This window comes from Thalia democratica, chromosome 7 (genome assembly GCF_965202585.1).
Source record: "Thalia democratica chromosome 7, ktThaDemo2.hap1.1, whole genome shotgun sequence".
NCBI classification, from domain to species: domain Eukaryota; kingdom Metazoa; phylum Chordata; class Thaliacea; order Salpida; family Salpidae; genus Thalia; species Thalia democratica.
In genome coordinates, this window is record NC_139171.1 from 40,621,957 (window position 1) to 40,691,586 (window position 69,630).

At 24.5% G+C, this 69,630-nt stretch overlaps 3 protein-coding genes across 3 annotated transcripts; 2 read left to right on the forward strand and 1 right to left on the reverse strand.

Moving 5' to 3' along the window:
- Positions 1-10,095: 10,095 nt before the first annotated feature.
- LOC145840503 (ciliogenesis-associated TTC17-interacting protein-like) lies at positions 10,096-11,737 on the forward strand. The gene has a single exon (XM_082947788.1). It carries the CDS (start codon positions 10,162-10,164, stop codon positions 11,497-11,499), a length of 1,338 nt encoding a protein of 445 aa, XP_082803914.1. The 5' UTR covers positions 10,096-10,161; the 3' UTR covers positions 11,500-11,737.
- A 9,999-nt stretch (positions 11,738-21,736) lies between these two features.
- On the reverse strand, positions 21,737-40,753 carry LOC145840646 (THO complex subunit 5-like). Its single transcript, XM_082947965.1, has 15 exons — positions 40,604-40,753; positions 38,540-38,623; positions 34,971-35,068; positions 31,310-31,385; positions 30,879-30,949; positions 30,668-30,749; positions 30,262-30,427; positions 28,992-29,126; positions 28,543-28,680; positions 28,297-28,384; positions 27,928-28,099; positions 24,634-24,774; positions 23,149-23,430; positions 22,849-22,934; positions 21,737-22,198 (listed from the first exon to the last, which is right to left on the reverse strand). The coding sequence occupies exons 1-15, from the start codon at positions 40,733-40,735 to the stop codon at positions 22,033-22,035; spliced, it is 1,917 nt and encodes a 638-aa protein (XP_082804091.1). The 5' UTR covers positions 40,736-40,753; the 3' UTR covers positions 21,737-22,032.
- A 2,811-nt stretch (positions 40,754-43,564) lies between these two features.
- LOC145840978 (uncharacterized) lies at positions 43,565-44,699 on the forward strand. Its single transcript, XM_082948337.1, has 5 exons — positions 43,565-43,612; positions 43,684-43,798; positions 43,881-44,004; positions 44,086-44,171; positions 44,275-44,699. The coding sequence occupies exons 1-5, from the start codon at positions 43,578-43,580 to the stop codon at positions 44,383-44,385; spliced, it is 471 nt and encodes a 156-aa protein (XP_082804463.1). The 5' UTR covers positions 43,565-43,577; the 3' UTR covers positions 44,386-44,699.
- The last annotated feature ends 24,931 nt before the right edge of the window (positions 44,700-69,630 follow it).

The following is a 69,630-nucleotide window of genomic DNA, read 5'->3' on the forward strand; positions in this document are numbered from 1 at the left end:
TGTTAAAATAGCATTGGAAAATACAATAAGTTATTTAAAAACTTAAAATTTTTAACTTATTTTTTTTTATTTGATATTTTTTCAAAAAAAAAAGTGCCATTAGGCATCAGGATGTTGCTTGTATAAACCTAAAATTAGTTAATTTCCTAATGATTGTTTTATTTTGTAAAATTGTATATAGAATTTTTATCATGTTCGCTAAAACATAAAAAAATGAAGATATTTCAGCACCAAGCAGTTGAAATATTCTCTTTTAGAAATACTTTGTAGTATATTAACATAAATTATCAATGAAATTTTCAAAAGATTATAAGTTTTAAATTGAGAAAATATACACTTTTTTTCAATTTTTCAAATAATTCTGACATTTTTTAACACTAAACCATAGAAATCAAAAACCTAAAAAAGTTTTTATATAAAAGCTTCTAAGGTATTTTTTAGCAGTTGATGTTAGCCTTAATTTTGATAAAAATTTTAGGTTTTTTCAACTTATTTTTCTTTTTTTAAAAAGGAAAAATTTGCTAAATTTGAGCTTACATAATTTAATTTTATTCACAGGCCACAAATGAGATATTTATATAACAATACTTTTATAATTTTTTTTACTGAGAGATTGTTTCTTCCAAAGTATTAAAGTCCACAGTTTTCATCTAATAAAAATGTTAAAATAATTAAAAATATTGAACAATAATATACTACACGTACATTTTTTTGCATATAAAAGCAATTTAAATCTAATTAAATTATATTCGAACATTTTATAAACATGATAAAAGTATTATAAGTAAATATACAATTATTTCTAGTAATCTATTAAGTTTGATAAAGTGTATTTGTATCAAAGTTGTTTTTTATTTTTGGTTAACTTTTTATTTGAAATATTTGTACAAGTTGATCAATTTTTAATGTTTTATACTTGAATAAATTTTATAGCTTTCTACTTTTAATGATATTTTTTGTTTAGTATTAAATGTGTTTGTTCTAGTTCAACCTATTTTAAAAAGCTTTTTTGACTTAACAGGAATTCATATCACTTGAAGCACTGATTTTAGTAAAGTCAACCACAAAAAGTTAGTTAAGATTTCGAGAGAATGTTTCAATTTGATAGTGCCTGTCTAAGTTGTAAAACAAGTAGGATTTTAATTGTCCCAGGAGCACTCATCTCTTTAAGTTAGTTTTTGTTTTAATATTTTATTTATTCTAAATAACTCATCAGTGTTTGTAGTTTATCTATTTATTTATTTTTAGACCATCTTCCCTAATTAAAAAGATACTTTGGTCTTTAAGTTTGTTTAAAAAAAAAGTTTTTTACTTTTCTAAAGTTTTTTTTTCAACTTAAATAAAAGTATGATTCCAATTTTTCCACTTCATAATATCTATATTGTTTTTCTAACTCTTCGTTTTAAAATGTATAATAATATTATATTTAACTACAATGGATTTTCAAATATTTGAAAAATTATTTTTGAGTGATAAACAAGTTTTTGAAATTTTACTTCTCTGTAAAAAGTTTCAAATACAAACATATGTAAAACAAAGCTTTTGTAGTAATATTTACAAGTTTTAACTAATTTACACAACTTTTCTTATGTTCTTAAGCAAAATACCTTGAATTTTTTTTAAATATTTGTTTTTTGAAATAAAGAAAAACATAAAATTATCAATCAAACTTAGATATAAATTTACTCAAAAATCAACAAATAAACTTTTGTATAAAGACTTTTTTGACATAACAGGAATTCATATCACTTGAAGCACTGATTTTAGTAAAGCCAACCACAAAAAGTTAGTTAAGATTTCGAGAGAATGTTTCAATTTGATAAGAATGCTAATCCAAGTTTAAGTAAACATTAGAGATTAAAAATACTCAAAGTGCTTTATTTTTGTTATAATTTGCTCTTGCTTTGTGTCATGTAATACAACTTTCTGATCAAAAGAACTGTAATTTTTATTTTTGGTTAACTTTAGTATTACTTCATGAATACTGTATCAGTTGAATTGAATTTTAATAGATGCTAAAGAATTTTAAAACAATGTATAGCTCGATCTTACTTTGTAGATTTTTGACTAAATTTTATGTTGTTTATTTACTGTTTATTTAATTTTTTAAACAAATTTTGAAATATAACTGTTTAAAATTGAGAGCACAATAATTTTTAAAATATTTAACAAATTTTAAATTTACAATGATAAAAAATAAAATGATTTAGATAAACATTTGAACTAGAAGAAAAATTTTGAATTAGTTTTAAATAAATATATATAAAGGTATATGTTTTGTAACTATAAATAAATAAATCTTTGTTATATGCCAGTTATTTCATTTCGTAATTGTTTGAAATTTTACTTATAATACATTAAAAATAACATACTTCACTGCTAGGGTAACTTGAAGTAATTTGTTCTAAATGTTTTTTCAGATAAACTCTAAAATAATAAATTTTTTTAACCTTTTTAATTTTTAATTAGTTCAGTACATATTTATTATTTTATTACTAACAGTTTTATGTAACAAACTTTGCACTTAAATAAATTTAGATGTGTTCTAAATGTTTACAAATGTTGTTCTTGTGTTTTTTGAAGTTATAGAACTAATAGTTTTATCACTAACTGTTTTGTGAAACAACTTAAGTAATTATATAAACTACTTCTTTTTTAGTTAAAGTATGTTCAAAAAAATACTTTTTTGTTTTATTAGATCTTTTAAATTTATTTAGTTTTGAACAAAAAAAAAATTCTGGATATTATTTATAGTCATGTTTATTAAAAGATCAAACATTTTAAAAATTATATACTGTAGCAGTTAACTTTTTAAAGTGATGTATGTTAAAATATTAATAGTTTCAATAAAAAAAGTATGGTTTTTTTTACAACTTGGTGTTATTTTTTAGACAGAAAAATTAATTAAGTGGCTTAAAAATAAAAAGCAGTTACTGTTTAAAGCAATTTGTTTTAATTGCTTTGGAGTTTCTTTATGTTTTAAGCCAACTTTAAAATCTACAATGTTATTACTGATGTTTTTTCTAATTATTTTTATTAGTTAAGAGTTTATTTAGTTTTAGTCTATTTAAACTATTTTTTACATTATATGTAAAATTTTACTAACTTAGTATACAAACTTTTTTTAAAATTTTAGAAATAGTAAACAGTTTTTTATTCAGTGTTTCAACTTATGATTTGTTGATTTTGTTAAAACTTATTTGTCTTGTTGATTTCTGATTTACTAGTTTTTTAGAAATGCTTAAACAAATCAGTTGTATAAACCAAGCTCATGTAACATTTTAAAATATTTTTAAATTCATAATGTATTTTTATTAAACCTCTATTTTCGTTCAGATGTTTAAAAATAATTGAATGCTTAAAACTAAGTTAAATTTTTACCTCGTACCTTGGAAGTTTTTTTTTAATAGAATATTTTGATATTTGGTATTTTTGATCTTAAAATGCACTTTAAGCTGTATCTTTTTTTATAGATTTTCTTCATACTTAATTCAAAGTTATTCATGATTTTTAATCACAAAAGCTTTTATAGAAATGAAATTTTGAAGCTACAAATGTAAGCTCTACTTTTTAGTGAAAACTACCTTTTAGAAAAAAATAGTGTAGAAATTTTAAAAAATCTATTTGATTAGTCTTTTTTATTTCACAGTAGATTATTTGATGTTTTTTGACCTTTTTCTTAATAATTTTTCAAATTAATACCTAAAATGATGACATAACACATTTAGTTATGAAGCATAAATAGTATTACCTATTATTTTTTTGGTTTAGTTTTAAGAAGTACCAATAGAAGCAATTTAATTCTAATAGCTTTAATCCATTTGTTTTTCATTATTATGTTGAACAAAAAAGATTTAAAGACCAGCTTAAAATTTAAAATATATTTTTCTAGGTGTTTTATTATGTAAAATAAGTTTTACTGTTTATAAGGTGCGTTTTTTAGTTATGTAAATAGTTTTGCAGGATTTTAGACAGTGAACTATTACAATTTCTGCAATCAATATTTCTGCAATTACTTTGATTTGTTTTTATTATTTGTATTTTTATATGTTGACTATAATAAAGCTTTAGTTTTTAATATATTCTTTTTAGCTAGTTTATCGCAAATTTTTTTCAACAAGTTACTTAATATATTTAAAGTATTGGAAAAAATACTTAAATTAGCTACAAAAATTAAACTTAAAGCTAATGAATTTTTTACATTTAAAAGTTTTCTGTATCCTACTGTATACGTATTTATGTACTATGTATTACAGTACCTATGTACTCAATTTGTATACGTCCAATTATTAGAAAAGATATCTTTTTTTTTTAAGTTTATCCAAAAATTCTGTTCACTGTAGGAATATGTAGAAACTAAATAAACTAAAGAGTTTTTAGTTTATAAAATTTATTATAAAACTAATAAATAACCTTTTCATTAAATGCACTTACTAAACTTCACTTTGTATTCAAAATAAAAGTCTAAAACTATATAAATATTACAGTTCAATACTAAATTAATGTATTTTTAAATTACTCTATTAATAATAAAAAAAATCTTTTATCCAATATTATCGTTAAAATTTAAGCCAACATTTATTACAAAAAGGTTACATACTTTGAAGTTACTGTAAATTATAAAAAAAAATCATAGTCTAAACATTAGGTACAATTTTATTAACAGATTTTAAAAAGAATCGTCTTTTAATAAAAATAGAAAAACAATCTTATAATTTACTTTTTTTCAAAAAAAAGTGTTTATTACTGCTATTTTGAGACTGAATTTACAAGAATATAAAACTAAAGTTCTCAATTAAGAAATGAATTCTTTGATTAGAATATTTAGTACATTTAAAAGTTTTACGTTTCGTTTTTCTTTAGTTTTCTAATGTTTTTATATATTTATTTAAATAAATTAGAAAAAAATTACTCATTTAATAATAATATTTTGAAGCAAATATTAAACTTGAATTCACTTAACTTAAAATTGAAAAAAATTACATACTAAGCAATTTTTTTTACTTTTAAATCCAAACTTAAACAGCAGTGCGAACTCAATATTTGCAAATTTAATCGACTGTGCGAACTCAAAAAACGCGAACCTAACTGATAGACTTCTGCATTTGAAAATTTTAAGTATGAACAAAAAACTGCAAGCAACTTTTAAATCAGCAAAAAAATGATACCGGAATTTGTACTTCTAGTTTGCAATAATTATTCTTTTAGTATAAAGAAGTTAATTTCAGTAAACTGAAAGTTAATAAGAATTGCACTATAGTATAGTGTTTTATTTGTATCCTAATTCATTTACTGAAATTCAAAGAAAGCCAATCTTAGCTCTTGGGCGATACTTAACGGTTAAAAATTTATATATGTCAATTTTCCTATAGAAGTTGAATGAGGGCAAAAATAGCCGAAAAATTCTGGCAACTATGATTGATAGTTAGAAGTTAAAATATCACTAAGATAAACTTGATAATCTTAGCGTTGTCAACATTAATCTATATTTTGAAAATAATAAAACATTAAAATTTCGTTAGATGCCAAATTTATAAATGATATGACTAGTCACTACACTATGTTGTTTGTTAAAAACAACAAAGTAAGTTTTCAATAAAGTTCAAGATGTAAAACTGGGTAATTAAAAAAATTTAAGTATTAAAATAAAGTGTCTTGCTAAAAAAATGTGAGAATAAACTCTAATAACAAATAAAACTTTAGAACAACTCAAGTTTAAGTAAGCAACACTTTAAAAACTATAACTAATTTGAGAACGGTAAAGTATTCAAAGAACTCTAGAACAAACAAATACTGTTTATTAATAATTATAAACCAAAAAAATACACTATAGATTTTATATGCAGTATTTACAATATACTAAAGGTCTGAATTTTATTTTCTAGGTAATATACAACAACTTTAATTCATAATAATGATAATATTGCCTTACATACCTGCGTTCTAGTTGACTGATTTTGTGACACACTAAACATTCAAACATTGAAGAGCATACGAAAGATGCATTCTATTAAATAACTACAATAGTATTTATGGTCTCAGTAAATCTTGCTGCTCAACACTAAAAATTAAGCTAATGAATTTAAAATACTAGCAAAAAAGTATTAACTAAACAGTTAATTACCAAGTTTGTAAATATTAAACACATCGCTTTTCAACAAAAATAAAATTATAATAAATGCCTTCATTTATACAACTTATAAAAAAGCTTAGCATATAAACAAAATAACGAAAAGGAATATTTTTTTTTATCAAAGCTCATCAATTAAAATTGTTACTTTTTAAAATTAGATCATAAAGCATTAAAGATCTAAATTCTAAGCTAATGTTTTTTATTTTAAGTATTACCATTATCTAAACTTTGTTGATGATGGCCGTAATAAAATATGTTAAAGCTATTCAAATGAGCGTTGAATAAACTCTCACAATAAGCTGACAATGTCTTGACGTTGGGCTGTGAACGACTTGGTTGCGTCAATATTTTAGACTTAACACACAAACGGTCGCTTTAATCCCGCTTGATTTGGATCTCAACAGCGGTTTCTCACGACTGTGCCTGCCTGATGATTCCTAATAAGAACGAAACCGGTCGGAGGTTGTCTCGGTTGCTGTTTTCTATGGTCATGTGGTAAAGTTCATTATTTATTGTATGTAATATTTCCAAATACAAAATATACAATTTAGTCAATTTTAAAAAATACTTAATAATTAAAACAGTTTCGCCCTTGTGTTAAAGGTGTAACTATGGTCAAAAAATGCTTAATAAGAGTTTAGAGAAACTCTAGCCACATGATTTTTAAACATTATATTGCATAACCTATATATCTTTTAAGCAGCAGTTTTTCATATTAAATTTAAAACTTCTGAAACATGTTTATTTTATACAACTTTATTTTAAGTTAAACACAACTGTAAATATTTTTTATAAATTCCATCATTACAATTTTCTTAAATACTTTCAGATTGTAGATATCCTCTTGCATAGCATTTATTGTTATTTGAGGAGGGACATTCTACTACAGTGGTTCTTAACCTTTTGTTCATTTTTTACCCCTTTTTGGAAGGTTATTACAAATTTTACCCCCAGTTGATAAAATAGTGTTTAATTTTGAGGATAAAAACTAGATTTTTTGAACTTTAAGCTTTTTAAATATAAAAAATTGTAAAACTTAGAGTTTATTTAAGTTTAAAAATTATACTTAAACTCTAACTTATAAACTAAAATTAACAATTAATAAATTTACCCCAGCTTAAAAGTTGCTGCTCTACTCCTTTAGCTCTGACAGAGTTTGTGGAAAGTACATTGTCCTCCTTTGATAAGGGAAATGCAGTTTGTTCTGTTTTATTAAATCTGAGCAAGGCCTTTGACTGTGTAGATAGAAAGATTTTGTTAAAATTAGAATACATTTGTATAAATGGAAAAATGCCTAAAATGTTAAAATCATATTTAACTGAAAAGTAATAATATTTTGTTACTTTTTGAGGGTATGAATCATACTGGGAGGGTATAGAAGTAGGATTGCCACAGGGATTTAGTCTTGGGACCACTATTGTTTTTAGTATATATAAATGATCAACAAAACAACACCAGTCTCTATAAGTATTTAATTTTGTAGACTATACATTATTATATACCATATTTATAAAAAAACGATAATTACAAAACTAACACTGCATTTTTAATTAAATATTTTTAAATCAGAACTAGATAGTTTATCAAAATGGTTAAAGGATAATAAGCTTAAACTAAATACTGATAAAACAAGATGTATGTTATTTCATTCAATTAAATAGACTATTGGAAAAACATAATTTTAGATATTAAGATAGATGATTAATTTATAAAGAATGTAAATAGTTACCATTACTTGGGTATTACAATAGAAAGTAATCTAAATTAGACTGAACACATAGAGAGTTTAAAAAACTAAATTACTAAAATCAATGACTATTCTAAATAAAACAAGGTATTATTTAAATGAAAAAGATTTGTATTTTGTCTTCTACTCACTTTCAATGAGCCATGTAAGGTATGGTTTGTTATGCTTAGGTAGGGCCAATAAAGGTATAATTAATGAGATTAACAGACTTATAAACAGAGCAATAAGATGCATCCATTTTGAAAATTGGAAAGAAAGTGTTAGCAAAATAAAAATAACAAAGAAAAATAAGATATTGAAGGTATGGTCAAATATGACTTTGAAATTTTTATGAACAAAATCAAAAGAGGTATATTACCAAATTTTAAGCATTACTTTACTAATATTAATAAAATACATAATCATCTAACAAGATTTTCAGAAATCAAATATTTTTTCCAAGAGTAAATAGTCTTTATGGTCTTTAGTCATTATCCTATCTTAGTTGTAAACTATGGGAAGAATTGCCAAGTTAAATTACTGTACATATAGTTAAGAAAATTTGTATAAGTGTTATTGAGGACATTTTCACAACATAATTCTATTATTTTAATGGTAAAACAAACATCAGTTACTCTACCCTTTGCAGCAATAAACGTTTTCTGGGCAATAACAAGTGTGTTACGTCATGTGTAACTTTACCTGCCTCATTAATATTTAAATTTTATTTATCCAAAATAATTTAAACTACCTTTTAAACAAATCAGTTAAAAACTCTTAGTGACACACCATTTAGGTAACACTAACAAGGCTGAATCTCAACTCTAAAAACCACAGTAAAAAGGCCATGAGGTCATAATTTGAAACTTACACTGGATATTCCAGAGTTGGTGATGAAGAGCAAAAAAAAAGCTCCTGTGTGTTTTAAATGGTAGTTTTTTGAGTAACCTTGTTGGCGGGGCTTCTTAAATTATTTTAAAGGGGGCCTTTTGAAAAAAGTTTGGGAAACCCTGGATTACAGTATGAATACAAAAATTTGGTTTGAACTAGGTTAAGGTAGAATTGAGATGAGAGTATAAAAATAATAAGTTATGTGGTTGCAGTTGGAGTTTAAATTTCAGTTAATAAAAATGTGAAGCAGATAATTACCAAAATATTAAAATAAAGTTTTTTTATCAAGAGCAAATTTTAATATTTGTTTAAAATCTAAAGCAATTTTTTCCCTTGTAAAAATCAAGTTCCAAAATTTTCCGGTGATCACACTGGTTTAGCAAAGTTTTCCCTTGTAAAAATCACACTGAAAATAAAACATTTTCAGTGTGAAATTTTTGTAATGAAATATTCCCAATTTAGGAAGTTTTGTACCTGTCGAACAAAAACTGCCACTATACAAAAAAGTTTATTTTTTTGGAATTTTCAATTTTCTGTAGTGCTTCCATGCTTTTTTAATAAAATTGAGGTTTTTTATAAATTTTGGGTGTTGTACGAACCTGAAGTCTGCATAAAAGTTTAATTATCTAAAATCAATTTATGTTATTCAACACACACAGTTAATTAAAAAAAGTTGCAGTTTACATATTTTTTATAAAAGCAGTTTCTTCACAAACTTAGTTTAGATTTTTTTAAATATCATTCTTGAAATTTATGCAGATATAATATTTTATTTTCCTTTTTTTCAATAAAATGCTTATTGAGCAGGTTAATTCTTATGAGAGTAAGTTATTGTAATCTTTCAGCAATAACTTCATACCCTCTTTCAAGCTAAAATTTTAATACAGTTCTGTAGATGTTTTTATTACTAAATATTTATTGATATCAAGAGGAACTATGTTAAAGGCTCTTTATTACTACAAATAAACATTAACTTTTGATTAATTTTAGTACAGATATGTCTTTTTTAGTAAAAGAATATTAGAAGTAGAATAAAACATAAGGTTGCATTTTTAAAATTAAATATTGTTGTTTATCACTTTGATCAAGAAGATAACTTAGGTTAATTGAAATTTGAGATAAAATACTAGGGCTTGTTTTATTTTTCAATTATTATGAATAGCTTAGTAGACATATAAGAATTTTTTTATTTTTCATTTGTTCAAAGTATACTAGTCTTTAAATCAATAAAACTTTTTATACTTAAAAATTAGAAAAGAAGATGAAGTTTTAAAAAATATATATATATTATTTTATTTTAGTTTTTATATATAGTAGTTTTATTAATACTTTTTTACAGGTAAAACTAAATATATTGAATCTAAAAATGATAACTCAACTATATTTAAATACTAACTAAATATCAATAGCTATGTCAAATGAAAACAAAGAAATTGAGATTACACCTTTCTGCAATTCTACTGAAGATGTAAAGTTGACAGCTTCTGATTTAGGCTCTGATTTTTTGAATTCAATTCCATCTACTGCAGTTCAACATGATGGCAACGATGACTTAAATTATGCTGGTACTTCACAAAAGTTTTGTGACAAATACCTTGATGAAGACAAAACTGATTTTTTGGAGCAAGAGTTTAAATCTGTAGTATTTTTAAATAATGTAAACGAAGAAGAACTGTTATTGACATTTTTTAATGAAGAGCTAGAGACTAATGATGAACAAACTGGAAAAAAAGTTGGTAGCTATAAAATTTCAGTACAGCGAGCAAAAAGAAAAGGTGAAGACCAAATTTGCATTAAGATCAACAATATGTCAATAAACTTAGATGGTACTGAATCAAAAAATGACCTTACATGCTATTTAGATTATGAAAGTCTAGGTTTAATAGAGCAGGAACATACATTTAAAATCAAAAGAAAAAGATATTTAATGGAAAAAGTAGTAAAGATAAAATTTGATAGTGAAAGCAAAGTATTAGAACTAAATAGGGAAACAAGAGAAAATGGAGTCTTAAAAAAAGCACGTTGGAGGCATACTATTGATGATATACACACCATTGTAACAGAAGGAAGTAGTGTGCTACTTCAAAGGTTAATGGTAAGGTTTCAGATTCACTATAACACAGCATTTAAGCGTATAGATACGAAAACAGGTAAGCTATGTAGAGTGCTTTACAAACCTCTTCCAAAGAGAAAACAGTTAATTGATAATAAAAATGTATTGGTTTGCGGTATTGAACGTGACGTAGCAGTCCCAAAAGATTCAGAAGAATTACCTTTGATGTGGCAAACCTTTTTCATACCAGACGGTCATATTACTACCTTAATTCAAGTAGGCTCACCATTGATAAGCAAAGTCCAAACTGTACCAGAGTTAATTGAGAAATTTTACCCAGATGAAAAACCGACTTTTGCTAAAAAGTCTCTTTTGATTGACGACGATATGGAAATGAATTCTAGATTTTTAGACAGAAAACAGGAGTTGGAAGCAGACCACCAGACCTATTTACGCCATCATTCAGAAGTAAAAGATATTCTGTCAGACTTTTTCCAGCATTGTCTCATACACAAACCGGAAGATGTTGTCCAAGAAGCGGCTATGTATTTTTCCCAGTTTTCTCCACATGTTGTAATTCCCAACGGTGGAGACGTTATTAAAGTTGATGCAGGGGAGGGAGTACAGCCAAAATTTGCTGTTACAGAGAGAACATCTGATGGCCAGCTTCCAAGTTACCCTTTGGCTCAACATTAACAACTCTATTTTTTTGTCCTATATAAATAAAGGATCATCGTTTTGTATGAAGTTTTTAATAAACTTCCTCAAAACTTAGAATAGTTAGTTAATGTTAATGAAATGTAGATGTAAATTAATTTTATTTTCTATGGTGATAATTTAAATCGGTTATTGAATAAGTGATTTTATACTTAATATATGTTATTGTATATTTAAAATGCTTTAGTTATTTTTTGATACCTTAATTGAATATAGATTTTAAATGTATCTTTATTACTTCACTGTGATTTTTCACTCTTTTCACTGTTTGGTGTATTTTAAATAAAGTTTATCTAAGTAATATTTTATTTAATAAATGCTATAAAATCGTTATATGTATTACAAGTTTACTTTAAGTTTTATTTTCACTTCGAATTTGATAAATAGACACTTTGAATTGCAGTTTTTTTCTTAAAATTTATAATTATTTATAAAAAGTTATTAATTTCTTTTTTTTTCTTGGGACTCAATTTTGCGCGTGACGTAGTAATAAAAGATAGTATAAAACAATTAAAACGAGATTTATAAGGTTAACTAAAAATATATGTAAGTTATGTTGCTTCTATTTCGGTGGTTTTATTTTTTTAAAGCTACTTGACCTAAAATAAAATTAATTTAAAACAAATAGTTGCTGTTGTATTGAGATCGACAGCCTTTTTCTTTTATTTATTTATCTTATAGTACGGAGATTAAAAATAATTTACATTAAACTTTTATTTCTAAAAATTATTGCGATCTGTAGATAATATTGTAGGTTTTAGTAAAAGTATTTAAAATCAACTCAGTTTTATATTGTTATATGCTGTTTTGAAAGCATTTACTAAAAGTTTAGGAAGTTACAAAGTTTCACTGCTGAACGCATCATCAAACTGCAACCCTGTTTTATAAAAAATGACAAATTATGCAAGAATTGATAAAAACTAAATTAAATTTATGAAAAAAGTTTATAAAGTTAAGCGAAAAAACTAAGAAAATGACTGAAGTTGTAGTAAATATTTTTTTACTTGCATCCCTATGAGTTAATACTGATAACTAATAGTCCTATTAGTTGCCTCTGATAACATATGGTATATAGTTTATTACATTACAAAACAATACTAACAGTATACCACATGAATTAAATTAAATGATCTTTTAGTTTCTATAAACAATAAGCTAAAGTAAAAGCTTTTTCATCGCCCTTAAATCACGATTCTATAAGTATTGGCTTTGAAAGCGAGACTCAATAAACAGATTCTGCAGGCGCAGTAGTTCTGTAAAGCATTTTGATTGTATAAATAAAGATAGCTTATTGAGACACCAAATAAGCATAAAATTAGGAATTAAAACTAAGGTGATGTTTTCCGTTAAAAGCTATCTTTGACGTAAGGTTATCTAGATACTGAAATACTGGATTACAATTGTGCTAACTACAGGCCCTCATTTCTTTTAATTTTCTTAATATTTACCAGCTAGCTAATATTTATATCGTTATATAAATTGCTTATATGTAAAAGTTTCTTATCATTAAACTACCAGTAGTATTATGAGCAACATTTACTAAAGTTAAAAACTGTTAATTTATTGCCATCACGTCAGTAATATTTGTGATCTTTGAAGTAAATATAACTAAAGCTTCGTATACTTAACAAGATAAAATTTTCATATTTACTATTTTTATATTATTAAACATGCCATACATTTAATAATTATGTTTCTTAAAAAATTAATTTTTCTGTGGTTGGTGTTAAAAATATTACTTAAGAAAAATACGGACTTTTTTCGCTTTAAATATTTATAATACAGTGTCAAGAATAATTTAATGAACAGTTTGAAGAATTTTTGTACACTTTATAATTTTTTCATGTAATTTTTATAACAAAAAAAAAGTTATTTATTTTCGCGTTGAATATTGAAAGTTAATATCTTCACAAAAACCCTTTATTTTTTTTAAATACTATTTGCACTGTATACGAACTTCTATTTACTGCTCATCATTATGCAGATGAACACACTTTATGAAAGAAATATATTAGTGTGACTCTATTTTATATTTAAGCTACAGAGAACAGACAATTTAGTAGTAAAACGTCAAATCTGCTTTTTTTCTTAAAATTAATTCAGCAAAAATGAAACAACAAAGTACGTTTTTAGTTTGTTTATATCTATTTCAATAATAACTATAAACTATGCATGTTTCATTTTAAAACAACTTTTAAAAACATGGATATAAATTGTGTTCTTAAAAGCTTTTTGAAAAACTTTGCACAGTTAGTCACACGGTAGATATTGTTCATACAGACTGCTTTGAAAGTATATCATAAAAATCAGAATTTTTAAATGTTTATTGTTTTTATTGATGTAAAAAGAGTTGATAAGTATTATACAAATTAAGAAAATACACGATAATGTATTTAAAAAACTATATACATAAATATATTTTACACAGATATAAATTAAATAAACTCTTGTTCAAACACAGTACAATTAATTACACAATATCGAAATAATTTAAATTATTTTGTGTTCAATTAAATTATAAAATTGACGTATATCTACTAAAACAGTTTTATCAATACTTCGTCTTTAAAAAAATTCATATTATATTTTTTTATGTGTAAAATTGGAGCTAAAATGCTGTTAAACAAAAATCTACCTAATTATCGTTTTCATTTTTATAAAATTCTCTGTGTATAAAAGTTTTGTGCAAAACACTAAGCCAATTAGAGAAAAACGGAGTTAAAATAATTTATTTTAAAATAATTTCAATAATTATCATACTTTTTATAGATTTATAAACTAAAGAAATATGTAATATGATTATAAGTATAGAAAAAACCTTGCCTATTATTTTTCTCTTATGTATATGATTGTTAAATAAAAATTTGTTTAATGTAAACATAGACATTATTATTTTCAAAAAGGGGGTCAGTGCGTAAAACTTCAAAACAACCAGGTTATAAAATTATAAAATTTTGCAAATTAAGTGTCACTCACCAGGAGCGTCGTGTGGGGTGAAGCAGATGTTCTATTCAAAATCTTTTGAAAAATAAAATAAAATTTTAAATGGACTTTTGTTAACAAACCATTTATTGTAACTGTATTTATGCTAGTATAATGTTATCTTAGGTATTTTGAAACTAAATTTAAGAGATATTTTGAATGCTTATAAATTTTACACTCCCCTAACAAAAACACCACGTGTCATTTTAAGTACCAAAAAGTTTCAATTCAGTTTTGTCTGTTTTTGGTATTTTTATTAACCAGTGTTTAAATTGTACAACAAAAAACTTTTCCAGCTAAACATATTGTTTTTATAAGTAAAGGCTATAGAATTTTTTATCTTAAACAAAAGGTGTTAATCAAAAAAAAAAATTGTAGTTCTAATAAAAAATAACACTTTACAAACATGTAAAATATAAGAAGAAAAAAAATATGTACATTTCTTAATTCTAACAGCATAGTTGAAAATATTCTAGATTTTTTAAACATTTACTTTGTTATTTTTTTATTTTTTGATACCTTTTTCCTTAAAAATATTTTATGTTAGTTTTTAAAAGACAACTTTTCTTAGATTAAAGGAATTTATAACTATTGTTAAAAGTTGAAACATATAAGTTTGTGAATTTATTTGAAAAATACTAAAACAGATTAACTTCAAATTAATTTTTTCACTTAAATTAAACTATTTACTTTTAGTATTAAAAAGTCCAAAAAGTAAGTAAATAGTTAATCAAAATACTATTTTAACTAGCCTATCAAATACAAATTTAATTGTCCAAAAGTTAATAACAATGTTTTGTACCTATTTTTCCCTAACGGGACCTTCAGTAATGATACTTCTTATAATAAAACAAATGAAAAAGAAGAGATTAAGATTTGGTTAAATTTTAGAAACTTTTTTTGTAGAAAACATAAAAAATGCATCAAATAACCGTTTTTTATTACAAGTAATGTTTTGAATCTTTCGATTTATGATTTTCTTCTTAACTAGAGTAAAGTTGTACCACGAACACAATATAAGATTATATATTTTTTAATTATTCGTAACTTCAATATGCTATTTATAATTCATAATGTGGTGTTTCAAACTACTAATAAGTTTTTTGATAAAGTTTTATACTATATTTTATCGTACATAGTTTTTGACATAATCACTTAATATAATTGATAAACTTAAATCAAGACTTGATTTATATCTTATTTTATCTTTTTTTATCAGAAGTATTATGAATAACAATACTGATAGAGAGAAATATTGTTTTTTAATATTTTTTAAATATTGTTTTCTTTTAATTAATACTTAGTTCGATAAATTTAGTTATTTTGCTTAATAATTTAAGTATACATCTATGGTGTCCTAGACAAAATATTAAACTGCATTCGTTGTGTATAACTCGATAACCAAAAGGTTTTTTGTATACCAGGACCTAGGATCAAATATTTTAAGCGGTTTTTTTGTCGTTTAATAAACTAATATACAATTGTATCAAATACGTTAACTAATTTATCCTCAAAAAATATTTCAACAAATTCAACTAACAAAGCTAGTTGTTTTATTTAAAGAAATAAGCAAATACAATAAACTTTTAATCTTTTGATACAAGTTTTTTCAAACAAAATCAACGTAATATCGATTAAAAGAATTTATTTTTATAATTAAAGTTATTTTTATTTAACTTGTATAATTATCATATTTAAAACAAATTAACATTTTATCTTTTAAAAATTAAGTTCAGTTGATATCGATAATAAAATAAACTTCTAAAATAAATCTTCTGAGCTTTAAAAGCAAATGTATTTGTTTAATTAAATAAGATTTTGTCTATCATTTTATTCAACTATTCTAATTTAAAAAAATGTTTATTAGGAAAATGTTTAAGTGAAAATAAAAATTAAAAAATCACTAAACTATTTCTTAGTAGAAAAAGATAATGTTCTTTGGCGGTAAACTTCTGATTGATTTATAATAAATTGAGGCTTTTTTATTAGTTGTGATTTTTCATTCATACAATTACATTTTTCTAAATAATTTGTTAAGTCTAACAAAAGGCTTGTTGAAGAAGTTCTTCGAATTTTACTTTGGTTTTGTTTATCGCTTTCTAATTGAACATCAAAGTTGTAACAGTCTTTTGGATCGAACTTTCTAATCAAGCTTTGACGTCTGAACTGCCTATAAGGTAACTGTGGTTGTTTCTTTTGAAAAATTCCATTATACAATGAAAACAAAAATCCAAGGGAATTTAATAAAGAAAATACTATGAAAGCACCAAACAATTTTAGGCCTTTAATGCTTTGCATAATATTGAAATTTTGTACCAATTTCTACTTAAACATAGCGTTTATCAACTTATATTCATACAGTTAAGTTTTCTTTTTTGTGTTTTTATTAAAAAATGGTTTTGACGTAAACATTTTTTTATTTATATAGGCTGAAAAAAAGAAAAAAAAAATATTGACAAACTTTATACTTATTTTGCAACACCATGAAATTTAATTGGTGTAATTAATTTTTTTAGCATTGACGTTGATAATTACAAGTTGTTTACTTTTTATTAAATGACAAACAGGTTTCAAAACAGAGTTTTAAACAATAAAACTTAAACATCCTTTTTATGCTATAATACTGAAATCAAGAATGTAAATATCAAAGAAAAAGCTATATCATAACTAATTAACTAAAAAAATGAAGCTATCTAAATCTTTTATAAAAACAAAATGGTTTCTTAATCTTAAAAATAACTTTGCGTTTTCAAAAGCTAAAGGAAACTTTATTGTATTGTTAACTATAAACTGCACTTAACAAAGTATAAAACCATAAATATGTTAAATAACCTTTTAAGTTATTAACTAAATGTGGAGTAATTCGATGAAATTAATTAGTGGTAAACAACTAATTAATTCCTTATTAATATCATTTATAATGAAAACCTATAATTTAATACAAAATACTATCTGAAGAGAAACAATTTTGTGCTATAAAAATTATAAATACTGCATAAAACATCTAAAATTAAGAAGAAAATTGTCAAAAAAAACTAAATTTAGATTTTAAAACAAACTTTATAGCTATATATACGTTTGACTTTAAACTTTTCATTTGTAACAAAACAAATTTTTTGTTTAGTCTTATTTTTTTTATCTTCATAAACACTATTACAGTAAGAAATCATTGTCCTGAATTATAGTTGCACTTAGTTTATTATAGTTATTTTTAAAAGCAATTGAAAAGTACTTGATTTTAAGAGGAGTTATAATTTAAATTCACATAATATGTTTTTTAATAAAATTAGTTGAAAATAAATTAATTTATCAGTTATTCATAAAACTTTTAAATAGTTTATATTTATCTAAATATTTTTTATATTATAACATTTTTGCAGCAATATACATGTAAAATTTGTAGTTTTTCATTAGTATTTCCTTAAGTTTTAGATTACATAAGGTCTAAAATTACAAAAAATTAACAATAAAACATTAAAAAAGAACTTTAGAATTAAAAATTGAGCCTAAACTAGTTCAATCTTTATTATACATAGTGTTATTGAGAATTTTGATGTTAAGAATATTTTTTATGTTTGGAAAATTTATAAGTTTATAAAGTAATTTACGTAAAAAATAACTTTATTATTCATTTTCTATAGGAACTTACTTGTATACCATAACTTTATCTGATGTATACTTTCGCTCTTAAAAAAAATTAATTTTGTTAAATTTTGTTGATTATGATAATGAAGTTGTCGCCTAAAATATGGTCAAAGTACCTGATAATTGAAAAACCGTTCGGTCATTGAACTACTCATCACTTATTTAAATCAAGTATTTTAAGCTGAGTAAAAAGCATGTTATTGTATAACATTAAAAACTTAGCTTTCAATAAATAGAAAATAATTATATTCAGTAAGGATTGTTCTTATGTATAAAACTGCAAAAGATATACTCCTAAAACATACAAACATTAAATTCATATAAATCTTATTAGCTGTATAATAATATGTTTTAGTTTTAAAACCTCAACTTTTCTATAAAAAAAATACTTATTAAGGACTATTGTTAGACATAAACCTACGAAAGATATACTTCTAAAACTACGATGATAATATCTGCTTAGACTTTGATTGTTCTTTGAGTTAAATGTCCCTCATGTAAACCTGGAACCTTCCAATATGACTTTGGTTTTTTATGTTATTTAGAACTTTAGTCCACAGTTTACCATGTGAGAAACTAAAGATTGATGTTCTTGTTTACTATAACATTTTGGTAAGAAAATATTTATTTTACATAAACTTGTTAGGTTTTGTATTTTATTCAAACTTTTTAATTGCATTTGAAATTAAATGTTAAAAAGGGATTTTAAACTTATGCATAAAGATACCTAGATCATATTTAAATAATTTTTTAAGAATTAACACTGTTTTCGTTTTATTTTTAGATTTCATCATAATTTCCATATTAAGCACATAGTCTTTATTTGTTTGTTTTTAAATCAAAACAAACCGCATCTATAAAAAGTGCATTATTGAATAAATGCAGATAATTCTCATTTAAAACTTACCTTGTTTATATAAAGTTCAAAAAACCCTCCATCAGTTAATCAATAGCCCATCGCCCGTAGAAAGAACCCTTCATATGGTAAGTTAAATATTGGTTAGAGTTACTAAAATTGAAACTTAAAGTGAAAAAATGACTTCTTTAAACCTTTTAAACCTGATATCTTGAAACTTTTTATTTTAATGGAAGTTTTAATATTTTAAATATTCACTTTTACTTAATGTTATTATTTTCTAAATGTCATAACTTTTCAATCTAGGAGTTTTTATCAATAAAAGCTTTAAATCAAAAAAACATCAGCGTAAGTCTACAGAGCCAAATCCTGGACTTACGTATGCCTTGAGAAAAGCTTAAGGTAACATAAAAGTTTGTTCATACCATTTCGATCTTCAGACCACAAGCTTTTGGTAGACTTAGAACCGGGTTTCATTTTTATTGGAACTTTTCAGTCAGTCGCAACCAAAAAAAACTTGCAGTCATTAATCTAAAAAATAAAGCTTTACATAGAATAAATGATTATTGCAGATTTTGAACAACAGTTTGAGCTTGCTATGGTTATTCACACCTGCCGTATATATTTGCACATTTGTTCTAAATTTTAAATCAGCATGCGAAACTACACAACAGATAATGCAACTTCTTTTAGTTTTTAGCTATTTTCGAATTTAAAACTTCAGTTGTCAATAAATAAAGTAGTTATAATTAGTCATTAACCATAAAAACTAAGAATTAACAGAGTAGTATTTTAGAAATGTTTTAAAACTTAGTTTAAGTTTTCAGTAACAAAATATACCCACAAGTTTTATAAATTTTAAGCCTAACAAATATAGTTAAATTGGCTTCTAAAACTTAACATATATAAAAGTTTTGAAAAAATAATATTAGTAACTTATGTATATAACCTTTTCACTTGCTTTTTTAAATTTTATGATCAATTGTATATTTTTTTTCAACTTGCTCCAAATATTTTTGGAATTAGTACAGAAAAATAATTTGTTTTTTCTTGGTTAAAGTTTCGAATTTGTGAAAACTTAATAGTTTTAATTGTTTAACAATTTTTGTATTAAATAATACATAAATTTGTACAATAAGCCTTTTCTTTGTATTTTCATACAAGTAAAAATTTATGGTTTTATTACAATAATTTACTGATAAAATGTGTTTATACATATTTAAGCAAATAAATTTTAGCTAATCAGTAACAAACAAAAAAAATTTTTAGTTTAACCATTTGAAATTATTAAATTGAACTAATACTCCTAAAGCGCAAAAAGAAGAAAAATCTTAGAAACTTTAAATATTTTAATTTGTATTATAAATTTAATTGAAGCAACAGAGTTAGGCAAAACCTTGTTTTTTATACTTAAACCATCTTAGTTTTTAAACTATTGATCTTACCTCGCTTTTTTATTTACATTCGAAAGGTGTTATCTAATTTTAGTTGACATAAAACCTTGATAGTCTTTTCAATAAATATTTACTCGAGAATTATTACTGGACTCCGTCTCAAGTACCTTTATGTGAAAAGTTACTGTTCTAGAGTCTTTTTTGCTTGCAACATCACTTCATTAATCTTTGAAATAATTTATAATGATTTTTAGAAACTTTATTATTTATTTTAGTTGAACAAAAAAAAATTCTATAATAATCAGAATAACTGAAATTAGATACCAGTTTTTTTTTTGCTATTAAGTGAGACACTAGTTTATGTATTATTAAAAGTACGTTACTTTAGTTGGATTTATTAAAACGTACGGTCTGGTTTTATTAAAGTAAAAAAAAAAAAGCAAAAAAATAAGTCTTGGGGATAAAATATCATTTAACTTTATGCACCGTTTATTAAAAAAAGTAAAATTGACAAAAACTATGAATAAAACTGTACTGACATATTGTTACGGTTTAGTGAGTACATTCAGATTCTTTTCAGTGAAATTCGTTAACAACCATCCAACATTTTTTTTATTCAAAAGGATACATACTCACAAAACAGTAATAAATTAAACTAGGTATTATTATTCAAAAAATTACATTTATTTTCTATACATAAATTCTAAAATTTAATGTTGTGTGGAAACATTAATGTAAAAAATTAAGTTAAAAACTATCGTAGTAAACTGAAATTTTTTTTACTGAAGTTACAAAAACTATTAGCTTTATTTTGACCTAACATAAAAACAAATCTATTTTAAAAATTTTCTAAATATAAATAGATAGAAATATTAACTCTTTTACTTAAATTTTTTTCAAGTTAAAAATATTACGTAACTTTTTTAAACTGGTAAATAATATTTAAACTTGGTTTTACAAGATAGTTGGAAGACTATGCAACAGGGAATTTTTCAAGTAGAGAAAAATGTGTAAGCATATTTGAAAATACTTTTAGTTTATACATTAAAAAATGTATTGGTATAAAAAAAACAAATGTCTGTCATAAAAATTTTATCATATATAATATCATATACTACTACTTTTAACATTCAACTACAAAGAAAATTCAAACTACTTTCGTTACTAAGTTTATTGTTGCAGTTCTATTTTTAAATTTGATAAAATGATCGAGCTTACTTGTTTTCTACTTCTTTAAAAAAAAAACAATCTAATATACTAACATTTATTCATCAAAAACATTTTAGCATTATTCGTCTAAATTATACTGAAAATTTTTAATTTTTATTGATACAGCAAAAATAAACTACCTATAGAATTAAACTAAAAGTCTGAACCAAAAACAGAATTAAGGTAAATAAAAATATAACTTAACTATTTATATACAAAGTACTTTTATGTTTGAAATAAAACCATTATACGAAATACCTATTTCTTTAGCTTCATTTCAAAAACAAAATTGTTTAAGAGAAAAAAAAGCATACCAACTTATTCGATTTAAAATTAATATACACTACTTTATAATCTAATAAAATTCAGAAGGGTTAAAAATACACTAGTTCAAATAAAAGCATAGAACAAGTTTATTTAAATTTCCTATTGATTGTACTGGTTATTAGTGACATCATAATTAGTTGGTGACGATCTGAGTGGGCCCTCCCTCTGAACAGGGATGGAAACACGACACAAGGCCAACTGTGCGTCATCAAATATTCCGTCACGAATGCCAGTCTCAATATAAACTTCTAATTGTTCAGCAAGCCTTTGATTAGGTTTTGTTGTTATTTGTTAAACAGTAAACTTTTACAAATTTTATCTGCGTACTTTTAGTTTAAAGCATAAAAAAAAGACAAAAGGGTTGATCATACCAATTCTATCATCGGACCACAAGCCTTAGGTAGACCTTTGGTAGTCTACCGTAGTAGGCTTGTGGTTTGATGATCGAACTGGTATGATCAACCCTTTTGTTAAACTTGAGCTTGTCTCACAGCATACGAAAGTCCAGGCTTCTGCTCTGCAGACTTTCGCCGATGTTTTTTCTGATCGCAAAAAAAAGTATTAAGTTAGGCTTTTATTTCCTTAATTGAAATTGTTTGGAACTATTTTGTTAATACTTTACATCTAAGAACTTTTGCTTTAATACAACTAATCAAACTATTTCTACTTATCCGAAAAAAAATATTCAGCAGTTTTAAAAATACTCTTGTTTGTTATGTAATAAAAGTAACCAAATAACATACTACGGCGTTACTTTGATAACTTAACATATATTTGTTTCAACTTAAATTCAATAAAAAGTCTCGTTTATGCTATAAATTAAAATATTTAAATGTACAGCATAAATATAGTTGATGTATTATATGTTGATTTACTCGTTGAAAACTAAAAAGGCTTAAATAGTCAAAAACTAACTTATAAAGTTGAGTAGATAGAATGTTGTTAACATTTTCTTTTAGTTGTTTTTCTGGTAAATCAACATTTACAGTTTGCTCCAACATCTATAAGAAAATAAAACTACTTTACAAAATTAAATACAAATTAAGTTGAAACATAAATTTAAAGTTGAATATTATTCAATTATTATTGTTTAGTGAGATCTTATTAGTTTAAAACTTCATTCAATTATTTTTTTTACAAGATGAAACTTTTACTAAACAATGACGGATCTGAGGATTAAGAGTAAAAATAAACATCTAAAATAAAAAGACTAACCCTGACAAAATTACATTGTGCAGAATCTAAACTGTTCTGATTCGAATCAATCATTGAAAGCTTGATGTAGGGGCAAGGGCGCGGGTATCCACTGTAAACGCAGGTATACAAGTTCAAAACTAGCGTGTGGTGATTGATGGCTGCGTGGTAATAATCGTGAATTTCAGGTGAGCTTTTACCGAAATCTGCTTCAGTTTCGTAAGCGTGCAAGTTTTTATTCTGGCACATTTTCTTATACTTTTCCCAAGAAATCTTTTCCCATTTTTGAACTTTGTCGCTTATCTGAAGACATATATTTAACTTATAACCATAATAAACAATGTTTTTTCAAAAAAAGGTGTTGTCAGAACATTGAACTTTGCTCTGCAATAAAACTTACTAAAAGTTTTAGCAACTTCATTACTTAAGTTGATTATCAAACAGAAAGATCAATTCTAATTTAATTTTAGTTTTAAAATTATGTAGAACTAAATATTTAACAAAATCAGTCAACAAGGTTTTATTTTCGTGTATTTTTTGTTGACTAAATAAGCTATTTTCCGAACAATGAGCACACGTAAATATAAACATATCGGAACGGGTCAGAAAAGCACGGGTGACACTTTAGCACAGAGTGACACATTAGCACAGAGTGACACTCTAGCACGGAGTGAAATTTTAGCACGGTGTGACAATTTAGCACGGAGTGACACTTTAGCACGGAGTGACACTTTAGCACGGAGTGTCACTTTAGCACGGCGTCACATTAGCACGGAGTGTCATTATAGCACATAATTGATTTTACATTTTTTTTCTTTGCTTAAATCACATAAGGTACTGTATTGTTTAAAAATCTAAAAACTAACTATGCAACATATAAACTAAAATTAACAAGTTTTAAATGAGTTACAAGTTTAAGCTTTACTTAAAACTAAGACAAAATTAAATTTAAAAACTTTATTAACTTGTTTTATTATTTAACTTAAGATGAAAATATTTTGATACTTTTACTTTAAAGTTTTTGACATAAAAATATTTTAATAAAGCTAGCAATAAATACAAGCTCTAAGATTATTAAAACTTATTTTAAATGCTTTAACTAATTTTAATAAGACTAAACTCTAAGCGTAAGTTTTAAATAAAAAGTGAGAAATAAAAAGATTAAAATTTTTCTTACTTCATTTTAAGCCCATAGTAAAAACTTTATTATAATTTTTTAAGACGATATTTTTAAAAGTGTTAGAACTAATTTCCACAATTATTTGTTTGTTAAGTTAATTATTTTGGATAATTAAACATTTTTTAAATAAACATTCTAAAACATTTAAAATTATTACGTGCAAAAATGTCACCCCGTGCTAAAGTGACGCCGTGCTAAAGTGACACTCCGTGCTAAAGTGTCACCCCGTGCTAAAGTGACGCTGTGCTTTTCTGACACCTACCCAAACATATAACTAAAAACCTACAAAGATATTTAAAAGTTGCAGTAGCTTTGCTTAAACTAGCCTGTTTGTTAATGTCTTCAATCGGTAGTATTTTTTTGGAATATAGTGATTCTAATTGCTCGTTCAACACCAAACTAGATTCAACTTTCTTTCTGATCATTGATAGAAGTTCTTTTATATTGCCAAAACTTTCTTCTAGATCCTGTATCAAATTATTTTCTTAAATAACAAATTAATATCTAAAACTAGGAAAAAATGAATTTCAAAAACTAATACAAACGTTTATGAACTGTTTTAAATATTATTACATTTATGTTATATGCAGTCAATGGCCAAATTAAATTTAAGCACAAGTATGCTGACCAACCTGTAAGTGAAATCTTTAAAACCTTTTTACCCATTTAGTCATTACCTCAGAGACAACTGAACTTATAAATAACGTTACTGCTTTTCGAGGGAGAAGTGGTTTTATAAATTCCGGTTAAGGTCGATTAGTGTACATTAATATGTGCTTAAAATACTCTACATGTACACTAATCGACCTTTAAGTGAAACTTCAAAGTAATTTCTCCCACTAAAGAAAAAGTAACATCAACTATAACTATAAGTTCAGTCGTCACTGTGGTAGTGAGTACGTGGGAATAACGTCTCGTAGCTTTCGCTTACTGATTGGTCAGTATGTGCAAAAAAATCTCAAAACTTTTATTTAAGGTTTACTTGATTAATGTTATAAAAAAAATACTATGTTTGGCCAACAATTAAACGACAACCATGATTGTGCCATTAGCTTAAAAGATGAGGACTATTTGATTTTTATGCAAGCTTAAAATTTTTTTGAGCTATGTATTCTTGAAGTTTTACTTTTACAACAGTTAAAGCAAAGTTTATGTTAGCAGAAGAAGTTTATTTAATAAGCTAAACATTTTAAATCTTTATATCTAAATGCTACTATCAGTTAATTTTTTAACATATGTATTTTCATATATATTCTTTTGTTTTATTGTAATTTTGCTTATAGCATCGTTTACTTGATTTAACACTTATTTTAGTGAAATATTTTCGAAAAGTTAACAGTTATTTTAATCGAAATGTTATAGTTAAACCAAAAATCGGTAAACTGCGGCCCGCGAGTCAAATACGGCCTAAAAGGCAAAAGTTTTAGTACTTTTCAGGGTTGCCACTCTTTGAGTCAAAAAGTCTTCCCTGAGTGACCAGAAACTTTCTTGAGTAACCTTAAACTTCCTGAGCTTCCCAGAGTTTTTTTCAAATCCTTAATTTTTTATTATTCATTTAGAAATCACAATGTTAATTTTAAGAATATTGAAGAACTAGCCGCAAGGCTAAAAATCTTTTATATAAGCACTTAAAAATAAATAAAATTAATTTTTTTGAACAAAATATAGAAACTGGAATAACTAAATCTCATTCTAGATCTAGAAAAAAATTTCCCTGAGATCTTTTTTTAAATCTTAAAATTTCCCTGAAACTTTTAGAAAAAACTAAAACTGCCCCGAGTTTCTCGAGTTAAAAAAAAAGAATCAAAATTCCTTGAGTTTCCCTGAGATATTTTATAACTTGAAAGTTCCTGGAGTTTCCCTGAATTCCCTGAGTGTGTGGCAACCCTGACTTTTATATTGTTATTCAAATTATTAAAAAATAACTGTGGCCTGCAAAAGACTATTTTTTTATATAGTGCAGCCTGCGAGCTAATGTTTTTAGAAAAGTTAGCCCGTGACTTATAGATGCCTGCCGACCACTGAGTTAAACAAACAAAGATTATTCTATTATTACGTAACTTTAATGCTAAAATTAAATTGATCTAGTAAGATTATGCATTATTTTTATTATTAGTTGCTTAAATGTTTTACCAGTGGGAGAGGGTCGAGTGTACTCGAAAATAAATGTTTTAATTTAATATCATGGATCGGAAAACTGCAGCCCGCCTGCCAAAGTAGCCTCAAAGCAAAATCTTCAGCCTGCGATTTTTAGCTAAAAACATAACTTTTCTTAAACAGATAAACTTTATAATTAGGCTTTTAGTAGTTACTATGTATTAGTGTTTACTTAATGATCAATTTAATTACATTTTTAGTTTAAGGAGTATTTAGTAAAGTAGTATATTTTTAATAAAGTAGTAAATTAATAACTACAACTAATATAAATAACTCGGCCCACGGAAATTTTTTTTTGGTATTTAGTTTACATTTATTATAGAATAGAGTTTGATGTTTCAGTCTTTATGTCTATTTTATATAATTTTTAGCATATAATGAAAACTTTATGCTATGGACAGTATTAAACTACGTGCAGGAGTAGTATTATAGTAGATCAATATAATAATCAAGATATAAGAGGCATATTTAATAGTTTTTTAAAAGCCTAATTTATTTTATATAGCAAATTACTAATATCTAATTTATACTTTTTTCAACAAACTTGCAAAGTTTCACATTTTCATAAAAAAAAAAAACAAAGATTAATCATTGGCAGACTAACTAGATTAAAAGCACTATATATATTAAACTTAAAAAAACTACTGATTGAGAGATAACAACTTTTACCTAACTTTACTCTTGAAATTCTAAAATAATTAAACTATTGTATTTCGAAAAATTAAAAGTTAAAAATATAAATTTTGCTTTAAACTTTAACTCAAAGAATAAAATTTTATTAAACAACAACTTATTTTAGACTTAGAACACTTAAACCCTTAAACAAAAACCGTTTCTATACTTATCAACTGTTTGTATAATTTCTTAAACATATACTATTAGCGAACAACGTATACTAAAAACAGGATTGACACTTTTTTAGGCAAAATCAGCCAGCTTTAGTTAAAATACTAGCCGTAGTTGTTATAAGCAAGCATGAATTTATAAAAACATTGAAATATTAAAGTAAATGAGCAAAGTTAAAAAAAAAATACTAATAATTAAGCTTAAATACAAAAAGAACTAATTTAATAAGAAAAGGACTTATTAAAGACATTATTTTTAGGAAAATTAATCATATTTATATAACCTAATCTCACAAAAATTGTATGTATGTATTACACTGAAAGTAATCTTAATCGTTTTTCCAGCTTTCATTTAGTACTAATTTGATGGGATTTCTAGGGATTTTTCACAAATTTTTAGGGATTTATAGGGAATTGGGAACCCTGCTGTTACTATCAAGTTAAAAAGAAAATATCTGAAGCAGTAATAAAGTACATTTCAATACTTCTAATTTCATATCATAACTAATTTTATTAGGTGCCATAATATAAAACTCTGATATAATATAAATGTACCAAAACTATATTTGAAATACTAGTATAGTAAAATTAAGTTGTTGGAAAAACAAAAAAACTCACAATTTTATTTAAGATTTGATTTTTGTTCAGTAATGAAATTCCACATAGCTTTTGCACCCACCTATAAGCATGACCGCTTGGTAGTTTGAACACTTTTCCGCCAAATAAAGCAGGCTGAATAATTCCGTGGTCGTTTTCAAACATACAACTTAGTACTTGTTCATCGTTAAAGCTGTAAATAAAAGTTAATGAATCACAAAAATTTATATATTAGGATTTTTTTTTGCTTGTTTAAAATAAAATATAAACTCTTTGCACACTAAAGCTAGTTTGTAATCATAAATTTATAATATTTTTATTAGAAGAACTTTTTTATATATAACATTTTAGCATGTTCAATAAAATTTTACACGAACTATGGAAACTTACTTTTTCATATTGACTTTACAAACTTTAGTTTCTACAGCAGCTAAACTCAGCTGGCTATAGTAAGAAAACTTCATTTTGAGTGAGCTATCTGTAAATAAACTAAATGTTGTCTTAGTTAATCAGCTAAGGTATAGAAAATTCATATTTGCAGTATGAGTGATCGCTAGTATAACAAAACGCTGATTTTACAATAAAACAATAACAATTACTAATATAAGTTGAGTTGGTCGTATAAGATTGTTTTACCTCGATGCAATTCACGCAAAATGATTTCTACTTGCAGTGGATGTGCTTTAATAGTAATTTCATTATCACTACCTTTCCTTTCTTGATCTTTTTTCTTCTTCGATTTCTTTTTTCGTTTTGAACGAGATCTATCAGCCTCTTAATTACAAAACATATAAGTTTAACTTTATTAAAACTTTAAATTAGTTACACCAAAAATCACTATATAAAATCTTATTAATAAAAAAAAAACCTTTAAAAGCTCGATTAAATACTTATTAGGTACATACTGACACCTGTCACTTTTTATAAGCTCCAAGCGAAAGATTTTGATAGATATTGATTAAAATAACTATTAAGTTTTTAGCAACTAAGATTAAACGAAAAAAAAACAATTACAACAATATTATACTTGAGATGTCAATCTTGTTTAAATTTAAATTATATTATAGGCAAACTATTAAAATTACCTTTGTCAACATCTACATCCATGGCTTCGTCGGCCTCCGAATCGCTTTCCTTTTCGTTCTTCTTTTGACTTTCATCAGTCAACCTGAGAGCTTCGTCCTTATCACCTTGTATTGATACTTCCATGTCGTTGTCACCTGTTCAAGTAACATTTGTCTTCATGCTGTAGTTAGTAAAAAAAAGCTATTATTTTTTTAATAATTTTTTACGTTTAATTTTTCTTTATCTTTATAAAAAAAATTTTAATTATATAAATATTTTAACAATGAACTAATTTACTTCTCCTTGTGAAAAATTATAAGATTCTAAACTGTATTTATAACTAAACAAAAATATTGGCGAAAGTCTACAGATCCGAAACACTTTCATTTGCCGTGAGACAAGCTCAAGTTTACAAGGCTTGATCAAACCAATTCCATCACCAGACCACAAGCATATGATAAAAATACATACGTAGATCTTATTAATATCTAAGAGATACTTTTTTCTTTTTGCAAAAAATTAAATATTGTTAAAGATATTTTAAAATTACCAAAAATAATTATGTTTTTTACTTAATTTAAACCATATCTCAAAAAATGTTAATTTTTTTGGAAAAAGAAGAAATAACTTGTAGATATTAATACGACCTACATATGTATTTTTTTTTTGACAAACATTCATTACTTTTTTTTTTGTGGCCGTTCCAATTTTTTCTTAAGAATTTGAATTGTCGGAATTTGAATTGTCCGTATTTAAATAGTCGTGCACCCCTTATAGAGAATGCAAAAACTGATTTCAATAACTTATATGTATATAAATAAATTAAAAATTAAAGCTTTACTATGCATTTTACTATTATATTGGATACAAATCGCATTGAATTCGTATTAGACCTATACTTCTAATTTTTTTCTAGAATTTAATTTTAATGACCCTTAAGTTATTTTTCAAACTAAATACAAAAACTTATTTTAGAACATAAGTTATAAAAATTATATTTTTGAAACTTATTCTAACTGTGGTAAATATTTAACATAACAAACGTGTTAAGTTTTTATAGATTAAGTTTTAATTAAATTTCTACTTATTGTACATCAACAAAATAATTTAAATTTATCTAAACTACATAAAATGACCTATATTTCGTTCATATAAAAGCGTCTATTAATATTTATAAAAATCTGTTTTGACTACCTCTCTATCGACCTTGGTGTTAGAAAAGTACTACTTTTTTCAATTAAAACAAAAGCCATTTATACGATTCGAAAAATATTAATTATCATTACTTACCAAAAGCATCGTTGTGGCCTTTAGCAATCATGTAAAGAGTGTATAGAGGTGCCGGCAGGAGGTTGGCAGTTTGAATGTCGCTATTATTAATTGATCTTTCCATTCCGTACACTTCTAAAAGAGGTTCACAAGATTTCAACATTTGATCCATCAGCGGAGCAACATCCTAAAAGAATCAAGCTTCAAAGTTAGTACTTTTTTTGTAAATTTAAATGGATTGAAAATGTTTATCAATTTGAAATGATTGTTTTGTACATAATAAATATTTAAGATTTGAGAATTGAAATGTTTCAGGGATAATAATTAGTTTATGTACAAAACTAATTGTCTAATCAAAAAATCAAAACAATTGACAGCAATTAAAACAAAACAAAAATTATATATAAGTTAGAAATTATTATCATACCTGTATTTGTTTTTTGTGAGTTTCTATTTTAGACTGTTTTACGCACTTTTCCTCGTTTAATTCATTGGCTTCGTTAGCCAAGCTATTAAAATAAAATTATCTTAGTTAATTACAAATATAAAATTTTTTTTTAATAATTAATCCTTAACTTACAACACTGCCTAAAAAGACAGTTTAATTGTAATTATTTACGTAATAGTTATTTGCTAACCGTTTTCTAGACTCCAGTTCCCATTCTAACCTAGCTAATAGTCTTGCATGGTCATCTAACTTTGTTACATCCTGTAAAATTTTCAAATACCTTTATAGATTTATAGTTTTGTAATACTAAAGATACTAGCTCTTTGTAAGAAAATTAATAAAATACTAAACGTGTTATAACTAATGTTTTGCTAATCATTAAACAACATAGGTATAATAATAAAGGTAAACCTTTCTTAAAAACATTCTAAATTTAACACATATGTACTAATAAAAAATTAATATCAAGTATTTTTGTAGGTAAATACTTTTTCTAAATATTTTGTATTAATATCCGTTAACGGATTTCAAAATTTATAAAACAACACAATTTTAAGGATTAAGAAAATTTAAAGGAAAAAAATTAAATTGGTGCTAAAAAAAATAAAAAACATTACTCACCGGTTTTGAAATATCTTTGGGAGCATTTTTATAAAAGTCTTCTTCAGTGACTAATTTAATGTCTTCATGCTGTGATCTAAATTATTAAGTTATACTATTTAAATGTAAAAATATGTGTATATATGTTTTTCACAAAATAGGAGATTTCTTTAAAGAATATTTGTTAATTAAGTTATAAGCCAAATGATATCTTTAAAAACTGAGGCGTGTTAAAAATAGCTGATTTAACTAATGTTAAACTTCTAATAAAATGTTTTAAAATACTCATTCCATATTGTTTTACTTAAAAAAACAATATATGAAAGTCTTACCTAGAAATCTTAACTAAACTTAGAGCGACCTAATTTAAATACACAAATAGCATTAAATGGAAAAGCAAAATTATTAACAATCTATTAATAAAAATACCTTTACTTTAGTTTTACTTGCTAAATCTCTAAATTTTGTATTTATTTGAATTTGTTCATACGTCATAATTTAAAGTTATTTTTTAAGCTGTTCATTTACCAAAATTATATCAAATTTCTTTATAATTATCACTTTAGAATGAAACTCATATAGTTTTGAAAAGCTTTGTGTAATAAAATATAAAACAAAATGAAAAATCTATTAATTATAAGTTGCAAATGGTGTATAAATACGTTCAAAAACCTTCCTATAATAGTACTTAACTAAATTTGTTTTTAAAAAATAATTACTTTCCAATAAAGTGTTCGACCCAGTCCAAACGCCGGGTCTGGCTATAGCTTACCAAGATCTGGACCTAACCAAATTTATAGTTCAACTTGCTTCCGGCCGGATGTTCATATAAAAAAATACTTTTGTCTGGTAACAGTTCAACCTGAATTTATACTAAAGAACCAACCCTGGCCAAGCTTATTTTTAATTTAGCTTTGCCGGATCCAGATGATTAATATAAAATCAGTTCAGACAGAAACCAGATAGAATGTTTGTTTTCTAATCAGGCTTCAGCCTTTACCGGAATCAAACCTAATTTTCGAATTAAAATCTGGGTGGATCCAGATTTCAGCGAGTATGGCAAGATTCAGCCGGATCCGCATTTAGATCAGGTAGTAGTTAGTATCAGATTATATAAATATTCTCAGCTTTTTAAACTTTTTAAGCACGCATTACGCATATGAAATGCAATCAAACTTTTATACAAAGCTTGAAACTTTATTTTGTTTGAATAACGGTGGCCAAAGGTTTTTAGAATTTTTTAAAAGGTTCTCTGAATTTCTTCCAGGTTTTTGAAAGTAAAAGTTATTTTGTCTATATTTAGTATTAATTTTAAGATAAAAAAATGTCTTGTAAAACATAAAAATATAGAAAATATACTGTAACGCTACTTTAAAATGTTTGTGTATAGAGTTTCCACTCTTTGAGTTACCAACATTGTCCTGAATAACCAAAAACCGACTTGAGTGACTTTAAACTGCCCTGAGTCACCCTGTGTTTTTTTTTAAATCTTAAAAATAAAATTCTCCACCTACAACTACTTATACTTCATGTTAATTTTTCTTCTTAATAATTAAAAGTATGGTTGTATGTGTATGTTTCTTCATTAGATGTTCACTAAACTTATGAGAAATACTGTTTTCGAAGATTAAACAATACTAATTTATACTAAGGTTTTTTTTTTTTTTTGATGAAAAAAATTATTCTTAAGTTATAACAAACAGCTTTATCTGTGAATTAAGGACGTAAAAAACAGTAAACTTTATTAAACTGTATATATAACTAAAATTATTGAGTATATTAAAAAAATTTAATGCACATTTAAACTTTTATATCTCTAAACTGTTTCTGTTTAATGTAAAGTCAAAACATAATAAAAAGTATTTATATACCATTTGCAACTTGGTATATAGATATTACCCATTTTAAATCTATTTTTTGTTTAAAAAAACGTTTTCAAAACTATCTGAGTTTTATTGTCAAGTGGTAAATGTTAAATGATTAAAAAAAATTGATTATCAAATCAGTTTAAAAAAAAGTTTAATTTATGACGTAGGAATAAATTCAAATAAATACAAATATTAGAGTTTAGCAAGTAAAGTTTAAGTTAACATATGTTAATTAATAAATTGTTAATAGTTTTTTCATTCCATTACTATTTGCGTATTTAACTTAAGTCGTTCTTCCTCAATCAAAATTGATTCCAGGCTGTAGAGTTCGCTTTGATTACATCGTTTAGAAACTTTAAAGTTTTGAACTATTTTAATATTAAACTTATTTATTTACACAAAGGCAACGACGTTTCACCCCTAAGGGATCTTCAGGCCTGCAAAATAAAATAAAAATAAGACGATGGATAACTAAAAATATATAACGCTGCAAGACATTATAATCAAATTAAAATTTAAAATCATAATATCAATACAGTACTATTACTAAATAATTAAATTAACAAAATTAAAAAACAAAAACAATAATAATAAAAAGAATAATAAATTTTAAACAGCATTTATACTTACAATAACTGATATGTATTATACACTTTTGAACTATGGGAGAATTTTGACAGCGTGTGCAGACCACTACGGAACAGATAAAAACAGAGCAATATTTGACCTTCTTTTGATGCACACGCTGTCAAAACTCTGACGTAGTTCAAAACTTTAAAGTTTCAAAACGATGTAAACAAAGCAAACTCTACAGCCTGGAATCAATTTTGATTGAGGACGAACGAACTAAGCTAAATAATCAAATAGCATAAAATGAAAATTCAAAACTATTAACAATTTATTAATTAACATATCTTAACTTAAGTTTTACTTGCTAAACTTTTAAGTTTGTATTTATTTAAATTTATCCATACGTCATAATTTAAACTTATTTTTTAAACTGTTTTACTGAACTTTTTTTTTTCATTCGACATTTACAACTTGACAACAAAACTCGTATAGTTTTAAATATGTTTATGAAATAGAACATAAAATAAAAACGAGTAATCTCTATATACTAAGTAGCAAATGGTATATAAATACCTCGAAAATCCTTCCTATAATAGTATACAATAAAAATTAATAAAATCAGTTCTTGATCAAAATTGGGTAAATTAAATAAGAAAATAATAAATTTGATCAAAAAAACTTTATCTAATTCTAGAAAAAAATTTGCTCTGAGATTTTTAAACTATCTTAAAACTGTCCTGAAATTATAAAAAATCAAAACTGCCATAAATCATTTTGAGTTTAAAAAAAAAGTCAAAATACGCTGAGTTATCCTGAGTCTCCCTGAGATTTTCTATAATTTCAAAATACCCTGAGCTTCCCTGAGTTCCTTGAAAAGTGGTAACCCTGTAAAATACATAAAGTTCTTAAATAAATAAAAGTTTTTTATGATATTTTTTTTGTATCTAATCAAAATTTCATTAATTTACATCTAAAAATTGTTTAATCTAAATTTTTTAGTGATTTTCTCACTATAAATTTTAGTGTTATTTCTTTGCCTAAATTGTCAAATTCCAAGTTTTTCCAGGAGTCCAAGGTTTTAATAACCCTAACAAATTGAGAGTTTATTATTTTACAAATAATATAACCTAAAAACTTCTTCGAATCAAGAGATTAATTTCATATCAAACTTTTTTTCTTAATCTATAAACTATTAAAAATTTATGAAATTACAACACTAAACTTCCAAAGCATATACAACACACCTGAACTCATAACATTTGTTGATTTCTTTATCTAGATGCGCCAACTCATACTGAAGATTTTCCAATGTAAGGTTGTGCCTGTCAAGCTTTTGCTTTTCCTAATGAAAAAAATAAGAAATTTATTGTCAGAAAAACTAGATTTGATTTACTAAAAACACTTTTTTTAACTTGTGTTGTATAATTTTAGCATTTTTATGCTCTTTGAAAATTGATAATTATTTTTTTTATAATATAACATTAGGAACCTAAACTTTTAAAAAGAAATGTTACTTTAATAGTTTAAAACTTTAAGGTAATATAATTTTTTTAATTTAAAAATTTTTAATACCCTTAAGGGCATAGTAGGGTCCGACATTTTTTTTTTACTAAAAACAACATTGGATCTTATACTAAAGCTTGAAGTACAAACTAGAAGCCAGTTTTTATAGAAAAAAATTTTTATTTAATTTTTGAGATATTGTATTTTTTATAAAAATTTTCCAATACAAACGTATGGACTGTCAATTTTCCGGAAATTTAAAAAAACACTAAAAATTTATTTTCTCCTTCATTTTTAGAGCTAGAGACCTCAAACTTTCAAGAAACGTTCCTTTTATAGTTTGAAAGACTTTCAATGTTTAAATGTGTTAACTTTAAAAATAAAAATTTTAGATAATAAAAGCAAAAAAAAAAAGGTGTTTTTTTTTATAAAAACTTTATTTTAAAAAATTAAAAAATCCTGCATTCAATTATTTGTGAAAATTTGAAGAAGATTGCTTAAAAAAATAAAGGAGGAAATAGGTTTTTAGCAAAATGGTCTTTTTTGCGGTTTTAGTTTGCGCCTTCCATTAGGAACCCATTAAGATCACCAACTTTGATTGCTCATATCTCAAAAATTTATTTGAATTTTTTCAAGCGGTTAAAAATAGCTGATAGCTCAGATAAAACTCTATAAAATAAGATCAACTTGTAAAAATCTAGAAATTTGACTAGTGTTGCTTTATTTACTTAATGCTCTTTTGGTGTTTATGTGTTTGTATAAAATCAGCCTTAATAATTAGTATTTTGATTAGTTTTGTGTAACTGATTTTTTGTATGTAATCGATATTTGTTTATGACGGTTACTACAGTTACTATATAAGTTAAATTTATATTTTATTTATCGCTATGTATCCACTGATAAAAATAGCGTGAAATATATTTGGATTTTTCACTGAGTGTCTTTTGTATATTGCTTAAATACTTTAAGCTTTATAAAACAGGGTATGATAAATAAAATACTTTTTTTTTTTATTAAATATTTATATCTATTAGATAAAAAACTACTGAAAACTCTAAAACAGGTTTTCCCTGGGCAACATCGTCTTCGGGCGATTTTGGCAATCACAGGGCAAAAATTGTTAGCAAGTGAAAAAATAAATGAATAATAAAAGTAAAAGTTTAGAAAATCAAAATATAACCAGATAAAGAAGGATATTACTTTTTAATCTCTGCTAAGTGGCAATTATAAAAATGGAGTTGGGAAATATTTTAAAGATGAAGTGAAAACCATCATTCTTTTCATAAACTTTAAAATTTAAAACAGAGACAATAACTTTTTCTTAATCTTTCTAGATGAAGACTATAAAAAATTAAAGTACGCCTAACTTGTAACTGTTTAAGGGCACACAGGGTTGAATATTATTTTATTTCATAACTTTATTTCTATGTTAGTAGTTAAGACACTAGTTTTTTAAAGGTAAAAGTAATTATTTAAAATATATAGGATCAAAGTTAAAAAATTAAACAGTTTTATTATCGAAAGCATAAACTAAATTGCAAAAGACTATCTTGCTTAAAATTTGTTTTCTCCTACAAATTTTGAGCAACTATTTTTTCTTAATTTTCTAGTTTATTATTTAGTAAATAATGAAGAGTATAGGCAGGGTTCCAGTTAAAATTTCAAAACAAATTAATAGGGAAACCCATAAAATATAGCAAATTTATAGGGAAATTATCAAAAAAAAAAAGAATTTTAAACGTTGTAAACATATTTTTAAGGTACATTTTAGTAAAATATGTCATTAACTGTTTATAAACACAGTCTTAATAAGAATTCTACGAAAATTTGAGGGTTTTTGAGCTCTAATTTTAGTTAAAAAAGAAAATTTTAGATACACTTATTTAATATAAAAACAAAAATATCCGCTAGGTGGCGTAATAGATTTGTGTTTTTCATCTTGTTGTGCTGTTTTTGCTTTCAAATTTCAATTGCCAAGAAAATTAACGTAATTTCTAGGGATTTTAAGATATTTTCAATTATTTCTAGGGATTTATAGGGATTTTTCAGAATATTGCAAATTTATAGGGATTTATAGGGAAGTGGAAACCCTGTATAGGGAGGTCCAACATTATTTTACAAAGAATAATATTGGCTGTTGTTTGAAAGCTTAGAGTTATTCTATAAGATACTATATAACTAATAAATTTCATCAAACTTTTGAGATATAACTAGTTTAAAAATTTCTAAGGTTGATTTTCTGGGAGTCTTGAATTGTTATAAGAAAAATTTTGAAAAATATATTTTGAAAATTAAGACCAAAATAATAATAATAATAAAAATTATGTTTATTTATTAAAAATCTTTTTACCAAAATTTTAAAACTTTTTCCTATAAGTTTTTCAAAATTTATTAAAGATTAGTCTGAGAAAGTTTTACAACCATCGTTTGAAAACATTAGGAGAAGATTTCTAGTGAAATAGTCTACTTTTACCCTTTTAGTTTGCGCCTCCTATAACAAACTTATTTACCCTCTTATTTTGATTGCTTATATCTCAAAAGTTACTTCAAATTTCAACTAACAGTAATAGTAACTTGTAGCTAAATTATGCAAAAAATAAAACTAATTGATTTACCACCCCCCCCCTTATTCTCTTATTTTACAGGAAATATATTCAATTTTTTACTATATATTTATTCAAAAAATCTGCCTCCTACAAATTGTTTATAACATCAAAAACATTTCTTGAAAATTTTAATCACATTTCAAGAAAGAAAAAAAAAATGGTATCTTTTCAAAAGTTATGATAAATTGGCTATAAAAAGTTTACCGTTTTTATGCTTGTATTGGAAAGTTTTAATAAAACTGATTATATTTCAAAAGTAAATAGAAAGTTATTTAGTCTATAAAAAGTATCTTATAGTATGGACTTTAAGTTTTTTATTCTGGGTCAATGTTGTTTTTTATGAAAAAAAATACTTAAAATCTTGATGCCCTTAGCTTCAAAAAAGCTCGCATGTGTAACCAAAAGATTACTTAAGTTTATGAGAAAAAAAATAAAATAAATAAGAGCAAAACCTAAAAAAAAAGTTAATCAAGTAAAAATACTTTAACGTACTAAAATAATAAGGTAAGCTTTAAAATAAAAACAGTAAATGTTATTTAAGTTCACAACTATATAACAAAAAAACAACTGCTTTTTAGCACTTTGGATAAATACTTAATTGTTTATATTCATAAAAAATATTTACATTTCAAAAATTATGTAAACATCAACCTATTTTTAGTTTTAGACCAAAATGTTATATATCTACTATTTTTTTAATTTACTTCTGCTGTTTTATCTCTAAACTTTTTGTTTCTTTCTTGAGCAACCCTGTTGAGCTTCTTTAAATTCATAATGTCCAAGCAACCCTGTATAAAAAAAAACATATTAAACATTAAAATAAAAATAATAATAAAAAATATAAATAATAATAACAGCTTTTATGAACCTATATTAATTATCAACTATAAAGTTTTATGTATAGAATAAATTTAATTAAATTTTAATTAATTCCAAAACTAAAATATAAATTAGTTATCAAAAAATTTTTATAAAATTAAATTTATACCATTAAATACTTGCTTTTTAGTTAAAACTGTAATGCTATTTAAACAATTTTTTAGATTGATTTTTTATTCAAAGTAGAGATAAAAATAAAATGTAGTTGATAATTTTTATAAAGTATTTTAACACTAATCTAATTTTATAGTTTGTTAATTACAAAATTCATCTTAAAATCTTATACAGAACAGAACATTTGTATAAATAAAAAAGCTTCAAGAATATATAACTGAAAATAAGTTTAAGGTTGTGTTAAAATCAAATAGTGCTCATCTTTAAAGTCTCTGACACACTTGTTGTTTTCTATATAATAATGGCCAGTGATCAATATAATTTTTTCATAGGCTTTTATATAGACCCTATCTTACTTTTGAAAATTTAGCACATTATAATCAATCTGTAAACAGTAACTTTGAGAGTTTCAACATAGTCACTAACACTGTCACAACTGTGCTTATATATAACTTATTTTATTCTTAGAGTAGTAAACAGACTAAAAATTCCACTTAAGGCTCAATTAGTAAACAAGTTTGTTCTTTAACATACAGAGCCAAAAATCTGTCTCACTTATATTATGTAATTATGTAAAATTTTCTTACTTTAAATTTGTTCTAAGATATTAGTTAAGAAACTTTCTGATGAAGTAATAATGAAATAACAATAATGTTAAGGGCATAGGGGGGGGGTAAACACCCTTTTTTTGGTTTTTGATCTTATTTTATATAGTTTTTACTAAGCTACAAGATGCTTTTTACAGATTTAGAAAATTCAAAATAATTTTTGAGATATAGCAGGTCAAGGAAGCCAACAATAGGTTCCTTATGGGAGGCGCAAACTAAAACGGCAAAAATAGACTATTTCACTAAAAATCTATCTTCTCCTACGTTTTTTGAGATAACTACCTCAAATTTTTAGGAAATGTTCCTTGATATATTTAGAATATTCTGTCGGAAGAAATTTTTATAAAAATTAGAATTTTATATAAAAAATAAACAAAAAAAAATGTTTTTTTTGTTTATTTTTTATATAAAATTCTAATTTTTTAATTTTTTAAATTCTGTTCCGACAGAATTTTCTAAATACTGCAAGGAACATTTCCTGAAAATTTGAGGTAGTTATCTCAAAAAACGTATGAGGAGATAGGTTTTTAGTAATTTCTAGTTATTTGCCGCTTTAGTTTGCGCCTCTCATAAGGATTCTATTGTTGCCTCCGACTTTGACCGGCTATATCTTAAAAATTATTTTGAATTTTTAAAATCTGTAAAAAGTATCTTGTAGCTTAGTAAAAACTATATAAAATAAGATCAAAAACCAAAAAAAGGTGTTTACCCCCTCCCCCCCTATGCCCTTAATTGAACTCTTAAAATCATTTAAATATAATAATCAATTAGTATACACAAAACTTATTTAATTAATACCTCATTATCATTGCTTAAAAATAACATTCTCCGGTTTGATTATACTTTAATTTTATTATTATATTATTATTTATACTATAAATCTTTTACAGCAACAGTAGGCTGGTAATACTCTGAAAACACACCAGAGAAAAACAAAAGATATGCGTTAAAAAGTTTATATCAAGCGTAGGGTAAACACTAAGTATGGGAAATGAGTTGGATCAAAAAAAATAAAAACTCTTCTCATTGATAGTTTTTAATACAAATCAAGATAAATGAACAAAAGAAAGACACCCACAACTCTTGTCAATGAATTAGTGTGGAGAAAAACCTATTGGTCATTGAGCCTCAAACCATGAAGTTATTCTACATATAATCTCATCTAACCTGAACTCGTAGCTTTTCTAGTGCTTCCACTTGATTTTCATCCGTACTCAACTTCATTGAAGAAACTTGATTAATCTTCTTTGTTAAACTTTCACAGATTTCAGAAAAATCATTGTTAGGATCAAAATCCATTTTTTTTACTTTGTAAGAGTTTTTATTTCTAAAAGTAATATATTAATTCTAATAAGTAAAATAAATAAAATAATAACAGTAGATACAAACACTAAAGTTAAAACTAACTTATCTTTTTCAAATCAATTTTATTATCAAAATAACTAATTATTACCAAAAAAAAATTTTTTAATAAAATTACAAAACAGTGACAACACAAAAATATTTTAGTTTCATAGATAAAACTTGTATAACATTTGTTGCAATTTTTTTACAGGGTTGCCACTTGTTTTTTCAAAAAAATTTCCAGGATTTCCTAATTTTTTCCAGGTTTTTAAAAGTACACATTTTTGGGTCTAGTATTAGTATAAGTTAAGTTTAAGGTAAGAAACTGCGTTAAAAAGTATAAAATTATTGACTAATTATACTAAAATAACTAATTATTACCAAAAAAGATTTTTTTAATAAAATTACAAAACAGTGACAACGCAAAAATGTTTTAGTTTCATAGATAAAACTTGTATAACATTTGTTGCAATTTCTTTACAGGGTTGCCACTTGTTTTTTCAAAAAATTTTCCAGGATTTCCTACTTTTTTCCAGGTTTTTAAAAGTACACATTTTTGGGTCTATTATTAGTATAAGTTAAGTTTAAGGTAAGAAACTGCGTTAAAAAGTATAAAATTATTAAAAAGATACTGTAAAGCTACTTTAAATATATTTTTAAGTAAAAGAAATTTTGATGATGAAAATTTTTTTTATCTATATGATAGAATTATTGAATCAAATCAACATTTTACTACTTACATAGAAAATTGTTAAAATTCCAGGTTTTTTTTGCCTAAATTGTCAAATTCCAGATTTTTCAAGGTAAAGTGGCAACCCTGTCTTTATCTAGTTTGCTTATATTATACTTAAGTGACCTCAAAAAAGTCTTTTAGGTAGAAAATATTTTTGAATATACAAAATTGACCTTGTTAAATAATTATAATATTTATTTAGGGCATAGGGAGAAAGGATTTTTAGTTTACAAAAGTAAAATTATAAGTTATATAAAAGCTGAATAAAACAAAAGTAAGTTTTATTTAAAAACTAAAAAAGTTACTACAACTTTAAGGGGCAGTGGTTGTTCAACAAATTTTAAACTCTTAACATCAACTTTTAAGTTTTATACTATAATTTATTTTTATTTTAACAATACTAAAGATATATATGTATATACAATTTGCTCAAAACTGATTTTAAAAGACCGTACCTTTGATGCAAGCTTTAATAGTTTTTAACTTAATTTTTTAAGAAATAAAAACAATTTTTTCAAAACTTGTTGAACTAACGAGGCTGAAGTTTGATAGACATTTAAATATAAGATTTTTAACACATTCAAATTTTTTACTTACAGTCATTACCGCACTTTAATACCGCTCGTACTTACATTAGAACAATGAAACTCTAGAACCTTGTTCCATGTGCGTAGAACTACATCATCAACTAAGTAAAATAACTTTTTACTAATAAAAATAAAATATTTATGGTACGCCGAAAAATATCGAATTTATTATTGAAAAAATAGAAGAAGCTTAGTAAACATCGTTTAAAACCGCTCATACTTACATTAGAACAATGAAACTCTAGAACCTTGTTCCATGTGCGTAGAACTACGTCATCAAAAAAAAAATTAACTTTCTAATATGAAAAATAAAATATTTATGGTACGCCGAAAAATATCGAATTTATTATTAAAAAAATAGAAGAAGCTTAGTAAACATCGTTTAAAACCGCTCATACTTACATTAGAACAATGAAACTCTAGAACCTTGTTCCATGTGCGTAGAACTACGTCATCAAAAAAAATTAACTTTCTAATATAAAAAATAAAAAAGTTATGGTACGCCGAAAAATATCGAATTTATTATTAAAAAAATAGAAGAAGCTTAGTAAACATCGTTTAAAACCGCTCATACTTACATTAGAACAATGAAACTCTAGAACCTTGTTCCATGTGCGTAGAACTACGTCATCAAAAAAAATTAACTTTCTAATATAAAAAATAAAAAAGTTATGGTACACCGAAAAATATCGAATTTATTAATGAAAAAATAGAAGAAGCTTAGTAAGCATCGTTTAAAACCGCTCATACTTACATTAGAACAATGAAACTCTAGAACCTTGTTCCATGTGCGTAGAACTACGTCATCAAAAAAAAATTAACTTTCTACTATAAAAAATAAAATAGTTATGGTACGCCGAAAAATATCGAATTTATTATTAAAAAAATAGAAGAAGCTTAGTAAACATTGTTTAAAACCGCTCATACTTACATTAGAACAATGAAACTCTAGAACCTTGTTCCATGTGCGTAGAACTACATCATCAACTAAGTAAAATAACTTTTTACTAATAAAAATAAAATATTTATGGTACGCCGAAAAATATCAAATTAATTATTAAGAAAATAGAAGAAGCTTAGTAAACATCGTTTAAAACCGCTCATACTTACATTAGAACAATGAAACTCTAGAACCTTGTTCCATTTTGATTTATACAATAGTTGTTATACATATTTAATATTTAACTGTTGTCAAGTATAGTAAATTTGAATATGTTAGCAATTAATTTAACTCATTAATAGGTTTGAGTAATTTTGAGCTGTTATCTAAACAAATCTAATTTATTTTTTTAGTTTTTGTGAACGATATAGAAAATAAAACATGAATAATTTAATTACATTATAGGATTTACGTTATGAAAAAAAGTACAAAAGATATTTTTTGAATATAACATAATAAATTTAGTGTTTATGTTAACAGTTTATAATACAACGAAACATATATGTATTCGACCCTCAGAAAGACGAAGCTGGAGAGATGCTTGATGGAGAAACATTTAAAGAACACATTATGTAAGTATTTCATCGTGACAATTAATTTTCATTTTGAACTAATAAAGATTAATTGTATTTTATTTTTTCAGACAAGAGAGAGCTAGATTAAACATGTCAACCAAAAATGTTATGAATTTTAAGGTTGTAAGCATTAGGCATAATCCACAAATTGATGGTGTAAACTGTGGGGTACATGTCATTGAGGTATAAATAAACTGTTTTATTTTTATTAAATTCGCTTAGTTTAAGTTATACCCAAAAAATAAGTAAGAGTTTAAACATGTAGGCTGGAGAACAAATCATACAGCATTACCCAAATTTACCAGATACGATTACTCTAACAACTAAAAGTAAGAAAAATATAGTACAAAAGCGAACAGAAATAGGTGTGCGACTTCTCCATGAAGGATGTAAGTTAAAAAAATGACTTAACAGACAATATTGTATTTGTATAAAGTTTGTTTTCTAAATAATAATAAATATTATTTCAGTTGTTGATGTCAATTTTTGTAACGTTTGCTTTCGCCATTATGTGAGTTCAAGACAATTAATTGGTTATCCTGGTCCAGTGCGATGGGTAAGAAAAGATAACTTTTTTTTTTTTAAGAAATAAACTGAATTTATACTTCTATATCACTCTCAGTAACAACACTTGTACTTATAATATTTATTTTTTAAAGATTCGATGTGACATTTGCAGCATTTGGTTTCATGAATGTTGCCTACAAAAAACAAGAGCAGAATTTGATATTTTAAAGAATAAAACCTACTACTGCGATTTGTGCGAATAAGTTCAAAGTCTTCATGACGATTCTTCATGTTGTTAACAGATAGATTAATTGTTTTTTTTTACAAGTTTAATTTTATGCACCGTTGCACATGGTTATTTCAAATCTTGTTGCAAAACCTATTGTTTTTGTTTTGGTTTATTTTGCATTAAAACATAATGCAAATATATATTTTCTTATTTCATTTTAAAGTTAATTTTATACAGAAAGTTGTTAAAAACATTATTTAAAACATATATTTTTATACTAATGCTTCTTCAGCGTAATCATACAGTTCTTTGTTCGTGTGCATTAATTTTAGTATTTTTTAAGTTCATTATGCCTTAATATTTGTTGCATACATATATACATCTTCTTACTTTTTTTCAAAGTTAATTTTAAAGAGATGTTGTTAAACAACTTGATGCAAAATATTCAAATATATAATTTTGTACTAATGCTTCTTCAGCGTAATCATACAGTTCTTTGTTCGTGTGCATTAATTTTAGTGTTTTTTAAGTTCATTATGCTTTAATATTTATTGCATACATATATGTTCTAACTTTTTTTCAAAGTTAATTTGATACTAAAAGTTGTTAAAAAACTTATTAAAAAAATCTTCAAACATATACTTTTGTACTAATGCTGCTTTAGCGTAAACATACAGTTCTTTGTTTGTGTGCATTAATTTTAGTATTTTTTAAGTTCATTATGCGTTAATATTTATTGCATAAATATATACATCTTCTTACTTTTTTTCAAAGTTAATTTTAAAGAGATGTTGTTAAACAACTTGATGCAAAATATTCAAATATATAATTTTGTACTAATGCTGCTTCAGCGTAATCATACAGTTCTTTGTTCGTGTGCATTAATATTAGTGATTTTTAAGTTCATTATGCGTTAATATTTATCGCATAAATATATGTTCTTTTTTTTTCCAAAGTTAAATTAAAACTAAAAGTTGTTAAAAACGTTATTGACCAAATCTTCAAATTTGTTTTTGTACAAATGCTTCTTTAGCGTAATCATACAGTTCTTTATTCGTGTACATTAATAAAATAATATTTATTTACTTTGTTGTATGTGTATTAAAATAAATAGATTGTGACTTTAATTCGAATATTTAAGTGCTTTTGAAGGTACCGTAACTATTTTATTTTTTATAGTAGAAAATTAATTTTTTTTTGATGACGTAGTTCTACGCACATGGAACAAGGTTCTAGAGTTTCATTGTTCTGATGTAAGTACGAGCGGTTTTAAACAATGTTTACTAAGCTTCGTCTATTTTTTCAATAATAAATTCGATATTTTTCGGCGTACCATAAATATTTTATTTTTCATATTAGAAAGTTAATTTTTTTTTGATGACGTAGTTCTACGCACATGGAACAAGGTTCTAGAGTTTCATTGTTCTAATGTAAGTATGAGCGGTTTTAAACAATGTTTACTAAGCTTCTTCTATTTTTTTAATAATAAATTCGATATTTTTCGGCGTACCATAACTATTTTATTTTTTATATTAGAAAGTTAATTTTTTTTTGATGACGTAGTTCTACGCACATGGAACAAGGTTCTAGAGTTTCATTGTTCTAATGTAAGTATGAGCGGTTTTAAACGATGTTTACTAAGCTTCTTCTATTTTTTCAATAATAAATTCGATATTTTTCGGCGTACCATAACTTTTTTATTTTTTATATTAGAAAGTTAATTTTTTTTTTGATGACGTAGTTCTACGCACATGGAACAAGGTTCTAGAGTTTCATTGTTCTAATGTAAGTATGAGCGGTTTTAAACGATGTTTACTAAGCTTCTTCTATTTTTTTAATAATAAATTCGATATTTTTCGGCGTACCATAACTTTTTTATTTTTCATATTAGAAAGTTAATTTTTTTTTGATGACGTAGTTATACGCACATGGAACAAGGTTCTAGAGTTTCATTGTTCTAATGTAAGTATGAGCGGTTTTAAACGATGTTTACTAAGCTTCTTCTATTTTTTTAATAATAAATTCGATATTTTTCGGCGTACCATAAATATTTTATTTTTATTAGTAACAAGTTATTTTACTTAGTCGATGATGTAGTTCTACGCACATGGAACAAGGTTCTAGAGCAGGGGTCGGCAAACTGCGGCCCGTGGGCCAAATGCGGCCCGCAAAGGGTAAATCTGCGGCCCGCGAGCACGTTATTTTTTTGAATGGAATGCGGCCCGCGAAAGAAAACTTTGCGGCCCGTGAGCATGTAAATGTGGCCCGCTGAGCAAAAATTTCTTTTAAGTTAAATTTGTCTGATAAATTTAGTTTTAAGTTCCTGTATAACACTTTAAAACAATTAAAAGACTTTACTGATTAAGCCTAAAAATGTGAAAAAGAGAGGTTAGCATTCTACCAGGTTTTTTTTTCTATTTCATAATAACTTTCTTCTTACAACAGCAAACTATTTTCTGAAAAAAAGAGTGTAAAAAGTGATTTGAATTAGTAAGATAGTTATATTTTAACTATTTGGTAAAAGCTAAATGCAAATGTTTTCCGTTTTGTAGAAAAGTAATGCACAGTAACTAACAGAAATGTCATTTCTTTACAGATTATTATTTTTTACTCGTTTTTATACCTAAGTTTCTATTACAGAAGTTTTATTTCTAAATGTTATATTTTATTATTATGTATACTAGCTTACACAAAAACTTTTAAATAACATAATAATAATAATGATAATACTAATAACAATAATAACAATGATAACAATAATAATATTAATAATTACAATAATAACAATATTAAAGATAATAAGAAGAAATAAGGTTAATTTTCTTTTGGTTTTGACAACTTTTTATTTCTTGGAAGTTTTCTTTACATTATAAATTAATTCCTATGCACATCAACTAACAAAAATGCTCATATTTTAAACCACTTTTTATTTAATACTTAACTAGATATAATTTAGTTTATGCACAGTTTTTTAACATTATTGTTTCTACATGTAATATCTAAGTGTGTTCAGACACATTTAAAACAATATATATGACATAAATAAAAAAAGTTTTTGTTAGGTATACTTTTCGATTTTTCAAACCATGTTTTTTGGCAAAATAAGTTATTTTTTATGCGTTGCATACTAACATGAACAGTTGCTGTTTTTTGGAACTACCTGTTTAATTTAATATAAACTAGATTGAGAAATGGTAATTTATTAAGTTTGTAAATTTTTAATATAGATAGTTTAAATTTGTTCAAATAAACAAATAAAAACTGCCACACACTAAAACTATGACTATTTGAAGACTTCAAATCTCAAGTTAATTTAGTCATTTTTTAGTTTTTGGCTTGAATTGCTTTTTGTAAGCTTAAATATCAGGCTAGTTTTGATCACTCGGACTGAATTTTTTGCTTTGAAAGTGGTAAATTAAATTTATGATGCGTGTTTTGTTCAATGCAGTGTTAGTTTGAATTAAAATATTTTTTAAATTTTAAGTCTTTCAGCTGATACAATTTAAATTATTATTTATACTAATTGTATACATATAAGTGTAATTAGTGTTACCAAAAAATCCCGGAAAAGCTTGAAATTTGGCAATTTATACTTAAAAAATCTGAAAAAGCCTTGAATTTGAGAATCTTGAAAAAACCTGGAATTTTAAACAATTTTTACATGTAAAGTTATAAAATATCGATTTGACATAAAAAAACTACAACATAAATATATTTTATTAAAAAAACATTTAAAGTATCTTAATGGTATCTTTTAAATTTTTCTATATCATTTAAGATAGTTTGTTTTACCTTTAACTTAATTATATACTAAAAATAGAAGCAAAAAGTTGTACTTTAAAAAACTTTATATTGGTGCATTGCACCTTTGGTTTTAAAATATATTTACCTATTGTTGTGTTTTGTAAAGTAACTAAACCTAGAAATTCTTCTAAAATGTCAAAATTAGTAAAACCACCTGTAATAAAATTCTAAACTTAGCATATTTGTTGTGTTAGTTCTCAAATTTTAACAAATTGATTTAAGTCTTAATTTAGTTTATGCGGCTTTATAATTTTAAGACATTTCTTAAACACGACTTCTTGTTGATATTGAAGAAATAAACAAAAATTTTTACTAACGAAAACACAAATTACTCAAATAATTTTTTAACTCTAAACGGTATCTTTTTTTAGTAATTACTTTTGCTACTTTATAACTTGCCTAAACAGTTTTTTCTGATCAGTCTGCAGTTACTGAAAATACGTGCGTTGTTGAAACTGACTTAAGCGATTTGTTTTTTTTTTTGTTTCTCGCAATAACTCCATAATATGGCATTATAGTTCTTATAGCTCGTCTTATAATTCATATTTTCTGTTTTTGAATGCAATATTTTCGTGCAGATAAAGAATTGCTATAGTGCTTAATAACAAACAAGTTTTTTTAAGTCATTTATAGCTTAATCAATGTTTATACATTTGATAAAAATGTTTAAAAACTTAATTGTCCATTAAAGCTGAATTACAATATTTTTTAGCTATATAATTAATTCACTGATAATAAACTTCGGTATTGCTTTATTTTGTGAACTTTATTTTAAACAGGGTTGCCAAACAAACAGGCTAGTTTAAAAATTAAAAAAAAATCTGACTAGGTTAAAGCTGTTTAAGAAATTTTTATAAAACTCAAGTGTATCTGAAACTTTTATTTAAAACACTTTGAATAAATCCTCGAGTTCTCAGAATAGTTTTTATGACTGTAGTGTAGTTTACTAATAGTATTTTTTTGAACATTTACATATTGTCCTTTTTTTTATTATTGATATTTTAGTTATGTATTTAAGCTTGATTAACAGAAAGTGTTTGGCTATTTTAACTTTTAGTAAACTGTTAATATAATTCATAAATTTTTGCTTTTGAAGTGGCAACCGTGTAAAGACTAATTAATTACTAATAAGGTATTTTATTTAAGTATTCAAGCATTAGTTATGCTAAACAATTTGATTTAGCTTATCTACAGTATAAATAGGTATTAGTTTTATTTGGTTAACTAATTACTGAATTTTCTAAAGAATACAAACTATTTAAGACGCAAAAACTATTTTCTAAAGTTAACAGTTTTTAAAATATGAGAAGATGGTTCATAATATAAAAAATGTATAAAAGTGACCAATAAATGTTTTTCAAACTCGATTTTTACAGAAAGTTAGGTTGTTAGTAAAATATTATAAGTATTTTATTAAGTTTAACTTATTAAGTATTTAAGAAAGTACAAATTTTATTAATAATTGAGTATATTAAACAATGTAAAATCTATTTCAACAAATATTTATATATTTACTAGGCATTCTATGTTTAGTTAAAAGTCATTTAAAGTAATTAACTGAATAAAAGTAAAACTATTTCTGGTGTGACCAAAACTAAAACCAAAAGATTATTCAAATATCACTAAAACTAAAACTGTGGCCCGCGAAGATTTTAAAAACTTGAAATTTGGCCCGCGAGCACCAACTGCCTGCCGACCCCTGTTCTAGAGTTTCATTGTTCTAATGTAAGTATGAGCGGTTTTAAACGATGTTTACTAAGCTTCTTCTATTTTTTTAATAATAAATTCGATATTTTTCGGCGTACCATAAATATTTTATTTTTCATATTAGAAAGTTAATTTTTTTTTGATGACGTAGTTCTACGCACATGGAACAAGGTTCTAGAGTTTCATTGTTCTAATGTAAGTATGAGCGGTTTTAAACGATGTTTACTAAGCTTCTTCTATTTTTTCAATAATAAATTCGATATTTTTCGGCGTACCATAACTATTTTATTTTTTATATTAGAAAGTTAATTTTTTTTTGATGACGTAGTTCTACGCACATGGAACAAGGTTCTAGAGTTTCATTGTTCTAATGTAAGTATGAGCGGTTTTAAACGATGTTTACTAAGCTTCTTCTATTTTTTCAATAATAAATTCGATATTTTTCGGCGTACCATAACTTTTTTATTTTTTATATTAGAAAGTTAATTTTTTTTTGATGACGTAGTTCTACGCACATGGAACAAGGTTCTAGAGTTTCATTGTTCTAATGTAAGTATGAGCGGTTTTAAACGATGTTTACTAAGCTTCTTCTATTTTTTTAATAATAAATTCGATATTTTTCGGCGTACCATAAATATTTTATTTTTATTAGTAACAAGTTATTTTACTTAGTCGATGATGTAGTTCTACGCACATGGAACAAGGTTCTAGAGTTTCATTGTTCTAATGTAAGTATGAGCGGTTTTAAACGATGTTTACTAAGCTTCTTCTATTTTTTTAATAATAAATTCGATATTTTTCGGCGTACCATAAATATTTTATTTTTCATATTAGAAAGTTAATTTTTTTTTGATGACGTAGTTCTACGCACATGGAACAAGGTTCTAGAGTTTCATTGTTCTAATGTAAGTATGAGCGGTTTTAAACGATGTTTACTAAGCTTCTTCTATTTTTTCAATAATAAATTCGATATTTTTCGGCGTACCATAACTTTTTTATTTTTTATATTAGAAAGTTAATTTTTTTTTGATGACGTAGTTCTACGCACATGGAACAAGGTTCTAGAGTTTCATTGTTCTAATGTAAGTATGAGCGGTTTTAAACGATGTTTACTAAGCTTCTTCTATTTTTTCAATAATAAATTCGATATTTTTCGGCGTACCATAACTTTTTTATTTTTCATATTAGAAAGTTAATTTTTTTTTGATGACGTAGTTCTACGCACACGGAACAAGGTTCTAGAGTTTCATTGTTCTAATGTAAGTATGAGCGGTTTTAAACGATGTTTACTAAGCTTCTTCTATTTTTTTAATAATAAATTCGATATTTTTCGGCGTACCATAAATATTTTATTTTTCATATTAGAAAGTTAATTTTTTTTTGATGACGTAGTTCTACGCACATGGAACAAGGTTCTAGAGTTTCATTGTTCTAATGTAAGTATGAGCGGTTTTAAACGATGTTTACTAAGCTTCTTCTATTTTTTTAATAATAAATTCGATATTTTTCGGCGTACCATAACTTTTTTATTTTTCATATTAGAAAGTTAATTTTTTTTTGATGACGTAGTTCTACGCACATGGAACAAGGTTCTAGAGTTTCATTGTTCTAATGTAAGTACGAGCGGTATTAAAGTGCGGTAATGACTGTAAGTAAAAAATTTGAATGTGTTAAAAATCTTATATTTAAATGTCTATCAAACTTCAGCCTCGTGTTGAACTATAGTTTGTTGAACGACAAAAAAGAACTCTTATAGTTTGGTCCTAGGACCTGGTACACAGGAACCTTTTGGTTATCGAGTTGCACACCACAAATTTAATTAAACTAAAATAATTTAATTAAATTTGTTGTAATTCACACTCTTATTATTTTTTTTTTCCTTTTATCAATTTTTTATCTAGGAAATGGCCAAGGCAAATGATAGTGTATATTCATCATTTTGATTTGGGGCCAAATCGTAAAAGATATTAGCATTATTTATAAAATAAACATTTAAGAGTTAAATAACATGCAAAATAAGGGAAAATATTAAAAAAAATTTGAAAAAATATTTACTTTTGGTTTGAAAACAATAATAATAAAAAAAAACAAAAAAAAAACCTTTATTTTTGGATGGACCCCATTAAATAATTCCAACCCCAAACCAAATATTTTTTTTTTAATTAAAGACAAAAGTGCGTTCTCTAAAATAAAATAAAAAAATTTTAGATAGCTTTTAAGATAAGGAAAATAATTGATATTAAAGTTTTATGTTTTTTAAAAAATTAATAAATTTGCCTATAAATTAACTTTGTGCACCTAATAACTAAATTGTACGAGCATAAAGTTAATTTTATAGGAAAATTTATAAATTTATCAAAAAAAATAAAACTTTAATGTCAATTATTTTCCTTATCTTAAAAGCTATCTAAAAATATTTTTTTTTATCTTAGAGAACGCACCTTTGTCTTTAATTTAAGAAAAAAAAAATTGTTTGGGGTTTGAACTATTTCATGGGGTCCCTCCAAAAATAAAGGTTTTTTTTTTGTTTTTTCTATTAAAATTGCTTTATAACCAAAAATTTTTTTTTTTAAATATTTTTTTGATTTCCCTTAGTTTGCATGTTATTTAAACTCTTAAATAGTTATTTTATAAATAATGTTAATATCTTTTACGATTTGGCCCCAAAACAAAATGATGTATATTACACTATCATTTGCCTTGGCCATTTCCTAGATAAAAAATTGATAAAAGGAAAAAAAACAATTAATAAGAATGTAAATTACAACAAATTTAATTAAACTATAATAATTTAATTACATTTGTTGTAGTTCACATTCTTATTAATTGTTTTTTTTTCTTTTATCAATTTTTTATCTAGGAAATAGCCAAGGCAAATGATAGTGTAATATACATCATTTTGTTTTGGGGCCAAATCGTAAAAGATATTAACATTATTTATAAAATAACTATTTAAGAGTTTAAATAACATGCAAACTAAGGGAAATCAAAAAAAAAATTAAAAAAAAAAATATTTTTGGTTATAAAGCAGTTTTAATAGAAAAAACAAAAAAAAAACCTTTATTTTTGGAGGGACCCCATGAAATAGTTCAAACCCCAAACAATTTTTTTTTCTTAAATTAAAGACAAAGGTGCGTTCTCTAAAATAAAAAAATGTTTTTAGATAGCTTTTAAGATAAGGAAAATAATTGATATTAAAGTTTTATGTTTTTTGAAAAATTTATAAATTTGTCTATAAAATTAACTTTATGCTCTCTAAAACGTACCATTTCAAATTCTAATGAATTGGCAACATTTCTAAAAATCTTATTTAAAACTTATAGGCATTCACAATTTTAAAATTACCAATTAGCACTAGAGTTAATGTTAAACTCTTGGTTACAATGCTTTTTTTAGTGGTTTATTGAACAAAAACAAAAAATTTCTCAAAATTTTTTGGTTCAAGGACCTGAATACGCAAAAAAGCCTCTCGGTCATCGAGTTCCATACCAAACATGTTTGGATTAGATTGAAACTTATTATAAACTTAATTGAATAATTTCGCTAACAACTATTTCTTACTGATGCGGAATTCAATTTTATGTTTATTAATATGATATGAATAAATAGTTTAGTGTTTTTTTTTCATTTCTTCTAGTATAAACTTTAGAACATCAGTTTTAATAACAACATTTTTAACAATTAAGTTTAAACTTTTAAAGTTTACTTCTAATCGTAAACTAAACTTTTTATAATTTGAATTACTCCACTATTATAAGTGTTTACAGAAGTTCCATATCTATAATTTTTCGATTTAAAACTTTAATTTAAAATTAATCAAGAAACTGTCTGTAAAAGTTTGTTTACAACAAGCTATAAATAGGAAGATTTTTAAACAAATTGTAGCCGATCTTTCTAAGATATTCAATAAAAGTAAGTTTTTTTTATCAAAAACGACGTCTATTTTTTGTAATTCAAATGTTTCTTATTTATTTCAATATATAAATTTTTTTACAGAACATAATTTATTTTTGTTTACGTTCTTTACTATTTAAACATAGCTAAATTCGACTTGTACAAAACATTTTTATGTTTAACCTATTTTATATATGATCTTTTTGTAACCTTTCTGACTTATTTTTTACTGATTTTTTAATAACAAATCAGTAAAAAAAAAGTTTAAGGACACTATTGTTTGTAGAAAGATACAGTGACGAATTTATTAAACCTTAGATTAAAAGTACATTAATACTTTTTACACAAACTGACTAAAAAATTTGTAATATTCCAGAAACTTAGTCTATTCAAGTAATGAGAAAGTAAAAATAATTTGAAATAAAAAAAAAACAGTTTTAAGTAATTCTATTTTTATTTATAATTTCTAGCAAATTGATTGTAAATTTTATGATACTTAAACAGTAACAGATTTATCGGAACGAAATAAAAGCTAAATTTATCGATCCTTTTTTTAACTTTAAAAATTTAATAAAAAAGAGTTTAGCTGATCAAAATATCTTTATGTTGAAAAAAAAGTAAATGTATCAAATTTGTCCTAAACAAGACATTAAACTGTATCCATGGTGTATGACTCGACTAGATAACCAAAAAGTTTTTCGTACACCAGGTCCTTAGGCCAAACTTTTTGAGCGCTTTTTTGTTGTTCAATTATCAAATATGATTAAGATAAGGAACAAAAAGCATACTTACGAGAATTAAGGTGTAATGTAATTTTAGGGGTTTTAAATGCTATAGTTTCTTACACTGGGTATAAATATAAACTAATAACAAATAAAGTCGTCTAATATTGAGAAAACAAATTCAAAAAAAATAAATTCTTAATACAGGTAGATTAATTAAGATTTCAGTTTTCTCTGGTTTCAAAAAAAAAAAACTAAAAGAAAATGTCAAACAAAAAAAGTATTCTCGCGTGGCAAGCAAAAAAGAAAATTTTATATAAATGACAATCCAGAACTCAAAACTTAATAATAATAAAATTTATAACTTAAAAATAAAAATAATGGAACAAAAATTATTTAACTAAGTAAAGGGCTTTTTTAAAAAGCTAGTTTGGATAATAATGTGAATCTTAAAATGTCACATACATTTTCTGATGCAGAGCTGTTTCCAGTCACTAGATTTAAAAACTCATAGTCAAAACAAGTATCACAAAACTTTTAAAAAAAACATCGTTAGGTAGTTTTGTAGTTTTTTTAGACCGTTCTATATATTCAAAAAAATTGTAATTTTTTACTTAGCTTTAAACAATTTCTGTTTAAATGTATATGAAACAGAATTGATACATGATTTACTACGATTTTTAACATTTTTAAACACCAACAATTACTTTGTTATAAACGTAAAAAAAATCTAATTTAATTTACTTACAAATAGATGACTTTAAATTATAGACATTGAACTATTAAAAGCTTCATTGAAAATATTTTTAATGTTAGGTTAAATAAGTATGTTTCTGGTTAAAGAAATAATCATAGCTTTATACAGTATGTTTGTAGTAAAGCAGGAAACGTTTGCTTTATTACACTTTAAAACAAAGCGGTAGAATAAAAAATAAATTTCTAACAAAATATTTAGCTAGTAAAGTAAAATATCACACATTTTGAAACGTAAACTACTAACTGTAATCCGGATATACGCACTCATTTGGTAACATACTTTTGTTTAGTTACGCAGTTTTGGAATTCTCAAAAAACCCATAAAAACCATTTTTAAAATCTTTAATATTGTACAAATTAAATATTTTGTATATGTTGGACTAATAATACAGACTTTCAAATGATGACTAAGCTTTCTGTATTTTTATACTTTGTAAAACTATGTCATTGACCGGTTAATTATTTTACGTGTCTTAACGCCCCTTCATATCTTTAAAAGAAACAAGTTAAAGTTTTCAATTCCTTTTAGTACTTATGGCATATAATTTTATAACTCAATAAATCTTTTAATTTTTCTCTAATACCACGCAAGACAAGTTTTTTATCTTGTGCGCGCAAGGAACAAACTAGAAAAATACTTTGTCTAAACATAAGCTATCTTTATTAAGAAAACACTTGTATTTAACCATTGTTATTTCAAAGAAAGATAGTTATTACAGAATCAAACTAAACGCAACAAAATTTAGACATTAACCGTAACTTACAACTTTAATAAAAACTAGTTAGGTAAACAAATTTTAAGAACTTGAAAGTCCCAAAACTGTTCATGTTTAAATGCATTATCAGAAAAAAACCACTATAGTAGATAAAATTGCTATCTCTCGTTTAGTTACGCAATTTTGCCGTGGACGCAATGTTTGTAGATTTGCGAAAGGTTACTGTAAAACTAAAACTGAATATATAGAAGTTTTAGTTTTAATAAAGCAAGTCAATATGTAAGTATAATTGTGTAACCTTGATAATACTCAAACTAAGTTAAGTACTATAATAGGTTGATTTTAACAAAAAGCTTTAAAGAATATAAAAATGCTACCATATTGTTTTGAATTATTAAAGTGATCAATAAAATGTTTACTAACATATTTAAAGAATATATAACTGCAATTTAATAAAAAAAGCTATTGTGTGTGATTAATTATTAGTTAAAATGAAAAGACACAAAATAACTTTTTTAAACAACTAATCTCAAATACTTTTTAAAATTAAAGATTTTTTTTTTTCAAGTCACAGCAATAATATAAATATTGTAATAAAATATTTTATTAACTCCTTTATAGTAATAAATAAAGTGTTTTGTTTACTATTTTTTTACTTTTGTATGTCTCTTAATACTAATTGTTAAATATTGCATGATTATTGACGACCTACATAAGCTATTAAAAAAAAGGTTCAATTTTAAATCAATTTATCAGTACGTTGGAATAAGTTCTGCTAACAGTCAAAACCAAATTAACTATAACCTATTTAAATAATACTACAATGATATGTTCGGTCAAATGAAAATCTAAAAATGATATAACATTATAGAAAGTATCTGTTTTATAGATACCGTTTACTGTTAAACAAAGCTTTTAATTTGATCACAATGATATTTATTTTTATTATATTCTAGTAGTAATAGTCAGTTTCAACCTTAATAATTATTTATGTATAGATTGTTTTGTTTGCATGATAAGTAGGGTTTAAAAAAGTTAAAAAAAAAAAATCAAATTGAATAATGTTTTGAATGAAAGTTTAAATATTTGAGTTTAAATGAATTCTTGATTTTACTTAATGATTAATGAAACACCCAATCTTAAAATTATAAGTTTTTTGGAGAATTGTTTTAGTTAAAACTTAAATTAACAAATTAATAAATAAATATTAAAATACATTTTCTACATATTTCATATAAGTTAATTATTTGCAAGTAATTGACCTTTTTTGTTTTTGATCTATATTTTTAAAACTTAGAGCAAATAACTAAAATTATTTTTTTTAAGTTAAACTATATTTACACTAAAGCATTTGTTCGAGAACATTTTTATTTAAGTTTTTTTACTTATAAGCTTTATTTACTATAATTTGCTTTATTTTAAGATTAAAGTTGGCTACAACTGAACTTTTGTTGTAAAATTTGACTTTTTTTTTAAAATAAGAAAAGTTGGTCTTGTTAACATCCATCAAAATTGCATACACTGAAATAAGTGGGTTTCACCTAAAAAAAATAAAATACTAAACACATGATACTTAAGCAGTTTTTTAATACATCTTTTTTTTCTTAGTATCATAAATTTTGATTGTTGTATTTTAGCGAAAACACAAAGCTACTACTTAATAATACACGACCGCGATATTTTTAACCTTGAGTCATAAAGTAAGAGTCTTGCAGTTGTTGCTGGCAGTATGATTGCTCGTGTTGATAAACCTAGCTTTATTATTTGTACGTATGGAACAATTAATATTGAGTTTTTTTTTTGTCAAATATATCTTTAGCTGTTTAATTTGATTGAATTATGTTACAGTGGGCAGTTATTTAAGAATACAATAATCGAATGAAAAAAGTCTTTAAGGTATTAAAATGTTCAGTATACTAGAGTTTGATAGAACATTTTTATAAATAAACTTAGAAGCGTTCCTTTTTACTCGTTTAATGAAAGTTTACAACATTTACGAAAAACTTTGTTATTTTAAGAAAAATATGAGTTTATAATTTAGTAGAAAAATTTCTCGTATAGTTTTAGCTATTTTACTATTGGTTATGCTTGCTTATAATTATTCAGTAAACCGTTACTTTGAAATAACATTAAACTGAGCAAATTATTTTATTTTATTTTCGTATAAATTACTTTTAAATACCTTTAATTTTTTAATTATTTTAAAAGTAAACATTTAGTTTTGAAACAGCTTAAAATCTTTATAAAATTATTAACAAAAATTAACCCGCAATACACTATTTCTAAATTCAGTTATTTTGTAACATAATTAAATTACTTTTATAATGAAACGCTTAACTTTGAATTCATAGTAAGAACAATAACATTATGTTTGTAAATTAAAAAAACATCCATTGTTTTATTTTCGTTTTGATAAAAAAAAATCGACAGCTATTATTTTGTCTAATCAAAAAGTATTTTAAATAGTTTAGAATTTAACTAGAATTTTTTTACACCATTGCTTTTTTGAATTAAAAAAAAAAACCGAAATTAGTTTAAATATTTCATAAATTTGTTTTGACATGTTTTGTTCTGAAATTATAGATATAAGATCTCTATATTTTAATTTAATTAAAATTAGGTAAAATAAAATGAAAAACAAAAAAATAAAAGTTAGAAGAAAACGTAATAAATAAAAACGCTTTTAGTTTTGTTGTAGCAGGTTTTAAAATTTTAATCCTTGGTATGAAAACTAAATTCGTACTCTGTTTTTTACTATTAACTTTCGTAATAAAATCAAGTTGTATCCCTCAAGTAGAAAGCAGCGAAGAAGTTCAGCCTTACTGGAGGGTTAACACAAGTCACACATGTGACCCACAAGCAATTACTGCTACTTTTTCATTTTATCCAGAAGTATACCTGTTCTTGGTCAGTTTAATTTTTACGTTGTTCGATCAAAGCCTTAAAAGTAAAAAAAAATGTTATCTAATGTAGTTCAAGTACATAAGTTCTCTTCACCAAGTTTATTTACTGATTTTATTTAAATATTCTTTTTTAATTTTTTTTTGTAATATATACCAGTGGCGTAGCGTGGTATTTTGGTTAGGGGGTGCGCAAATTTTTTTCTCAAAAAATCCTCTAAATTAAAACTTTTGTAATTAGCTATAAAAAAACTTTTTATAAGTAATATAATTGAAATAAATTTTTTAAGTTAACTGTTTTAAAAAATATTTATATGTTACAAAGTTAAACAATTAAATAAAAGTATAAATTTCATTAGAATTACTTATACTTGCAAAAATGTAAATTTACTAAATAAAAATTGTTTTTATTACTTATAGTAAACTTAATATCTTTAAAAATTAGTATACTCAATAAAACGAAAATATCTGTTTTATTTACGAAAAAAATATCAATCTCTTTAATATACAATACAACAGTGATAACAACACCTCATTGCACATAATTTTAATAAAGTTACACAGAAGTTAAAATAGACCAACTTTATAACTGTTATTACATTATATTACAACTTTGTAAAATAGTTAAAAGTATACTTTTTAAATTTAAATCATTTGGTTGTATTTGTTTAAAATAGAAATTATAAACAAAGTTTATTTCTCATAGGCCGACACGCTTATCTTGTATGTTTACAAAAATAAAGTTCAGAAAACTAGCAGTAGTATTAACAATGTAGCATAAAAAAAAATTTGTAAAATTGTTTAATTTTTCTTTAAGCGTGACGTATTTTTGTAAACTTTTTGTAGAAAAATAATCTGCCATAAGGTTATACTACAGCGGTGCGCTATATTAATTGCGTACTTTTTTAGTCTAAATTCTTATGAAGTTAATGAACTTATAAAATTTTTCCTTATGGAGTTTTTCATCAACATCGGTTCGCATTTGCAATTACGCACCGAATCAGTATATTGAGTAATAACATGTACTTTCCTAACTTGTCACTAATTGGTATTCAAAATTTCGTTTAACTTTTTGAATACTAGATAAACATAGTTGAAAAAAGGCAAATTAAGCAGAAAAAAAATATTAAGGATAAAGATATTACAGTCTTTTTTTTTTACATTTTGATTTTTTTGGGTGGCACGCATGCGCCAGTGTCCCTCCCCACGCTACACCCCTGATATATACTGTTATTTCGTGTTAAATAAATTATGATAAACTAGTATTTTTGTAATAAATAGTAATTTTTAGCTTAAGAACAAGAGTTAGAGCTAAACAGTTTACAAAAGGTAAAAAAATATTTTGAAATATTAAAAAATCATAAACTTAACTTAGTCATAGAATTTTTTTTTATAAACACCTTTTTTTTATAAAAATTTATTTAAGTGCAAGCATTTAAGTTATTAACTTATATTTATTACTTAATTTATTAAGTTAAATAATGACTTATAAAGATTGTTTTATCAAATTATATTAAAATACATATAACTTGACAGTGTTCTTTTTTCGTTGTACTTCTTTAAGACATCATTTTTTAAATAACCGCTCTAAAACATAATTTAACAATAAAGGTCGAGCTCGTAAATATTTTAAAAATAGCTTTTACTTTTAAAAAGTTTATAACACACTCTACTAGACATAAACATAAACAGTAAAAAAATTACAAACATAATATGATTAAAAATAAAAACAAAATTTATTAGTAAGAATCATTAGTTTTATCAGGGATCTGAAATTTGGAGATGGAGGCCACGCACTAGAGCTAGATTTGGTCCTCAACTTGTAAGTGACTTGTTTCCTGGTGGCCCAAAATCAGTAGATGCTGCCTATGTTCGATACATTGACAACAGTAACGTTTTGTTTAAAGGTTTTGAGTTTTATTTTGTACGGTATACAACGTTTTTATAATTAATGATTTAAAGTTAATGCTTTATAAATACCGTAAATAAAACTTGTCAATTCGCTACTAGAGTTTTTAATCTAAACTATAGTATTTTTAACTAAAGCATGATTTTTATCGAACCTAGAAATATAACATATTTATAAACTTTTTTAAGCTATAAGTTAAGCATACAGAATTTGTTCGTTCAATAACATTGAAATAGTTATGTTTTTACGGTTAATTTTCGTTGTACTGTTACTTTAAGTTAACAGTTTAGTTCTATAATAATTTAGCTGAATGCAGCAAGCATGATTAAGTATAGATTTTTGTAAAACACAGCAGTTATACCTGAAATTTGTATTTGAAACTACATTATAATCAGATAAAAAATTGAAATAACATTTGCAACTAAAGATATATACAAGATAAATCATTCAAGATTTTTATTTGCAAAACTAAGCTTCACCCTTTTAGGGATCTTCAGTTACAATTTAGATCTGAAAAATATAAGACAAACAAAACAATGAAGATACTATAAAGCAAATACTAGCAAGTAAGTTAGAAATTGCAAATTATGTCAGTTGAAAAATTATTTCTTTTTATTTGCTATTGGTATGTCTTTCAAACTATAGTTGAAGTCTACTTACTTGTTTTGCTTTATAGTATCTTCCATGTTTTGTTTATCTTATATTTTTCAGATTTAAACTGTAACTGAAGATCCCTTAAAGGGTGAAACTTAGTTTTGCAAATAAAAATCTTGAACAATTAATCTTGTATATCTGTCTCCTTATTTTTAAATAAGTTGAGAACTATTTTTGTTCAATTTAGAACCTCAAATACAAATTTATACTGCTTTTCAACCATTGAATCGAGCACTTTCATAGAGAGAACAATACCAAGCAAATTATGGAAGATATCAAGAAAGTAGACTTCAACTATAGTTTGAAAGACATACCAATAGCAAATAAAAAGGAATAACTTTCTAACTAGCATAATTTACAATTTCTAACTTACTTGTTTTGCTTTATAGTATTTTCCATGTTTTGTTTATCTTGTATTTTTCAGATTTAAATTTGTAACTGAAGATCCCTAAAAAGTGAAACTTAGTTTTGCGAATAAAAAATCTTGAACAGATAATCTTGTATATCTGTCTCCTTATTTTTAAATAAACTAAGAACTATCTTTGTTCAATTTAGAACCACAAATATAAACTAAAAATAAATAAAAAGAACCTACTAGTTTCTTTGTTTACCCCAAGTTAAAAATGGTGCTTAATAACTAAGTATCATTTATTGAACGATTAAAGAAAAGGGCTAAAAAAGTTTGATCTAAGAACGTGGTGTACAAAAAAACCTTTCGGTTATCGAGTTCTACACAACTAATAAAAAACCTTTTTACTGAAATCGTTTTTTGGCTGTGTTCAAAATACAAATTTGAATATTAGACTACAGTACTTTGGGCACAAATATATGATATGCTGTAGCTATCCACAACCCACTAAAATAAAATCCAATACCACATACAACACATTTAATTTTAATCTTTAAAAGAAAAATAAACTTTTTCTTAGTAAAGTTATATAGATTTTAAGTTAAAAGCTTGCAAGTATATCTTAAATATACACAGAAAACTAATCATTAATCAAAGTTTACTTTAAAGATCAGCAATATTGGGAGTTTGATGGTTTTGTTTTAAAAGATGACTCTCCAAAAAACATTTCTAATTTAGGATTTCCGACTAGTGTAAAGAAAATTAATAGTGCAATTAATTGGTACAGAGAATCTACTACCAACAAGTGGACAACATTTTTCACTGAGAATGGATTTTTTACGTTAGCTACACAATTTAAAAAAACAAATATTACTCCTCATCGAAATCCATGTTTTCTCATAACCTTTAAACAGTATCTGTCAACAAGCTTTTGTAAACAAATATTTAATACATTAAATAATTAAACCTGAAAAGAATATTTTAGCTTGAAATAATAAAAAAAAGATCATTTAAATTTAGATTTTTAAGACTTCCAGTGTTTGCTTTTTTATACGTTTGATAGCTTTATACAACGATTATACAAGTTTTATACTTCTATATAACTAACTTGAAAAAGTGTTTTCGGTTTCATAACACAAATTTATGTCTTTTTGAAAACTATTTAAATATATTTAATATTTGTTTATTTATAAAATAGATAAAAAAGTTAAGTAATGCTTAGATTTTAATTTATTTACAGTTGTTAAATGTAAATTTTTGCCGTTTAAAAATACCATAACTTTTTGTATATGTGTTGGGTGTGGGTTTCAATCTTGCAATTTACAACTTTTTATTTTTTATGTTTTTATATTTCTATATTTCTATTTATATTTCTTTAAAACTATTTAAAGTTTAAACTATATAAAAAAAAAAGTTGTACTTAAATTAAAATGTAAATTTATCTTTTAAAATATTAAAACTACAACAATAGTTACAACGAAAGAAAAAAAAAACTTTACAAAGGGAACCCTCCAAACAAAGTATTTTGGTCAAATAAACTAGGAAACGTGAATTGGGCAGTAAAACACTATCGAGACGATATAAGTTAGTTTTAATAAACTTTTATTTTTTTCAACAAATATTATAAAGATTCACTCCAATTTGTTTAACTAATTTTCTAAACAGTTAAATTCTTTAACACTATGTATATAGGTTATTACAAAATCTTTTTTCTTGTAAAAGTTATTTATTTAAATAAAAAGATAAAAACAAAAACAATTATATTAGATTGTATTAAATTGTTTAATTATTATTTAAATTATTAAATTTAAATATATTTAAAACTTAGCTTTATCGTATGATGCTAATCCTAAAATTGTATAAACAAGTTATAGTTCATTTAAAGATAGTATAAAAAACACTGCTGAATAGTTAATTAGACCTTTAGTAAGCTGTTTTTAGCAGCATTTGTTAGTGACTTTAATTAAGAAAAATACAATCAAACTTAGTAAGATTTTGAAAGTTTCATTATTAAAACCATTTTGTAGTATTAGTTGTACACTAGTTCTAATATTGTACGAAAGAATTTAAAAACAAGTCAAACAGTGTATGGAGCAAATATAACTCTGAAATCTTTTTGTTATAGGAAGAACTTTTTTGTCCACTAGCCTTGAAAAAAATCAGACTATAACAAGAGTAACTGGACACAACATTAAACACCCGAAGAAGGTGCAATTTAAAAAATACTTTGAATGCTGATTGCTTTTAGCCATCATAAATATTATAGGTTTTGTTGTGTTTTTTTTTTTGGATATAGTTTTTTATTCTGTACAATCGTAGTAATCGACCTCAATTTATTTTATGTACAATTGTAAAAAACTTGTCGCTATAGTATGTTTGTCAAAACCTCTAAGTCTTTTAGTAGTTTATAAAGACTTTTTTTAACGGTGGTATAACTGTTTTTGTGCATAGTCTTAAATCGTTTGTTTTGAATTATTGAAATTAAACGTTTTGTCTCAATTTTTCCTAAGACCTTCTTTTGTTAAAAAAAGCATTTATCTTTTACCAAAATTTATTTGTACTTTATCAATTTTTTTTTAATATATAAAATTATTATTTTTTAAGTATAGTATTTTGATTTTTTTATTATAGCTTTGTGACAAAAACCGGAATTAGTAATCGATAAGTTAAAATTGAAAGATAATATTTAAAAAATTTGCACTTATATTTAAAACATTTATATATAAAGTTATTCATCAAAACTAAAATAGGTTAACTGTATGCTTTGAAAGTTTTTCGAAAGTATTGTAATTATAATGAAATTAAAAAATTGAAATTATTATATTTCTGATTTTAATTTATATTCGATTTAGTAAACTTGTATTTCGGTTTATAGTTAGAGCTTACTAATTTCAATAAAGTTAGAATTAATTGTTTATTCCTTTGTTACCATGTAGAGTTTAAAACGTTAACCATTGTTTTTATTTTTATTTGTTAAAAAAATATTTTGTAATTTTGAAACTAAAGTAACGTTTTAAATTTTTATCAAAGTAATTAATATTTTCGAAATGTTTATGAAAAAAAAAATAAAGTAATTAATAACTTCCTTTATTATTATAAATCTTAAAAAGTTCACTCATTAACAGTGAAGTGTTTCTAGTTTTGTTTTTTACTTAATGTTCACAACTATAGTTGTATTATTTCATTTAATGTAAGATATAACGATGAAAATATTTAAAAATATGCATAAGTTTTTGTTTTAAATTCGTTTTTGATTTTTGGTACAAAATACATTAGAGTTTATATTGACTAGAATATTAAAAAAATTTTTTTTTAACAATTTTCTTTTACTTCAAATATCTAGATTGTGCTTTAAAAGCAGAGTAATCAAACCATCTAGTAGTAATTTGAAGCAATATGTCTAAAAAATAAAGTTTATAGATAAATATTTTTGATATTTTGCTCTTGTTTTAAGCTAACTCAGCTGTATTAAAAAACTGTAACATAGAAAAATAGTGTCTTTTCTTAAAATCCTAACTAAAATGGACTTTTGTAAAGTATATAAATATTATTAACAAATCTAAAAAACTAGAAAAATTTATTTACAGTTGTTTACAATGAAGAAAATTTGGACAAAAAAACTTATTTATATTAAATTTATCAAAAACATAAATGCAAGTATATGCTCATTTTTAGTTATGTAAACTTTATAATAAATATTTTTTATAAAGTAATCTTATAATTTTTATTTAATAAAAATTTATTAGTATACTGTTTTGTCCATTGTTACTCAATTATAAGTAACAATAAAAATCATTGTGACAATAACTTAAACATAAAAATTTAGTTAATAAATTGAAAAATATATTTTATTTATAATAAATAAAAACGAGCTGAAACGCTATAAATTTTTATCTATTTGCTCGGTAAACGATGCAGCTTAGTATCTGAACTTATTACGAAATCCAGAAGTTGACAGCTTTAAAAATGGTTTGCCTTCAAAAGAATCCAAATAGTACCTAAAAATCCCTTACCTTGGTAATGTTTCTTAGTAGTTTACTGTAAAAATATTTGTTAACTAATTAATCTTTAAGTTGAATTTGCAAGAGGGTTTTTTTTTGTCGTAAAAAAATAAAGTCATCTATAAGTTTAGTTGTCACTGAGGTTTTGATTATGAAGGTAAAAACTTCTTAAAGGTTCCACTTACAGTTAATCAGTATGTGCCAAAATACCTAAAAAGTTGGATTAAGGCTCTATCGGAAAAAGGTAAGGAAATTACTTTTCGGTTATTGGAAGACACATAATCGAAAACCATAAGTGTACCAGTTACTTTAAGGATGAGGCGTTTTCAATTTTAATGTCAGATATAATAAAAACTCCTTTTAGCTACATATTCTGCTTTATTTAAACATTCGTAAAAACCGAGTTTTTGTAAACAAAATAGTTATATTTATCACGTTATATTTCATACTCTATCATTATATTGAGTTATTCTTTTTTCAATATTTAAGTTTTAAAACAGTTTAAAGGAATTTTCTGTTTTATTTCAAATTAGTATATAATGTTGTTTTGATTTGATATGGTTTCAAATTTAAAACTTCAATATTTCGAAACAATGTTAATAGTAATACTAATCACGTGTGTGAAGTTAGCTTGGTAACGTTTTTCAAGAATTTTTAAAAATGTTTAACTTTAGACCCAATTATTTTCCTTATCTTAATAGCTTAATAAATACTTTTTTTTTATTCTAGAGAAAGGTTCTTTGTCTTTAATATAAAAAAAATCCATTAAACTGGGGTTTGACTTTTAGTGTGGCGCCCCTTGCAAAAAAATATTTTTGTTACCAATTTTTACAAAGCTCGAATTTAATAAAAAAAAAATTTTTTTTTTAATACTTATATTTATTTGTGAATAAATGATATCCAACATTTTTTTTTCCAACTGTTAATATTTCGTTTTACTTGGCCTAAACCAGAATTCCTTATTCCGGAAGCTTTTTAATTTTTAATACTTTATTAAGTTTGTGTACAAAGAGTAAATTAATAGTGTAGGACTCGGTGACCCAGGATCTTTTAGTACATCCAGTTCTGTAGACTAAACACTTTTTGAGTATCTTCGTTTTTATTCAATAAGCTTACTAACTTTTTATGCAAGTTTGTTTTAGTATGGCTGTTGGATTAGTATTAAATTAACTGCTAAAACGAGTGGCAATCTTGTTAAATAAAAATATACTTTTCTAGGGTTTAATCAATTTTTTTTGCTTATAAGAAGAAAACAATTACAATGAAAAACTTAGTACACCTTTGAATTTATCTTAGGTTAAAGAGATATCGATAATAAAACATTTTTGCATACAATTTTATATTTAAAAAAAAATGATATAACTTCTGCATTTATAAAGTAACGTCAAACTTAAAAAAATATTTAAGCTAGATAATTTTTAGAATGCTTTGTTATCAAATCTAGAGAATTAGTTTAAAAAGGTAAACAAAATTGCACATGACATAACTTACTACTTGCTTGACATCTGCACAACGTATTAGATCAGGGTTTTCAAAAATGGTCCCCTTTGGGGCCATGACAAAGATTTAGGTGGCCACTAGGTTATAAGTTGAAACATACACTAGATATTTTTGAGTTAATGATGAGGAGCAAAAAAAAAAGGTCTTAGGTGTTTTTAATGTTAGTTTTATGAACAATCTTGTTTGAGGGCCGAGGGGGCCAAAGCTTTTTTAGTTTCTATTTAGGGGAAATAAAAACAAAGTTTTGAAAAACCTGTTGTAGAGAGATATAGATAACTTAGTATATAAAGTTTAAATAAATCAAAAAAAAACTTTATGTCTGTAAATGTACTTTTTGTTTGTTCAACTATCAAAATTAAATACAAAATATAAATATTCAATTCACATTTAAAAACAAACATATATTTTACGCATACCTTTATTCGCTTACTTATTTGCCCATAGGGCATTTACTGTTTATGCCCATTTACAGTTTATGTTTAACCTACCTGCTAAATTCTCCAAAAAAGAAGTGACATTATACCGCTTGGGAAACTTTTTTAAATACAAAGCAAATAAATTAAAAAGGTATATGCAAACTAAATTTATCATTTTAACTACAAACTACTTGCGATAAGAAGACTCATTTTACTTTTTTCCTTATTATTTTTTCTTTACGGCATTAAATTATTAAAATATTTATCTAGTTGCAAATGTTATTATAAAAACTTTTTAAGAAGTTACTATAAATTTTAGGTACTAAGACAAGAAGCTAATTTTAAGTACAAAACAGACTAAAAAAGTTAAGATTTTTGCATAGTTAAGTAAAAAAAAGTGTAATTTACTTAAAAAGAGTGATTCTAAGTATATTTAAATGTATCATGGACAAGCTTAGAAGGTCCTACAAGTTTAGAAGCCTTTGAGAAAAAGTTACCTTCAAAAAAAAAATTTAATTCTACATGTATAGTTTAAAAACCAGATAAAATAAACTACTTCCAATTTTTAATGAGTAAACAACACTTGAAAAGCCAAAACTTTCTAAGCTATACTTTATTTATCTCACACTCAACAAATATGTCAGCTGACTTTTGTTTTCTAAAGGGTAATTCCGCATGCTGCGAATCAAGTAAACAAAAATAAATTAGAATAAATTAAAAATAAGGCTATGTTGCAGCAGAATGACTTAAGATTATTAAGACGAAGGAAAGAATAAAAATGTGTCTGCTCACAACAATGGTCAATAGAATAGTGTGGAGAAAGATCTCCTGTTCATCTAGCCAGCCAAATGCCATTTGATTTAAACACTGTAATAAGCTATTTCAATTTTTATATTGATAAGAAGTTTATTGAACACACTAAATGTTTATAAAAATTTGTTCTAAGGACCTGTACAAAAAGACCTTTACACCACATCCCTAAATTAACTATAATGATCTAAAAAAATATTTTTTAACAGGAAAACTTGAACTTAAAAGAAAAAAAACCTCACAATAAAGATTTGAAAAAAAAATTCAAAATTATTACTTTTTAAGTTAGTATAGTTTTAATCTTAAAATAAAGAAATTGTAAGAACTCTTTTTTAAAAAAACTATTGCCAAAATAGACCATATTCATAAATAGAGTCGTTGTTTTTTCTTAAATTTAAGACCTAATAGTGTGGTTTATTTTTATTTTATCTTTTATGACAGTATGTTTTAATTATATGAAGTATTATATGTATTAAAACATCAGCTGTTTATGTAAGTAGACTATTTTTTTTAATGATTTAATGTCTATTTCAGAACATAAAGACCCTGAGTAGAAATGTGAGAACATCATATAATCTTTTTAGTTATTTTTTTATAAGTTTCATTTATTACTTGTTTTTATTTTTGAAGTTGTTTGTTACGTTGATTTTTAAGTTTAGTTGGACATTAATAAGAGTAGTTTTATTTTATCTACCTTAAATGAGCTTTTTAAAACATCGGTGTAAAACTTTATTGATTAATACTAAATCATTACATTTAAATAAAAAAGCTAAGCAAACATTATTAAAAATTTACTTTTTAACTACTAACAAGCTGTAAAATAATCTATTTGTTTAATATTTATAGACCCTTTTTAAGTTTACATTAGGCTTTTTTTTTTTTCTTATACTAAAAATTTTTAAAGTAAAATTACCACTTCTTCCTTTTAGTTTATTATTGACATCTTCTTGCCTTTTTTGTGTTGCTGTTGAAAAAATGAGCAAAAATAAAAATGTCAAAGAAAATTCTCTAAAAGATTGAAATCTAATGGACGAAATCATGTGCTGCCTGTGGTAGACAATGGTTTCTATGGTCAATGTTAGCAGTAGCGGGTTATAAACAGTTTTTACCAACTATTAGTTTAACATAGATTTGTTATTTA

Excerpts from the sequence above, each read along its gene's own strand:
- LOC145840978 (XM_082948337.1), top strand. The coding sequence starts at position 43,578 with ATGCTTGATGGAGAAACATTTAAAGAACACATTAT. Across the intron at positions 43,613-43,683 it reads ACATTTAAAGAACACATTAT|ACAAGAGAGAGCTAGATTAA; the intron begins GTAAGTATTTCA and ends TTATTTTTTCAG. Across the intron at positions 44,172-44,274 it reads ATCCTGGTCCAGTGCGATGG|ATTCGATGTGACATTTGCAG; the intron begins GTAAGAAAAGAT and ends TATTTTTTAAAG.
- LOC145840503 (XM_082947788.1), top strand. The coding sequence starts at position 10,162 with ATGTCAAATGAAAACAAAGAAATTGAGATTACACCTTTCTGCAATTCT.
- LOC145840646 (XM_082947965.1), bottom strand. The coding sequence starts at position 40,735 with ATGGATTTTGATCCTAACAATGATTTTTCTGAAATCTGTGAAAGTTTA. Across the intron at positions 29,127-30,261 it reads AGGCCACAACGATGCTTTTG|GTGACAACGACATGGAAGTA; the intron begins GTAAGTAATGAT and ends TTACTTGAACAG. Across the intron at positions 22,935-23,148 it reads CACAATGTAATTTTGTCAGG|ATGTTGGAGCAAACTGTAAA; the intron begins GTTAGTCTTTTT and ends ATTTTCTTATAG.